The sequence below is a fragment of the Cupressus sempervirens genome, chromosome 7 (genome assembly GCF_028749045.1).
Source record: "Cupressus sempervirens isolate cs-2001-9-10 chromosome 7, ASM2874904v1, whole genome shotgun sequence".
Taxonomy (NCBI): Eukaryota; Viridiplantae; Streptophyta; class Pinopsida; order Cupressales; family Cupressaceae; genus Cupressus; species Cupressus sempervirens.
In genome coordinates, this window is record NC_143124.1 from 326633545 (window position 1) to 326705633 (window position 72089).

At 33.0% G+C, this 72089-nt stretch overlaps 1 protein-coding gene across 1 annotated transcript; it reads right to left on the reverse strand.

Moving 5' to 3' along the window:
- Positions 1-34698: 34698 nt before the first annotated feature.
- On the reverse strand, positions 34699-48412 carry LOC149546741 (sugar transporter ERD6-like 4). Its single transcript, XM_089794660.1, has 7 exons — positions 48027-48412; positions 47649-47806; positions 47348-47394; positions 45551-45613; positions 45332-45391; positions 39028-39087; positions 34699-34871 (listed from the first exon to the last, which is right to left on the reverse strand). Exons 2-7 carry the CDS (start codon positions 47662-47664, stop codon positions 34851-34853), a joined length of 267 nt encoding a protein of 88 aa, XP_089650786.1. The 5' UTR covers positions 47665-47806; positions 48027-48412; the 3' UTR covers positions 34699-34850.
- Between the last annotated feature and the right edge of the window lie 23677 nt (positions 48413-72089).

The window sequence follows — 72089 nt, forward strand, 5'->3', positions numbered from 1 at the left end:
TATATATATATATATATATATGTATGTATGTATGTATGTATGTATGTATGTATGTATGTATGTATGTATGTATGTATGTATGTATGTATGTATGTATGTATGTATGTATGTATGTATGTATGTATGTATGTATGTATGTATGTATGTATGTATGTATGCATGCATGCATGCATGCATGCATGCATGCATGTATGTATGTATGTATATGTCAATTAATTATTTTACCAGTAAAATATTTTAAACTAGATTTTTTTTTTTTATTGGAGATGTTTTATTTTATAAAGAATTTTTTTATTTTTATTTTTGGAGGGTGGTCGACCATGATCCCCCCCCTCCCATACTCTTTATTGCACAAGGCAACAAAGTTGTTGTGGTAGCAGAGTTGCCACAAACAACTTAACTAGCATAGTAGCTATGACTGTTATGGGTAGTCTCTACTGCTACACACATTTGAAGGACCCAAAGAGTATTAAAAAGTAAATTTAAATTTAATTCTAAGGCAAGAGCCTACAACATAATGATAAATTGTGAGCATCTTATATTAGAGTTCTTGGGTTCAAGTCTCCTCCAACTTAACTAATAGTAATAATAATTAATCACAACAAATAAAGATAATTAACCATGGCTTCAGCCTATTACCAATAAAAAAATTAAAATTTAATTTTTTTATATTTTAATTAAAAGTTTTTAAAAATATTAAATTTAGTTTCCATTTAATAAAATTTAAATTGATTAAATTTTGATTATTATTTAAGATTATTACATTTAAATTTTAAATATTTAGAATTTATGAATTTATTAAATAGGTTTTGTAAAAGAATTTTTATTACTGAAGAGAATTATTAACATTAGGGATTTTATTTTAAATAACTATGAAATGGGGATTTTCTCTATAACTATACTGAACATAGTGAATCATCAATCGAGAAACTCTTGCAAATAAAAACTCTAACTTTTGTTCAAATCAACTCCATGAAATTTTACTAAAATAGATTTATTATTGAAAATTTTCAAATATATACATATATAATTATCACGGTAATAAAATATTATTATGTCAATTAATTATTTTACTAGTAAAATCTTTTAAACTAGTTTTTTCATTTTTATTGGGGAGGATTTATTTTATAAAGAAATATTTTTTTTTAAATTGTTGGAAGGTGGTCAGCCATGACCCACACACCACCCCCCTGCCCAACCCTATACTCTTTACTATACAAGACAATGAAGTTGTTGTGGTAGCAAAGTTGCCACAAACAACATAACTAGCATAGCAACTATGACTGTTGTGGGTAGCATCATCTATTGCGCACATTTGAAGGCCCCACGGGGTATTAAAAAAAATTATTTATTTATTTATAAATTTTTAAGTTATAAAAACAAAAATATTTATACTATTTAAATTTAAATTTAATTCAACGCAAGAGCCTACAACACAATGATAAATTGTGAGCATCTTATCTGAGAGGTATTGGGTTAGAGTCTACTCTAGCTTAACTAATAGTAATAATAATTAATCACAATAAATAATGATAATCAACCATGGCTTCAACCTATTACCAATATATATATATATATATATATATAATTTATTTATTTATATAATTAAATTTTAATTTTATTAAATTTTATTAAATTTTAATTAAAATTTTTAAATAGTATTAAATTTGGTTGTCATTCAATTAAATTTAAATTTTAAATATTTAGAATTTATAAATTTATTAAATAAGTTTTGTAAAAGAATTTAGTATTGAAGAAAGTTATTAAAATTAGGGATTTTATTTTATATAACTATGAAATGGGGATTTTCTCTATAACTAAGTTGAATGTAGTGAATCATCAACTGGGAAACTCTTGTAAATAAAAACTCCAAATTTTATTCCAATCAACTTCATGAAATTTTACTAAAACCTACATGGTTGAAAACTATGTGTGTGTTAATATATCTTTTGTGGTGTCATATTTTATCTAGTGACAGATTTTTGGAAACATTATAATTGGTAAAATTAGGAATGTATACCACAGGTGGGGTTTTGAGTTTTGTTTTCCACTGACTTGTGTCAGGAATGACTATGTATGTGTTTCAATGATGAGATCTAGTTCCTCTATATAAAACTCATGTGTTGTCATTTTCTTGATGTAACCTTTCAGTTTTTGATCTATGATTTATTTGTGATTTTTAGTTTTAGATTAAGGTAAAAATAGGTTTTGAAGGGTACCCGAACCCCTTAACAGAAAAGAAAAAGATAAACTAGTAAGCACAACCAAGTTTTACAAGGACCTGAAACCTACAGTTTAAAAGTTACAAAATTAGGTTTTACCGAGACCTAAAACCACAAAATAAGACCATAAAACGAAGCCAAGTTTTACAAGGACCTAAAACCTAGTTTTTAAAAAAAGTAAACAAAAACCAAAAACCTTCTAAATAAAGACTAGTTACTGAGACCACCACCAGAATAGAGACTAGCAACCAGAGACACCACTAGTTGCTATTGTAGCTCTTTGATCATTTTCACCACCTCTTTTCCCACTTCCACAATGCTTTGGATGGTATCAGTAGTAGATCCCCTAGTTACCTCAGTCACCTTCTTTCTTGAGCTTTTTCATGTTCTTTTACTTGGACCACTAGGAGACATGATTTCTTCATTATTTCTCTTCCCTAAGCTTGCAGCAGCTACACAATTGCTGGAAGTAACCTACTCCATCTTATTGCCACTCTCTTTGATGAAAAGATGAAGTTTGTGTTCATATTCCTTTAATTTATCTAGTATATTACTAGCCTAAACTTCCATCTGAATGATCTCTGCACGGTCAGCTTCTTGGTCCTAATGTATCTTTCCCACTTTTCTTTTCAAATTCATCAACTCATTATACATTCAGGAGTTGGCTTGAAGAGAGGAATCAGCCTTAACCTTAGTAGTATGTAGGAAAGAAATCATAGTCCCTACCAATAGATTCATCCTTCTCCTTCCCCATTTCTTCCTTACCAGTAGACTCATCCTTCTCTTTCCTTGTATCTTTCTCTACATTCATAGCATCCTTGCCAGTGAGGTCCTCCTTTTCCTTTGCCATTTCTTCTTTTTCATCCCTCAATCCCTGGGTATGCTCACTTTGATTTATTTCCTCTTCTCCAACATTATCTAACCCTATTTTTTTATCATTGCTATCATCAACTTCATCCTTACTAGCCTCACCCTTACTGCTAGGGTAACCCTCCAAGTTTGAACTAAAATCTGTCATGCCCAAAAACACCAACAAGTTATGTTTTAATATTTAAAAGTGATAATAGGATTAAATGTAATAAACAAGTATTCAAATAAATTCACTTAACTTCCTCATGCACATATATAATTATAAAATTTAAACACAACTCGAATGCAAATCTTCTTAACATATTTTAAACTTAAAATTGCATAGCTAAGTATATATATCAACATATTATCTGATTAATCTAATTTAAATGAATGTGATTACCAATCATAAAAAAAATATACAATAAGGTAACACCATCACATCTGATTTTTAAATTACATATGCAAAACTGAAAACAAAGCTATAAGACTCAATGCAGGCATATTTACTCAATCTCATTTTTCTATTAAATTACCTAGTTCAAAGGCTCCACCGGGAAAGAACCAGTAAGAAAACCTGGCTTCGTTGCCACTTCAACAGAAGTTTAAAATACATTTCTACATAGGATTCTAATCTCGAATGTAATTGAATTTCAACAATCAATATGCATTTCCATCATGGCCCTTAACAAGGGTTCCATATCAATTTCTGCAACACATTTCTAAGAATAGTGGAGAGAACAAAATCTGATCAGGTATCAACAAGCATGACTAAGAGAAAAATCAAACATGCATATTTATACAAGGTTTTCATAATAGGATTCACAATTAATCAAAACTAGGGAAAGGTGGATTCTTCCAACAGGAGAAGTCAGGCACAACACCAAAATAGATGCCCAATCGGGGCTATAAACCAAGAACTTTTGTTCTTCCATTTTAACATACCAAACTCATAAAAGGTTTGTGCTGACAGGTAGGAGCCCATAACACCCTACCCTCTCTCCCTCTTCTCATCCTGAGAAGAGACTCTACACTAGTTGGAGTCCAACTAAAAGACCTTTCCCAAAATTGGTCACTTCTTCCCTATCCAAGGGTGAGTAATACCAAAACACCCATACAAGAAAACTCCAAAATTCAACATAAACATGAAAGGAAAACATTCAAAAAACATGGTTTTCAAATCTTCCCAACATACCCAACATACATACAAGCATTCAAACAACAACAAGGTAGCATAGCATGAAACAAGCATGAAAATCTGAACAAGGGAGATGAAGAACTCCTACCTTCACAAAGAGGTAATGGCAATGAACAAATTTGAATAGAGTTTTTCCCTTCCTTGCTTCAATCTTCCAAGACTCCTCTCTAAATGTAGAGATTGGATAACAACCTCTACTACTCCAAGAAGGACCTTTAAATAAGCCTCAAACTCAACCACCAAAAAGAGCAATAACTACTCCCACTCACCTACCAATCTAGAAGGTCCTAACTCAACTCATACTATGGTTAACCACTAAGTGGAGGTGAGGTGATGCAACTCATGGTAGCCATAGTCAATTTTCGCACAAAGGCAAAAAGAGACTTTTTGAGTGATCTCAAAAGTCAATAAAAGGGGCTTAGGGGTTGGAAAAGACCCCCAATCCATACCCATACCCCTTGGGTATAATTATTTCATGTTTTAAAGACTTAGGAATAGGTTTGGAACCAAACAAAAGCTAGGAATTAATTAGGACCAAATAACAACTCTAAAATGTAGATTAAGCACTAATCCATATTAGGGATGACTAAACTCGATTAAGAATCAAATTAGCAAAAAGACACTAACTTAAAATGACTTAGGTCCAAAGGTTGCACAGCTAACCCTAACAAGCACACTGAAGATCACAAACAATTCATGAGTGTCAAGCGACACTAAAAAAAAACATAGTTACGAACATTAACATTTACTGATCACAGAAAGACACATTCACACATCTCACAATAAAATACTTGAATTATGAACAACAAGGTTTCCACAATGAGCACATAGGGATCAGTTATGTTCCTCCGTCAAGTTTCTCGCCTAAAATATCTACACACTCATTGCACACATCAGTAGTCTCCTAAAATCACATGTACATATGTATATACGTATCAAAAATTCACATAAATTGAAACATACATCAATCAGGGTTTCTTTCATCCTACTTATATCCTTAATCATAAAGATTCCAAAATCAATGTGTTAATCCTACATTTTACTTAATTCATCAACATAGATATACATAAAACCTTAAATGATGAATATCAAATATCTGAAAGTAACATCACACAACATGAAATAATAAAATATGTCCAAGCATCAGATAATGTCTCGACATCTCGAGTCGTGAGTATCCAAATAATAGTAATGTATCACTACGCTACGATGGATCAGGGCGAACTCAAAACATAATACTTCAATTACTTAACTATTTAATTCATTTCTACTCACATTTAATCATCAGTAATTACATAATCAATATGACATATAACTTATTCATTAATTCAAATTAAATACAAGAATAATCATTGTTAGGCATACATATACCTAAACATCATAACATCACCAATAGTGAGTATTGAACTATCTAAATGCATAGAATCCTAATCATTGAGGTAACAAAATCAATAACATCATCATTAAGTGAAACACCTTGTATTATTGTTAGTGCAAATTAATGTTTAAATAGTCGAGACAACATAGTCGTTCTCTAATCTTTAAGTATTAAAGCATGGATGTATCTGTTGTTCTCAATTTTCATTAGGACATCTAAAAACCTATAACATTACTCCATATCCATTCAAATCTCCTAAAACACATTTGACAGAGAAATTCATATTTAATAAGTACATGGGAGGAGGGACCTTACAAAATATCCCACATCCATATTCTCCTCCTCCTCCATACTCTTTTCCACATTATTATCTGAATTCTTAGACTCAGTAATCTCCTTCACATTTTTCTGAGGAGTTTCTTGCTTCAGATTCCTCCTTCTCCCACTAACCCCTTCCTCATCCTTACTATTCCTAAAGTAGGTTTCACTAACAAAGCCCTTATTTTTCTTAGAGGGAGGGGAAGACACAATAGCCTTGTTCTTACAGTAATTCTCAATTGGTAGGATTAACCCTTCATGTAAAATTAGATGGGACTCTTTTTTCCTATGAACTTGTAGACTTTGGAGCAAAGAAAATCTCAAATAAAAAGGAAAAGAGATCATATCCTTACATCAAAAATGATTAAGGAACACAAAGTGAAATTTATGAACATGTTTAGCCCTACCATCTAAAATAAAATACTCATGGATGCAACAGAGAACATCTTACCAGATAACCTTAATTTGACCCAACTCAAAAAAGTCACCATTCTTCTCCAAATTCTTTTCCTCCTCATCCATTTTCAAAAATTTCTTAAACACAACATTTGAAATTGTTTCCTTACTAAATTTTATGCCCTCCTTAGGCAAGCCTGTCACCTTTGCAATGAAATCTTTAGACAAATGCACCGTCACCTGTGCATAGAAACCCTATCCTTGATCCAATTTTTGAAGAATGCCTCTATGACATGTGATTTATAGCCATGAAGGAACTCCAAATAAGTGGTGACATTACCCTTCTAAAAAATCTACCAAAAAAAGGCTTTGGCCTTCCATGCTTTACACTTCTTAGGTTCCTATTTTCTTGGTTCCCCACCCATTTCTAAAGACTTTATTTCACTGTGAAATGCAAAAGTTGAGTAGACAGGTAGACATAAAGTATTAAGCAAAGCTAAGGTATTCATTTTAACAACTAAGGTGCTCATAAAAACACATACATGCCAAGCCAAGATAATAATCACATTTGTGTACTTTCTCGGGAAAATAACACTGGCTTTCGTAACCCCACTTCCATACATCATTAAATTTCTAATCTTAGCAAATATTTCCCTCTATTGTGTGAGTTCTATCATAATTAATAAGAGCTTTCAAATCCACACTCCTACTTAAGTCATCATGTCATGTCATCTTACACTCCCATTGGATAGCCTGGTTAGCGATCCAGTTAGCCTAAACATTATCTTCATGGAAAGAATGAGATATAAGGATTTTCTCAAATTTATCCATTAAAGATTTAGTTTCCATTACACTAGCTTTGATAGACCAAGTGATTGAACTTTTACCATTAAGAATATTCACAATGTTTAAGGAATCTCCTTCCATCCAAAGGTACTAGAAACCAGTTTCCACTGCTAACCTCATCATATATAAAGCTGCAGTAGCCTCAAATTTATGGCTATTAGAAATACCAATAGGTATAGCAATTACATCTATTATATTACTTGTGTGATCTCTCAAAATTCCTCCACAACCTGCTTTGCCTGGGTTTCTCTTAGCTACACCATCGAAATTCCCTTTAATCCATCCCATAGGAGGAGACTTCCATCTAGCATTCATTCTTAGATCTTCTATCTTCACATTAGAGCCTTTGGAAAACATTCGATTGTCAATTTGAAAATCTTTATTACACTTTCTCTGGGACTTGAAATTTTCATTTATTGCCCTAACAATGTTTTGGCCAAGCACCCACTCTGGCATTTCTTTATTTTTGAAGATTTTTTTTTTTTCTTTCTTTCTGAAGATTTTCTTATTTCTTTCTTTCTAGATACCCCACCAGAGACGGGGAAGAGTAATTTTTAATAGGAAATTAACATTAGTATCCTTAGATGGGTAGATCTAGCTCTTAAAACAATGTTCTATAATATTTTGATGAACCCAAGTAATATTCCAGAAGTTGAGAATAGAGCTCCAAACTTGTTGACTATAAGTATAGTTTAAAAACAAGTGATCTTTATCTTCAAAACCTTCTTTACATAAACTGCACCTATTAACCACATGAATGCCTCTCTTTTGCAAATTGTCCTAAGTAAGAATTTTATTCTAAAGCTAGACACAATAAAAGATTTTTTTTTTTGGTATAAGACCTTTTATCCAAGCTTTTTTCCATAAAGTGTTGTTACCTTTCTCCTTAGATTTGAAAATAGAGGAAACTTTGAAATGGCCACTAGCATCAGCACTCCATATCATCTTATCCTCCTCAAGGGGATACAAAGAAAAGGCATTCAACATAATCTAGATATTATGAAAAGCCAAGTTAAAATCAACAAGGTTAACCCAATTATTATTATGCCAGTAATGTCCCACAAGAGTCTCATACAATTGTTTGCATTTGTCAATGTGGGTCCTATCCTCAAATTCCTCAATCAGGGGATGATCCATTATCCAAATATCTTCCTAGAACCTAACCTTCTGCACATTTCCAACTTTCCATGAATATCCTTTTCTTAAGGTGTTCTTAGTTATGTGCATAGCCCCCCAAATAGCAAAAGGGGAAAGAACATCAAGAGATGACAAAAAATTAGTTAATGAAGGAGCATTAAAAAGATACTTATGTTTCCATATGATACTCCATTCCTTATCATCATGATAAACTATCCATCCCTGTTTGGCTAAAAGAGCTCTATTCATACTTTGCATTGACCTAATTCCCAATCCACCTTCCCTAATAGGGTTACAAATTTGATCCCAAGCTATCAGATTCATTCTCTTCCTTTTCTTAGTTCCAGATTAGAGAAAATTTCTTTTGATTTTATCAATAGTATCTGCAAATTTTTCTGGAATTCTAAAAAGAAGCAAAGCATAAGTGGGGATGCTTTGGAGACAAGCTTTAAGGAGGGTAATTTTATCAACCTAACTCAAAAGGTTACCCTTCCAACCTACCAATTTCTTATTGAACTTCTTAATGAGATCTTTCCAAAAAGAATCTAGAACTTTAGGTCCCAAAGGGAGACCCAAGTAAATACAAGGAAAATATCCTATTGTACGCCCTAGAATTTTAACAATTTTGTTCTATCTTAGAGCAGGGGTATTAATAAAAAAATAAAGAGCTCTTATTCCAGTTTATCAACTGACCTGAAGCAAAAAAGTACAAACTAAGGGCTTTCTTGAGATTTTTGGCTTCCTTGACTTCAACTTTTCCCATGAAAATAGTGTCATCAATAAATTGACCATGAGAACAAGTAAGAGGTTGAGAAGAAGGTTACAAACCTTTAATATCCCCTTGCAAAACTAGTTTCCCAATAAATCTCCCCAAACAATCAGCCATAATAGTAAAAAGAATAGGGGATAAAGGGTCTCCCTGTCTCAAACCCCTAGAGGGACTAAAGAATTTAGTAGAGCACCCATTCACCAGAACAACAATAGAAGTAGTAGAAATCAACTGAGAAATAGCCCTCAAAATCCTATGATTAAAGCCAAAAGCTAATAAAATCTTAACAAGAAAAGCCCATTCTACTCTATCATAGGCTTTCACAATATCAACTTTCATGATAAAACCCTAATTGTTAGAATAAGATAAAGAATGAATATTCTCATGAGCAGCAATAACAGAGTTTACAATTCACCTACCTAGGACAAAACCATTTTACTGAACATCAATAAGAGACAGAAGCACCAAAAGAAACCTAGATGTGAAGACTTGTGAGATAATCTTATAAATTGAGTTACATAAACTAATAGGCTTGAATTGGTCTGGAGAATCAGCCCCAATCTTTTTAGGAATAAGGCATAGGAATGTGGAATTGAACTCCTTAAGTATTCTTTTAGCCCCAAAGAATTCTTTAACAACATCACATACATCTCTTCCAACTAGTTTCCATGCCTTCAGGAAAAATAACATGGGAAAACCATCTAGTACCAGAGACTTATCCCCTTCTAAGGAGTAGAAGATAGCTTTTAAAATTTCTTCTTCCTTAGGAATAGCACCTAACAATTTATTTTGTTCCTCAATAATTAGAGAAGCAATCTCCTTTAAAATTTTAGCTTGATAAGTCGAATGAATGATAGAGTCAGATGTCATCACAAAAGAAAAAAAGGAGACCATCTCTTTCAAAAAATCCCTTTCCTCAGTAATCTTCAAATTACCCTTCTTAAGATATGTTATACAAGTTTTAGCTCTATGCTTCAGAGTAGAAAGATGAAAAAACCTAGTATTCTTATCTCCTTCATTCAGCTTGACTGATCTGGATATTTGCCTCCAATAAATTTCCACTTTAGTAAAAATGTCATGATACTCTACCAATTTTTAATTCTCTTCTCTAACAAGGTCAAGAGTGTAACCTTCCTTTTGTATCTTGTCCTAAATATTTTTCAGCTCTTCCTTAATACTTGCTTTACTCTCAAAGATATTACCAAAACATCTTTTATTCCAGATTTTAACCTCCTTTTTAACATTTCTTAATTTTGAAGCTACTCTAAAAAGAGCAGTTCCTTCAACATCTATGTTCCACCATTCAGCCAATTTACTCTAAAATTGTGGGTGTTGCATCCACATTTTTTCAAACCTAAAAGGAAAAAAAAATTGATATTAACCTTTTCAGTAGAAAAAATCAAAGGGAAATTATCTAACCCAATTTTTTGTAATACCTCTAGAATTTACATACAAAATGTTTAGTCTAATCGGGAGATAAAAGAGCTCTATCAAATCGAGCCTAAATACAATCATCACCTAGCCTCTTATTACTCTAAGTAAACTCAATTCCATGAAAATCCCACTCCATTAAACCCTCCTTATTAATGAAATCCATAAGATCCAATCTCTCATCCAGTTGGCTCACATTACCTCCCTTTTTTTCATGGTCATAAAGAGGAACATTAAAACTCCCCATGAAGATCCATCTACCAAAGTAGTCTTTACTCTTTATATGAGAAAGAGTTTCCCATACCTTTTTGCAAGAGTTCTTCATATTTGGTGCATACATATTAACAATATACCATACATTATTTTATTCAATGCTAGTAATTTTAGCCACCATGAAATGTTTACTAGCATTTAAAATAGTTCCTGAGTAGTGGGATTTCTTCCATAACATCAAAGTTCCCCCTGAAGCTCCTTCTGAACTACTTTCTTTTAAACAATAATCTTTAAAAGACTTAATTTGTTTAGCTCTCTCCTTCTCCATCTTTGTTTCTTGTAGCAAATGAAAATTTGGCTTATGCTCCCTAACATAATTCCTAACGTCAAGTTTATGACTACTATTCAATCCCCTAATATTCCAAGTAATTATTTTCATGTTTGTTTTTTAAGGGTGGAATCTAGAATAGTTTCTTGTCTTCCATCAGCAATATTCTACAAACTTTCCATTTCCTTAGTTTTCCTAGAAGGTTTCCTTCCAGGTTTCTTCAGAGTTCCAATATTTGGTTTCACCTTGACTTGCTGCTCCAATTTCCTACTACAAGTCTCTACTCCTTTAGGAACTGTATTACTTTTATTTTCCATCTTTTTCCTTTGACTCAGTTTATGTTTCAAATCCTTATCTTCCAAATTCTTCTCCTCAAATTCAAATCATTCCTAAAGGGAACAATTTCTTTGCACAAGGGTGTCTCAAGAGCTCGGGACTAACATTATGATTTTCAATAAACTAGATATTTTGGGATTCTTCCAACACCATTGATTTTCTTCTATCGAACAAAATTTCACCCTCCTCTAATTCCTCCATTTCAACTAGATCTTCCTAATTTTTATCATTCTTCTGATAAATAACTAATTGCTTTGTCATGTCCACCATATTCTCTATATTTTGCTCAGGTGAGACAGAGTCTAACATCACCCCAAACTCCTAATTTTCATTGCTCAAATTTTTCATCAAGGCAAAATTTGGCATTATACCAACTTCCTGAAGTTTCAGATTCAAATTATCCTTCACACCCTTTGCATGAGTAACTTTAGGTTTCCAAACTTTTTTCTATGTTTTTAATTCTTTCCTTTTATCTTCCTTATCAGTCTTAGGATTTTTCTTGCCTTTCTTAGGACAATTTTTCAACCTATGACCCTATTTTTTATAGGAAAAATAGGTATTTGGGAGATCTTCATATATAACTTCCTATATTCTTTTCCCAAATTTTGAAATTAGTTCCACTTTTTTAGGGAGGTGATTCAAGTTTAACACTTTCACATATAGTCTTACACTCTAATGTTTAGATTTCCAAGTCATTGCATGATCCACTACAATTATTTCCCCAAAGGAACCAGCTATTCCCTTAAAGATATCTTCATACCAAAATTTCAAAGGAAGATTAAGACATCTAACCCAGATCAGAGTAGTTAAGAAGAAGGCATCAGATAAATCCATATTTGGCTCCCATTTTTTAATGGTGAGAGTAATTTTACCTATAGGAATCATGGTGAATAGCTGGTGAAGTATTTTTTATTTTTAGCTGCTCCTATAGGAATCATGTGATTATCATGATTTAATAAGATCTACTTTTATGAGTTTAGGGTAGGTTATCTATGTGTATGTTAGGAAGTGGCTTGCAACAAGGGTTGAATCCCTAAAGAGGCTACCAGGATAACTCATTGTAAGTATTTTAATAAGTGATAATAATTTCATTAAAAGTCAATTAAAAAGAGTAAGTGTATTACCTTTCTCATGCCTCAAGTACTAGTACAAGCTAGGATGGGAGTAGAGAGGATGCTTGGTGGTGACCTTACCTTGTTAGTATTCCTTGTCTATAAGAAATGATATTGAAGCCACATAGGGTTACTAGGGGATCAGAGTCTATAGAGACTTCCAGGATAACCTTAGAGTTGGCTCATGTGATGATGTTTTCCCATATACATGTTAGGTTTCTTATGTGGTCTTTGTTTGCCTCTATGATTATATGTTCATTTGTGTACTTGGTACCTTTGAGATAGAATACTATCATGACTTCTTGATCTAGATTCTTGTTATGAAATTTGGATTGTTATCCATTTAGGACTTGACATTATCTCCTCAACATGGTAGGAGTAGATCATTTAGGTTCCACTAGGTTGGGTAGTAGTGATTCTCATACCATTGAGATCTAACAATTGGACATGGATGTTGGATGTACCTTGTGTGGTTGTTCTATTCTTCATATCTTATGGTTATGTTCTTTGGTCATATTCTAACATTTTGTATTTTGAATATTTGAGATACTATGGGATGCTATATCTTATCATGATGTATATTCTTTTGACATTTCATTCACTGCAACATCTGTAGAGGATGAGTATGCATTTTGGCTATGCCATGTGACATCTTATGTACCTTTTATAGTTTTCATGTTATTCTATACATGTGGTTATTTTATGATATGGAATTTTTTTAATTTATCAAAACTAAACTTAATGAAACTTATTTATGTGATTCAATGTTAGGGAACCCTTGACAAATGATATTGCTATTGTATTTCTTATGTATGTATGTGATGTGTACTAAAGTTATGTCTTCCACTTTATTATTTCTTGATTATTTTAATCTTTCAAAAGAAATTTATTTAACAAACTTAGTAACACTATATTTTAATTTCTCTTGGGTCTCCTAGTAGGGCGGTGGATCCCAAGCTACCCCTTACATACCAATAAGGCTCAAATTTAAAGTAGGAGTCAATATGTATATGGAGATATTCAAAATATGTGCAAGATAAAGCTACAATAAATAGAAATATAAAAATACCACCCATAATAAAATACAACCTATGCAAACAAGAAATGATTATTGAATCAAAATATTTAAAGAGGGAACGCCTATAATTAAGTGCATAGATTAATTACAATTGAGAGAAAGGACTTAAACGCATAAAAGAATGAACGTGCACTAAAATGAGCATGACACTTGGTACTAGACAAACTAAATGATGTTTACAATTTATAATAGTACAAGGAGATACACAATTAGTTAAAAATAATTTTAGAATTTTTTAAAAGGGTATGCAAAAAATTAGAGGAACCTTTAAATAGATAAATAAAGAATAAAATGGTAGGTATGGCAAAAAAAAAAAGTTTAACAAAGAAGTATAATATATAATAATTTATCTCTATATTGCATAACTACATATGAGTGGGATTATATGCAAGAGTATGTGATATATATGCTAATCTAATTTCTTGAACATACCTAAACAAAGTATAACCATGCAAAAGATTGAATAAGTATAAGATTGGTGAAGTCCTTAAAGGCTTATAATTGAAATTACAAAAAGTGGTACAATAATTGTTGGTATCTCTAACCTCTGTTGCCTATTAGTATCAATCTTATAGTCATTTACAAGGCAAAGTCAGATGGTCATCACTACAACATAGCTACTCTATATAGGCCAAGTCATGTACATAAGATAGTATGTACTCAATAATTGTATAGAAGCCTAGTAAAGTATGATCACAGAGTTATTTTCTATATGGACTGAGCTCATTCAACGATCGAGCATGTCATCAACAACTAAGTGAAATTCCAAGTATACAATTATTGAGTAATATAGTATGTGTCAAGCACAGTATATGTCGAGCATCAAGAAGTTAATAAGGGTCGAGTGATAACAATATCAAACACTAGCAATAGTAGAGACTAAGCAATACAAAGTCTACATAAAAGTCAGGAATGGAACATATTTGTAGGCAAAATGATTATCAAGCTAACTCAGAAGGTTTATTTAAGTTTTGATGATGTTTTTATAGAATATTTAATACTTGTTGAGGTTGGTATAGAACACTTACATGGCATGGATCACATATCCCCATATGTATGTAAAATAATTGGGATGAAGAGGAAAAACATGGAAATGTCTAAAAGACTCTTCGTGGAATCTTTATATAGTGATTATCTTAACCTAGATCATGTGTGTGTTAGAGTTGAGAAAGTCATGGCATGCATGCATGTGAAGATCATAGAGAAGAAGATCAAAAATCATTCAAGGGTTGTGTTATCATTAAACAAAAAAAGTGACTTATTCATAAGCTGTGAAAGTGGAAGGGAAAGACAAGAGTATCATATCAGAGGAGAGGATCAGTTAGAAAGCAGAAGACTCAAAATTAGCTTGTAGAGAAAATTGAGAGTCCGATATCAAGTCAATTTTAACAAACTCAAATCATGGTAAATCTCTTAATAGAGTGGTCTTCACAAATCTTTGTAAATCTCATAACAGATTCCTTACTTACTTGTAAGTATCAAATCCTCTAACAAGGTGAAACCTAATAGTTTCTTAGGTCTTTAATAGGATAGACTCCTCATAGAGTAGATCATATATTATGGTCAAACATTGTAACCTTAACTGGTTAACTTTATAACTGTAGTAGTGAGGATTTGTGGGTGTCGTGCCCACCCCATTTTTACCTTCACCTTGGAGGGTTTCTAGGTAACAAATATTGTGTTATATGTTATTACATTCATGCATGTGATTGAATTGATTTACATGTTACAACAAGTTTGCATTTATTGTGTTACATGCATAAGTTATTATTCGATGTGGATGAATTTTTGAAAAGGTATAAAGTCTTATAAATTTGATTTACCCACCCCTCACCCCCACCCCAACCCCCCAATACCTAGTTTACTCCTCCATCAATCAACAATTGGTCTCAAAGCACTGGTTCTCTAAAGGAAGCTTAAAGGCTTGGAGATTAGGTCTTGGAAGATGAGGCTTTCAAACTAGACAAGACTATTGACAATCAGGTGATCAATATCCTTTTCCTCAGTAATCCTCAAATTACCCTTCTTAAGATATGATATACAAGTTTTAGCTCTATGCTTTAGAGTAGAAAGGTGAAAAAACCTGGTATTCTTATCTCCTTCATTCAGCCATACCAATCTGGATCTTTTCCTCCAATAAATTTCCTCTTTAGTAACAATGCCATGATACTCTACCAATTTTTCATTCTCTTCTCTAATAAGGTCAAGAGTGCAACCTTCCTTTTGTATCTTGTCCTAAATATTTTTCAGCTCTTCCTTAATACTTGCTTTACTCTCAAAGGTTTTAATAAAACATCTTTTATTCCAGATTTTAGTCTCCTTTTTAACATTTCTTAATTTTGAAGCCACTCTAAAAATAGCAGTTCTTTTAACATCTATGTTCCACCATTCAGCTAATTTACTCTCAAATTGTGGGTGTTGCATCCACATTTTTTCAAACCTAAAAGGAAATTTTTTTTTGATATTAACCTTTTTAGTAGAAAAAATCAAAGGGAAATCATCCAACCCAATTTTTTGTAATGCCTCCAATTTACATACAAAATCTTTAGTCCAATTGCGAGAAATAAGAGCTCTATCCAATCAAGCCTGAATACAATCATCACCTAGCCTCTTATTACTCTAGGTAAACTCAATTCCATGAAGATCCAGGTCCATTAAGCCCTCCTTATTAATGAAATCCATAAGATCTAGTCTCCCATCCAACTAGCTCACATTATCTCCCTTTTTTTCATGGTCATAAAGAGGAACATTAAAATACCCCATGAAGATCCATCTACCGAAGTAGTCTTTACTCTTTATATGAGAAAGAGTTTCCCATACCTTTTCCTAGAATTCTTCATATTTGGTGCATACATATTAAAAATATACCATACATTATTCTGGTCAATGCTAGAAATTTTAGCCACCGTGAAATGTTTACTAGCATTTAAAACAGTTCCTGAGTAAAGGGATTTCTTCCATAACATCAGAGTTCCTCCTGAAGCTCCTTTTGAACTACTTGTTTTTAAAAAATGATCTTTAAAAGACTTAATTTATTCAGCTTTCTCCTTCTCCATCTTTGTTTCTTGTAGCAAAAGAAAATTTGGCGTATGCTCCCTAACATAATTCCTAACAATGTCAAGTTTATAACTACTATTCAATCCCCTAATATTACAAGTAATTATTTTCATGTTTTTTTTTTAGGGGTAAAATCTAGAATAGTTGCATGTCTTCCATTAGCAATATTTTGTAAACTTTCCATTTCCCTAGTTTTCCTAGAAGATTTCCTTCCAGGTTTCTCTGAAGTTCCAACATTTGGTTTCACCTTGACTTTTTGCTCCAGTTTACTACTATGAATCTCTACTACTTTAGGAACTATATTACTTTTCTTTTCCATCTTTTTCATTTGACTCAGTTTATGTTTCAAATCCTTACCTTCCAAATTCTTCTCCTCAAATTCAAAATCATTCCTAAAGGGAACAATTTCTTTCCACAAGGGTGTCTCAAGAGGCTTAGGAATAACATTCTAATTTTTAATAAACTAGATATTCTGGAATTTTTTTAGCACCATTGATTTGCTTCTATCCAATAGAATTTCACCTTCCTCTAATTCCTCCATCTCAACTAGATCTTCCTAATTTTTATCATTCTTTTGATAAATATCTAATTGCTTCATCATGTCCACCATATTCTCTATATTTTGCTCAAGTGAGGCAGAGTCTAACATCACCCCAAACTCCTAATTTTCACTGCTCAAATTTTTTGTCAAGGAAAAATTTGGCATTATATCAGCTTCCTAAAGTTTTGGATTCAAGTTATCCTTCACACCCTTTGCATGAATAACTTTAGGTTTCCAAACTTTCTTATGGGTTTTTATTTCTTTCTTTTTATCTTCTTATCAGTCTTAGGATTGTTCTTGCCTTTGTTAGGAAAAAATTTCAACCTATGACCCTATTTTTTATAGGGAAAATAGGTATTTGGGAGATCTTCATATATAATTTCCTATATTCTTTTCCCAAGTTTTGAAATTATTTCCACCTTTTCAGAGAGGTGATTCAAGTTGGCTACTTTCACATATAATCTTGCACTCTGAAGTTTAGATTTCGAAGTCATTGCATGATCCACTGCAATTAGTTCCCCAAAGGAACCAACTATTCCCTTAAAGATATCTTCATGCCAAAATTCCAAAGGAAGGCTAGGAAGTCTAACCCAAATTGGAGTAGTTAAGAAGAAGGCATCAGATAAATCCATACTTGGCTCCCATTTTTTAATGGCGAGAGTACTTTTTCCTATAGGAATCATAGTGAATAGTTGGTGAAGTATTTGTGATTTTTAGTTGCTCCTATCGAAATCATGTGATTATCATGATTTTGTAAGATCTACTTTTATGAGTTTAGGGTAGGTTATCTATGTGTATTTTGGGAAGTGGCTTGCAACAAGGGCTGAAACCCTAAAGAGGCTACCAGGATAACTAATTGTAAGTATTTTAAAAGGTGATAATAATTTCATTAAAATTCAATTAAAAAGAGTAAGTGTATTACCTTTCCCATGCCTCAAGTGCTAGTACAAGCTAGGATTGGAGTAGAGAGGATGCTTGGTGGCGACCTTACCTTGTTAGTATTCCTTGTCTATAAGAAATGATACTAAAGCCACATAGGGTCACTAGGGGATCAGAGTCTATAGAGACTTCCAAGATAACCTTAGAGTTGTCTCATGTGATGATGTTTTCCCATATACATGTTAGGTTTCTTATGTGATCTTTGTTTGCCTCTAGGATTATATGTTCATTTGTGTACTTGCTATCTTTGAGATAGAATACTATCATGACTCCTTGATCTAGATTCTTCTTATGGAATTTGGATTGTTATCCATTTATGAATTGACATTATCTCCCCAACATGATGGGAGTATACCATTTAGGTTCCATAAGGTTGGGTGGTAGTGATTCTCATACCATTGAGATCTAACAATTGGACATGGATGTTGGATGTACCTTGTGCGGTTGTTCTATTCTTCCTATCTTATGGTTATGTTCTATGGTCATATTCTAACATTTTGTACTTTTAATATTTGAGATCCAATGGGATGCTATATCTTATGATGATGTATATTCTTTTGACATTTCATACCCTGCAACATGTGTAGAGGATGAGTATGCATTTTGGCTATGCCATGTAACATCTTGTGTACCTTTAATAGTTTTCATGTTATTATGTAGATGTGGTTATTTTATGATATAGAATTTGTTTATTTATCAAACTTAAACTTAATAAAACTTATCTGTGTAATTCAATGTTAAGGAACCCTTGAGAGACAATGTTGCTATTGTATTTCTTATGTATGTATGTGATGTGTACTAAAATTATTTCTTCCACTTTATTATTTCTTGATTGTTTTAATCTTTCAAAAGAAATTTATTTAACAAACTTAGTAACACTATAGTTTAATTTCTCTTGGGTGCCCTAGTAGGGTGGTGGATTCCAAGCTACCCCTTACATACCAATAAGGCTCAAATTTAAAGTAAGAGTCAATATGTATATGGAGATATTCAAAATATGTGCAAGATAAAGCTACAATAAATAGAAATATAAAAATACCACCCATAATAATATACAACCTATGCAAACAAGAAATGATTATTGAATCAAAATATTTAAAGAGGGAACACCTATAATTAAGTGCATAGATTAATTACAATTGAGAGAAAGGACTTAAATGCATAAAAGAATGAATGCGAACTAAAATGAGCATGACATAAGTTTGGCACTAGACACACTAAGTGATGTTTACAATTTACAATAGTACAAGGAGATACACAATTAGTTAAAAATAATTTTAGAATTTTTGTAAAAGGGTATGCAAAAGATTAGAGGAACGTTTAAATAGATAAATAAAGAATAAAATGGTAGGTATGCCAAAAAAAAAATGTTTAACAAAGAAGTATAATATATAATAATTTATCTCTATATTGCATAACTACGTATGAGTGGGATTATATGCAAGAGTATGTGATATATATGCTAATCTAATTTCTTGAACATACCTAAACAAAGTATAACCATGCAAAAGATTGAATAAGTATAAGATTGGTGAAGTCCTTAAAGGCTTATAATTGAAATTACAAAAAGTGGTACTATAATTGTTGGTATCTCTAACCTCTGTTATCTATTAGTATCAATCCTATAGTTATTTACAAGGCAGAGTCAGATGGTCATCACTACAACATAGCTACTCTATATAGGCCAAGTCATGTACATAAGATAGTATGTACTTAGTAATTGTATAGAAGCCTAGTAAAGTATGGTCAAAGAGCTATTTTCTATATGGACCGAGCTCATTTAGCAACTATGCAATTCATCAACAACTGAGTGAAATTCCAAGTATACAATTACCATGTAATATAGTATGTGTTGAGCATAGTATATGTCGAGTATCAAGAAGTTAATAAGGGTTGAGCAACAACAATATCAAGTACTAGCAATAGTAGAGACCGAGCAATACAGAATCTGCATAAAAGTCAAGAATGGAACACATTTGTAGGAAAAATAATTATTAGGCTGACTTGGAAGGTTTATTTAAGTTTTGATGAGGTTTTTATAGAATATTTAATACTTGTTGGGGTTGGTATAGAATATTTACATGGCATGGATCATATATCCCCATATGTATGATAAATGATCAAGATTAAGAGGCAAAACATGGGAACGTCTAGAAAACTCTTCATGGAATCTTTATATAGTGATTATCTTAACCTAGATTAGACAAGACTATTAAAAATTAGGTGATCAACATCCAACTCACACTATAGAAACTAGAGCAGGCAAGAAAAGATCTAAAATATTCTCCAAAAAGAAGAAAGGAAATTGCCATCCAGATAAAGCAATTCCCATATGAAGAAGTTGAAACTAAAGGACTATTTGACCCAATCAATCTCAATGACAAAGCATCTATTGAACTACTTGAAAAGGAAAAACTCCTCAATGAAGAGATAAGGGCACTAAAAAGAGAACATGAAATCCAATTAGTGAAACTATGTGAAGTGACTGGAAAAAGAAAGAAAATTGAAGAAGATAGAACTATGGAAAAAGTTGACAAGAGGGTAATGGCTACCAAACTAAAAGAAAGAATATCATATGTGCAAAAGTTTAAAAATACACAAGTAGATCTGATAAATCAACTAATGACTACAAATTAGATACTAAATCACAAAGATGTGGATATTACCAACCTAAAATATCACAATGAGATACTAAAGAATGAACTGAAGAATGAGAAGGAATCTATGGAGCAATACAAAAAGCCAAAGCAAGCAATGAAGTAAATTGAAGAACTTATGAAATCATCAAGTTGTTCTAATGAGTCAGGACATTCATGCACTCAGAAAGTAGAATCATCCAAGAATGGAGATATAAGAAATACTAAGCCAAAAGACAAGCCAACTTGCTATCACTGTGGAAAAATTGGTCATAGTACAAATATCTGTCAAAGCAAACATGGTATGCAAAATTGTAAACCTAAAATTGGTAACAATTTTTACTATAAGAAACATGGACATCAAATACATGAGTGTAGATCAAATTTGAGAAATGCATCTACTGCACCTAGATTTTAAGGATACTACTACAACTACTAGAAATATGGGCATAGAGCATTTGAATAAAGATTAGAGATAAAACCTTACTAGCCAAATTAGAGAAAGAAGAATTATGCACCTAATAGTGCATGTTCTCACAAGCTTGGACATCTAAGAAAGAATTGCAGGACTCAAGTACATTCTGAAAATTAGACAAAGGACAAAGGAAAAGGCAAAGTTGATATTGAGCAAGTGAGGAATGAAATGAACCAGAAATGGAAAATGAAATTAGAAGATGGAAATAGTGGAACTAATAGAGATGAAGTCACTCAATCATATGGAGAAGGTGATCATGTAATCTTTAACAAAGAAAAAGAGGTATGTACAAAACTGTATTCCTAAATGATATATCATACAACAATTCCTTGCATAATTGCATGCCAAAAGTTCATACCTACATATACAATATGTAAGAGAACAAAGTTTGTGAAAGGTTGTTGAGTATCAATATAATGTTTGTGTTGACTGAGGATTGCAACATAGACTGAGAATTCTAATAGAGACTGAAGACTATGGAAGAGATTGAGCTATTGTGCTAGTTGGATTCCACTCAACAATGTATGCAACATTAATGGAAAACCTAATCGATCAAAAGATTAGGTATATAACATATTTAAAAAACATTATTACTTAACTTGCATCTAGATTTTCGAAGAGCTCAAAGTGATTAAGTGGTAAAGAGAGTTCAAGCAACTACCAGAGATTTCAAGAGGGAAATTGATTAAAAGGCTAAATGAGAGTGTGATCGAGTGATGAGTATCTAGAGAAGGAAATTCATCTAACCCTAGTTATGATCATGGAAACTTCATTGACCACTAGAATGAGCCAAAATTTTAGTAAAGTTTAATTGGTGAAGAGTGACACCTTTCCTCCACCTAAATTTCATGTTGTTCCAAAAATTGCTATTAAAGGAGACTCAATGGGTGTGTTATCCTCAATACCACCTAAAGTCATCATGATTCACAATGTAAAAAGTTGTTACATGTGCAAGATTGGAGAAGTGTGGAGACTATGAGATTAGAGAAGATTATGAGAAGCTATGTAATGAAGGAACCTTGAAGGATGAGTTTAAAATTGTTGAGAGGGAAGGGTTAACTCGAGCCCTAGAATTTCTAAGAAATTTTAGAATCGAGTGGATCAAATTTTTTCTAAGAAAAATTCATGATATGAAGTAATATCTACATAATGGACCAGTAGAAATCACGAAGATCGTGATGCATAGGGTTATTGGCTATCCAACCCTACATAGGAAAAAGGCCATGCAATGCTTGAGCTGAGGAGAAGTTGAGGCTAATATAGGAGCCAAGTGGAATGAACATGGTTTGTTCACTACAAGAATTTTTTATCCACTTATAAAAAATTTAGTGAGAGTCATTCCTCACAAATTATATCAATCTAGCAAATTGAAAAGTGTACTGAGTATGGTTATGGGCCAAGTGTGGAAGATTGTGATGAAAGATCATGAGTGTGATCTTAGCAAGCTACAAATGTTACAATTGGAAAAAAAACTATTATCAATGAGGCAAATAATTCAATGTGTAAGTTTAGTTCCCTAATTATTTGCACACTCTTTTATATTTAGAAGTGTTTTCCTAGCATAGGAAATGTTGTATGGAAACAAGACAAACCTATAACAAGGAAAATCAATGAGTTTATTACTCAATTGAGAGATAATTTTGATAATACAATGAATACATATTTTAAGAATGAAAAGGAGAATGAGAATTCTAGAGAATTGGTCACAAAATACTATAGTGACATTTATTTTATTGTTGATATGGATAACACATTTGTGGAAGCAGTAAAGCCAAGGAAGGCATGATTACAAAGTTTTGGATATGAAGTAGAGAGTGATGATGTTAGTGCAGGCATTGATGCATTATTGAAAGAAGAGATAGATGTTGAGTCAGAACCATTTTGAAGATATGAAGAAGAAAAGGAAAGGATAATAGTGAACATAAAGATAGCTTCCAAGGAAAAGAAAAGAAAGAAGATGATTGAAGACCTAGAAACTAAATTAGGCACCCTAGGAAAGGGAAAATAACCATTGTAATTAACTCAAGTTCTTAGGGAAGACAAAGAATAAGATAGTGGTAATGAGGAAGAAGCAAACAAGGGAAAATCCCTAGTTATTTTCATGTCGCTAAGCAAGAAGGCTCAAAGTTCAAAGAAGAAGGAAACAACACCTCCACCATCAACTAAGGCAAGGACTAGGGCAACTGCTATTGTTGAGTAATCTATTAAGTTGAAAGTAGTAGAGACTATTGAGTCAAGTGAACCTCAAACTAGGAGAAGGAGATTGGTCAAAGGACCACCTATTAGAAAAATCAAGACTATTAAAGAGGTATATAAAAGCATAAGAAGATCTATAGATTTTTCTAGTTTGAAACATGTTAGATATGATACACTAGATAATGATGATAAAATGAAGTTGAGGAAACTATGGTAGAAATTATTGTAAATCAAAAGCTAGCTCCTAGTGCAATAGAGAAGAAGATAAAAAAGTATCTATATGTTAGATTAGAGAGGAAAGCACACTGAAGTAATAGAAAGTCAGATAAGAATTGACACACTAGTCAGAGTTATGCCTAATCTATCTCAAGAACAAAATGGAAAATTTTTGAAACAACATAGGAGCATGTTTGTTCCTAAATACATAATGTTCTTAATATTAAAAAATAAAGAGGAAGTTGTATGGCAACAGAGTGGATTGTTGTGGAAAATAATTTTTGGGATTACAATAAAGAAGGTAAAACCTATGAATATTGATGATGAACACAGTAGTGGAGAAAGCTCATGTGTGCCAAGTCCATAAGGCAGCATGTATCCTATACATGCTAACACCCTTAACACTCCAAAAGTTGAGTAGACAAGGCTTACAAATGAAGGAGAAGATTGTAAAGATAAAGAACCTGATAAGAATTATAATACTATTTTAGCACCTCAAATTGAGGAAAATAAAGAATTAAATAAGGCTAAACCAAGTGCTATTTTTTTGTTTAGAGTACAGATGCACAAGAAAGATCGAGTGGCGATAACACCTCACCTACTCCTAAGGTAATTTCGAGAAATAGTACCCCTTCATTAGAAAGGAAGAGAAAAGAAATAAAGGATATTTTACCAGATAGTGAAGTTAGTCTAGATGAACATATTGAGATGTCACATTTGATCTAGAAAATCTCATCTTGCAACAAAATGTTTTGCTACAAGAAATTTTGCAAAATAACAAAGAGGTGAGAAGAGCTTAGGAGAGAGCTAAAGCAACAACAGATACTACAAGATTTATGACTTTTTTTTGTTGATGCTTTTGACATACAGAATGTAGATGAAGAGACATCTATTATTGATCAACTTGCACATTTAATTGATCAAGTGAGCGCTGAAAATTTTGAATCAAATGAAAAGTTAATGGATTGATTAGGAAGAAGAATTGAGACCAAGGTTATGGACAAATTTTTCATAACTATAGCTAAGAAGAAGGTGATATTACAGGAATGAGTATAGGTAATGATGGATATTATACAAAGTACAATAGGTGTACACAATTTTTTCAGATGTGCCAATACTTACAGATAATATTCAGGCATAGGTAGATATGACTTGGGCTGAGATGAAGGCATCCAGTAGTGTTATCTCAAAGTCAATGGGATCTAATATAGATCACAACAATAATCTACTGAAGGCTCAAGGTACTATGGTTGAGAATCAAGCATGTGATAGCACCATGAAATTTAAATTGATATCAATTTAGGAAATGTTAATACCTTATTTGGAGGTCATGCAGAAAGAACTATAAATAGCCCAGGATCTTATCATAGAAGATCACAACTTATCAATGGCTAAGATTTTGATTGATTTAGCTACAAGACTACAACTATAGAATCAAATTTTGAAAGCAGTAAGAACCACATGGAATCATGTATTGGCCATGATTACCAGATTTCACAAGGAATTCATTGAAACATATGGATTACTTCAACTCTTTCAACCCTAGCAAAAGTTACATCAAGTGTTCAAAAATAAGGGGGAAATGTATACAAGGGAGAAATGTATATAGGAGTATCATGTATAGGTAATGAATAAAGTTTGTCATAGATTTTTGTATTTATTTTTCACAAGTCATAAGACTTAGGGGGAGAGCTCATTTTGGGAAAGCTAAACTTTTGTATTGATATACAAAGTGTAAATATGACAAGGTGTTTTTTCCACTAATGTCAAAGGGGGAGATTGTTTGTATCTCTAACCTCTATTGTCTATTAGTGTCAATCACTTAATCATTTACAAGGCAGAGTCAAAGGGTCATTACTACAACTAAGCTACTCTATATAGGCTAACTCATGTACATAAGATAGTGTGTATCCAGTAATTATATAGAAGTTGAGTAAAGTATGGTCACGGAGCTATTTTCTATATGGACTGAACTCATTCAATGACCAAGCAAGTCATCAACAACCGAGTGAAATTCTAAGTATACAAGTACTGAGTAATATAGTATTTTTTGAGCATAGTATATGTTGAGCATTAGGAAATTAATAAAGGTCAAGAAATAGCAATGTTGAGCACCAATAATAGTACAGATCAAGCAATACAAAGTCTACATAAATGTTAGGAATGGAATAGTCTTAGGAAAAATTATTATTAGGCTAACTTGGAAGGTTTATTTATGTTTTGATGAGGTTGTTATAGAATATTTAATACTTATTGAGGTTGTTACAGAAAATTTTCAGGGCATGGATTACATATCCCCATGTGTATGATGAATGATCAGGATGAAGAGGCAAAAGAATGAAACATCTAGAAGACTCTTCATGGAATCTTTATATAGTGACGATCTTAACCTAGATCATGAGTGTGTGAGAGTTGATAAAGTGATTGTATGTATGCATGTGAAGATCAGAGAGAAGAAGATCATAAGTCATTCAAGGGTTTTTTTACAATCTAAGAGAGCAAGTAACTTATAAGTACTGAAAGTGGAAGGGAAAGACAAGAGTATCAAATCAAAGGAGATGATCAATCAGAAAGGAGAATACTCAAAATCAACTTATAGAGAAAATTGAGAGTCAAGTTTTGGGTCATTTTTAACAAACTTGAATCATGATAAAAATTTTAACAAAGTGGTCTTAACAAATCTTTGTAAATCTCCTAACAGAGTCCTTACTTATTTGTAAGTGTCAATTCCTCTAACAAGGTGAAACCTAATAGTTTCTTAGGTTTTTAGCAAGATAGATTCCTCACAGAGTAGATCACATATTTTGGTCAAACATTATAACCTTAACTCATTAACTTTATTATTGCACTGGTGAAGATTTGTGGGTGTCATCCTCTCCCTAGTTTTACCTTAACCTTGGAGGATTTATGGGTAACAAATATTATGTTATGTGTTATTACTTTCATGTATGTGATTGAATTGATTTACATGTTACAGTAAGTTTATATTTATTGTATTACATGCATAAGTTATTATTTTTTGTGGATGAATCTTTGAAAAAGTATAAAGTGTTATAGATCTGATTCACCACCCCTCCCCCTCAATATCTAGTTTACTCCTCCATCAATCAACAAAAATAAGAATGGAGGTTAGTGATCTTAATCAAACTAAGAATATTTATTACATATATTGTAATAGAGAAGGTTATATTTGAATGAATGCCCCAAGGATAAAGTGGGGAAGATAATAGGTGTAGTAAAATTAGTAAGACCTAACTCTCTACATTGTGTAATTTTCCAAGAATGGGGCATTCACCATATAGAAGATCATATAAATAAAAACCTATAGTATAGAATGGATTAAACCATGAGAATTGATAAATTATATATTTTCATAATCATAATCATAACTATTGTGTTGACAAGAAGAGTAGTTTTAGATGCTAGATACTAGCCAGAAGGATAGCCAAAATTCTTGTACTATGTTGAACAATAAATTATGAGGATATTAAGATAATAAGTAGAGGAAGAGGACATAAAATTTGAATAATAAATCATGAAAACTTATTTGAAAATGAAAAAATGAGACATTGTGGCATAGATAGTGTTATGGGTTTAGGAGATCACTTAGATATATAAGGTGGATTGTCTTCATATAAAAAGAGTATTATAAAATTTTATCATAACCTAATGATAAATTATATATTTTCATATATTATGTTGTAATATATCTTGTATTCAAAAGATCTCTTGTGGTGTATGTCATCTATCTCTACATTCTAGTGTTTATAAATTATCATTTGTGTTTATCTTACCAAGTGTTACTAGAGCTATATTTGGAAAAATTTAAGGATGAAATCCTAATCTCTAATGATTCACCTATATGTTATGATAGCTAAGATTTCTTTGTAATACTTTTTATTGCAATTTATCTATAGTATAAATTAAATATGTTGATCATCGCTATTGAATGAGTTATTCTAATGTCATGTTTTCATAATTTTCTTTTTGGATAATAAATCATAGAAAAGTGTAGTTTTTTTTTTACATTTATATAAATCATATGAAATATATTTGGGCTCCATTAATCTTAGATTGGTTTTGACATATGAGTGTCTATACACTTGAGTCATTTACAAGTTAGAACTTAGTTCATGTCAAACAAGTAATGCATACCAAGCATAACATGTCAAATAGTGCATGCTAAGTGAGATGGTATGTTATGAGTAAACGGTTAGTGCCAAGTCACTCAAGTGTCAAGTAGACAAATGATGCCAAGTGATTCAAATGTTGAGTAACCAATGGATGTTGAGTCATTCATATGCCAAGTTACAACATTGAAGTTGTAGTTGATACCGAGCATTAGAGACTTCAAGTGCTGAGTAATATAGTTTTGACATAGTTGTTTGTAATGGCACAAACTACTATGTAAACTATTTTGAAGCTGACTTGAGGATTATTTTGTGATCCTAGATGATAAGAACAAATCTTAATTGAGAATCTCTATTCAGAACATATACCCAGTTAAGTGGTAATTTGGGTGAATCATTATCGTTGATTCATACCTAACTCTAAGTTACCTAGGTCTTCTTAAGGAGAACAAACCCTAAAAAATTTAAGGAATGTGGAAGGAGTGAAGAGAGAAGCATTCATGGTGGCTAAGGAGTTGTGAATTGAGATACATTGCAGAATTAATTAGAAGAGAATAGAGAAAAGAGGTTAGAAGATGGAAGAGATACATTTGATCAAAGGAGGATCAAGAATATATGCAAAGAGGTGATCTGTTATCTAGCAGCAGAGTGCTAACCATGGGATCATTGCTAAGACATTCTAACAGGTGAATTAGTTAAATCTCTTGACATACTCGTCTTAACAGGCTGTTGTAAATCCTTTAATAAAGTGATTACTTCATTGTAAGTTAAAGTCCTTTTATCAGGTGCACTTCTAATTGGGTGTTGAAATATTTTAACAAGGTAAGATCTAAAAATCTTTTAAGCCTTTAATAGGGTAGACCTTTCATAGGGTAGATCATGTTTCATGATCAAACATTGTAACCTTCATTGGATACACTTTATTACTACAATAGTGGAGATTTGTGGACGTCATCCCTATCCCAATTTTACCTTCTCATTGGAGGGTTTCTAGGTAACCAAATATATTATGTCATACATGTGTTGGATGTTTATTTTCTTTCATACTATGGATGAATATGTTTAGCTAGATATTCTAGTTTACATGCACAATTATGAGATGGATGTGTGGTGAATGAATTTATGGTTGAAGTTTTGAAGGAATAATTCACCTCCCCCCAAACCACCCTCCCGTGCCCCACCCCCCCCCCCCCCCCCCCCCCCCCCACCCGCTTCAAAGTTTAATTTTCTCATATTGTATTTCCAACAATTGGTATCAGAGCATAGTTCTCTGGAAAGGAAAGCTTTGCAGATTTGAGGAAAGATCTTGGAGATGGAAGCCTACAAGTTGGGAAAGACTATTGAGAACCAAAAGATTGAAATCCAACTTGCCTTACATCAGCTGAATGAAGTAAGAGATGACCTAAATTGATCATTGAAGATAAGGAAAGAGATAGCTATTAAAGAGAATGATACACATTACCAAGAGATTGACATTACCAAATTATTTGCAGATGCAAACATATGTGAATTTGATGCAATAGTTACAAATCTGATGGAAAAGAATGGGACCCTACTTGAAGAGGTTAGAAATCTTACAGTAGTAAATTTGAACTCAATTTTTGACAAATTTTGGTTAAAATTTTAACCAACTTGCACATTGGTCAAAATTTAGACCAATACATTTGTCAAAAAAAATTAATTTTTGCTAGCTTTGATTTGTCATTGTTGGTCTAAATTTCCACCAATGTTTGTTTGAAATCGTTTTAAAATTGGTGGAAATTTTGACCAATTCTTGGTAGAAAACTATCAAGAATTGGTCAAATTTTCCACCCATGTTTGGTAAAAATCATTTTATAATTGGTGGAAATTTTGATCAAGTCTTGGTAGAAAACTATCAAGAATTGGTTGAAATTTCCACCAATGTTTGGTCAAAAAAAAAATTATAATTGGCAAAAATTTTGACCAATTCTTGGTAGAAAACTATCAAGAACTGGTCAAAATTGTAGAAGTTGATGAAAGCCAACTTCATAGCTCACTAAGATTTTCTGCATGCAAATAACCTATTGAAGGGAAACCTAAGAAGGAAGAGGTGGAGCTTGGAAAAACTAAATGGACTGAGAGAGAAGATATTGCAAACAAAGAAAAATGTATTTCTATACAATATGCCTTGAAAATGAGTTGAGAAATACAATGAGAGGGCCCGAATATAAATGCCTCAAGGAAGCTTGTAGAATAAGCTAGAAAGTGCCAGAAGATAAGTGTGACAACTAACCATACATCCACAAAAGGTGGGATATCCTTGATCAAGGTAAGAGGATAAGTATGACAAGATAGGAACAAACTCCTATGTTGTCAACAACTCATCAACAACTCCTAGATGAAAACTAAAGTATAAATGCATTTAACCAAAGTAAACTTAAGTAAAAGAATAAATAATTATTTACTCTAACACCCACCCTTAAGTGAAACTTAGGGGAATTCCTTAAGCTTACAAAAACTAAGATGAAATGCAGAATGGGTCCTAGCAACAAGGCCATGTTAGGTACTCATGTACAACACAAAGAAATGCAACCTCTGAAAATGGGGAAAGAGGGAAAATCTCATGGGAAAAGCCCTCCCCCAAAAAGATGTAAGTACAAACATGCTAAAAAAATGAAGGAAGGAAGAAAGGAAGGTCCCAACAAGACCCCCAAGGAAACTTCCATTGGAAATGTTTCAAGAGACTTTCTCAAAACCATAAGTACAACTAGTCCCTCCATGAGAGATAGAAAAGACACCAAAGCCCCCCAGAATAATGGAGCCCCTGGAGAAAGAATCGAACCAATGAAACTCCAATGTGGAGTAAAAAAGGGAAAAAAACAAGGGAACCCCTGAATGAGAGGGAAAACTAGAAGGCCTAGCTGATGCTCAAAGGCGAAAATATGAGGATCCTAAAAGGGAATCCCCAATGTAGGTGTGATGATATTGTCATGAATGTCCACTATAGAATCTGCAACAAGTGCACTTGGGGCCTCGATGGAATGGAGCTGGAGGATCAGGAAAAGTAGAAGAAGAATCCTACTGAAGAGAAAAGACCTCAACTAGATGTGGTGTGGTAGTAAAAATTGGGATCTCAGGAACAATACAAAGGTTCAAGTGTCCTACCTACACCACATGATGCTCCTGCAAAAGAGAATTAGTGTGCTCTAACAACAGAGATGGTGGACCAAAGTGTGAGATGGTGTAGAGACAAGTGGAAGGATCAACTGCCCCTATAGCAATAAGACCTCTTGTTGCACAATCCTGAATGAAGACTAAATCAATAGTGAACTCAATTGTCTTCCTTGATCCACTACATGTAATCTGAGAAATCAAGAGAAGGTTTGTAGACAGAGATGAAACATACAATACATCATTGAATATACCATCCTTGATGCGAACTGAACCTTTCTTACAGACTAGTAGGGTAGTGTTATTCCCCATGAGAATATGAGGAATGGGAGAAGCCTCAATAATGGAGAAGATGCCTTGAGAAGATGTCATATGGTGAGAAGCACCTAAATCTAGTATCTAAGGGACCTGTGAAGGGGATGCAATGGAATCCCATAATGCATGACACTTTCCAAGATCTTCTATAGATGTCGAAGAGGTGGAAGAGGCCTGAAAAGAAGACCCTTATGAGGTAGAAGAGGATGGAGAGGAAATAGTGCCCTTCTAAAGGAGAGCTTACAAAATGGCAATCTATTTCTCATAGCCATCAAATCTCTTCTTAAAATAATGTGACTCATCATGAGATCCTTTCTAACAATAGGAATAGGTAGGAGTCTCAGTCTTCTTTTTCTCTTTCTTCTTAGAAGAAGAGGATGTATTAGTAGTGTGCTAAGAGGAGGAATCAAATATCTATTTTGGCTTCTGTTCCTGTGTATCCTTGGCAAGCAATACTTGTGACTATGAACCTATAAGTGAACCCATCTGAGTGATCTTGGACTATTCCCATGTCAACCAATCACAAAATGTCTCAAAAGAAGGCATCTGATGTCTAGTCCCAAGGCATCCATAGTGGAGTAGAAAGTGGAAGAAAAAATCTGATATTGTCCTTGCAACTTTGGGAGTATCAAAAAGATTCACTCATCAGTTGTTTTGTTTTTCCCACATCCCTACAAAACTACATGCAGAGATTTGAACTTCACCAAGAAGTCTTCAATGGTGGGGAAGTCGGTAGGTGTCAAAGAAGTCAATTTTGCATCAATTTGTAGTGCCTAGAACTCATTCACTATGCCAAACAATTTGTGAAACTTGGTCCAAATATCCCGAGGAATGGTCAAACCATCCAAGTGAAATAGGAGACTATCTGAGATGTTCAGTGGAATCAATCCCATGGCTTCATCCATTTTTTTTCTATGCTAAAGAACCTCAAAAGGGCACTGCAAAATAGGTTGGTTCTCATCCAAACATGACCATAGACCTCGTGACATGAGAAGCTTAGTCATTTTTGCTTTCCAGGTGTGATAGTTGTGTGGCGTTAGCTGGGTCACAGAAGGATCTGACATTGAGAGAAGAAGATGGAAGAAGAAGGGTCTATTCTAAAGTAAATTATAGAAAAGAAAATGCTCCCCCCCACAATGTATAAAGATATCCCTCAAATACCAAAGAAACAACTATAGAAAGCATAAAAACTAAGAAAAAAACTTGGATTCTAGATGTAAAGAGGGAGGAAACCGAAGCCTCTACTTCAACACCAAAAATAGGAGCTCAATATTACTCCAAACTAATTCCAAATCTGGAAAGTAGACAATAAATCATGTACTTTTAGAAAAATAGCATTGAAATATGTCTCCATATGAGCTCGAATGAAGCCTTTGAAGGTGCATAAAATAGGACTTTTGAATTCCAAAAAAATTGAGGAATAGAGATGTCAAACTTCCTACACCAATGTGTAGATCATGAAATTCTACCCCAAAACAAAAAAAAAAATTGCTCAAAAAAATGAGTACATATGAGGGAGATATCGTTGTTTTGAAATCACCTCTGTACTTATTTTTCTAAATCACCGTCATCACACCTCCAAAAAATAAAGAAAAAAGCCCAAAAAATGTCAAGTCTATTATGTCAAACCTTCTTTCTCCTTTTTCTTAAAAAACTAAAAAAATGCTCTTCCTCTTGATTGAAGAAAAAATCACAAACAAACTAGGGTTTGTGTCTCCAAATCTCGGCTTCAAAAATCCTTCGAACCAAGAAGTAGTAGGGAGTCTCTAATACCATGTAGAATTTGATGAAATCCAACTTCATAGCTTGCCAAGATCACCCGTATGCAAATAATATGTCGAAGGGAAACCAAAGAAGGAAGAGGTGAAGCTTGGAAAAACTAAATGGACTAAGAGAGAAGATATTGCAAACAAAGAAAAATGTATTGCTATACAATATGCCTTGAAAATGAGTTGAGAAATACAATGAGAGAGCCCAAATGTAAAGGCCTAAAGGAAACTTGTAGAACAAGTTGGAAAGTGCTAGAAGATAAGTGTGACAACTAAGCATACGTCCACAAAAGGTGGGATATCCTTGATCAAGGTTTGAGGATAAGTATGACTAGATAGGAACAAACTCCCATGTTGTCAACAACTCATCAACAACTTCCAGATGAAAACTAAAGTCTAAATGCATTTAACCTAAGTAAACTTAAGTAAAATAATAAATAATTATTTACTCTAACAAAAAATTTCACCAATGTTTGGTTAAAATTTTTTTTATGTTGTATCAAGCAATTGTTTCTTATCCAAGCCATTTAACTTGAAACCTTTTAAATCTCTACAAAGATAAGGTTGGAGCAAGAGAATTTTTCTTCTCGAGAAGAAAAATTCTCTTGCTCCAACCTTATCTTTGCAGAGATTTAAAAAGTTGCAAATCAAATGGCTTGGATAATAAATAATTGCTTGATACAGCATGGAACAAAGAAGAACATAAACATATAGCATGGATATGTATTCTTTGATATGAAAGCATCCAAGAATGTAAGCAAAAGTAGAACTATTGAAGTGTAACATGCCTCATTATGCACTCTTGATATTGCCAAAGCTGACAAAAAAAATTTCAACCATGAATAATGATAGATATATTATATAATCAAAGTAATGACTAAAAACAAGCAAATGATTAAGCTAGAGCATTGTTACTTTGAAAGAAAGAGTTTATCCATTGATAGAACTAATACTTAGTGTTATCAGATTTTAACAATTCTGTATTTATTTTTTTGGACCAACTTTTTAGATCACTACATGATGCAGAAGTCAAGAAGAAGAAAAGTAACCCTTATAACTAACATTTAGAATCAACATATGGCATTGAACACTTCTAAGATGGGATGAATGATTGACCTTTATAAATTCATACTAAATGCTTGAATGGCATACTCCATAAATGCCACTCCAACGAACATGTAGATCTAGCATAGATGCCAAATATTTGGTTTTCAGGAACTCCACTTTGTACATTAACAGAGAGAGCATGAATCTAGTTTCACTTGCTTCAGACTAAATCATTCTTCTACAAAGATAGATTTACTTCTATGTCAACTAGATAGTCCTCTAAACATATATATATATATATATATATATATATATATATATATATATATATATATATATATAGATATATATATAAATCTTGGCAAGTATGCTATTCTAGACAAATTGTGCTCATCATGCAACAATAAGAGGACCTTTTACATTAAAAAATTGAGCTTAATATGAAATAAAATGGCACAAAATGCCCTTTATACAACAACAATACCCCATATGAGTTGCAGTTATGTGGCTTCATGACTAGAAATCTAATTGTTGTTTGGAATAAATTTTGAATCTTATTCTTTTGAGTAATCATATATACCTTTGAAGGCCAAGCTTTTGACATGTGCTTTCTGAAGAAGATTTTCAAGCCTCAAATAGTCTTCATTCCCAAAAAAAGAACATAATCTACAGGAAGTCATTCTCTATACATGCATTATTTGAATGATGCTTCAATCTATTCAAGAGTTTGCCCCCAAGTTTCTGGCACAAAAAATGCAACAAATATGACATTGCTGACACATATAGCTACAAATATCCAAAAGGAACCTGCATTGACAAAAACATCATTATTAGTTAATATATTAACCAATGGAACATGTAAATTGGAGCAGCTACTAATATTACAGTGTTATTTTTCTTGGTTGGACCTCTTGTGTGTTAATGAAGTTATCTGGAAAAGCCAATGTGAATATGAACAAACACTCAATTTAAGCACCAAATTTATATCCCCATGGTGAATGTGAGAGAAGAGTTTCTTCTCTTTACCACTTTTTTTAACATTATCAAATTATAAACTAGGATTTCTAGCAAAATGAGCTAGGAACTAAGTTGTCTAATAGTGATAAAAGTTAATACATTAAACCAAATGATTCATTTTAGACATTCTATTGGACTCTATGCCATAGAAGGGTATACCTGGGAAAGAAAAACCTAATTAGCTTTTGCCTATAAATTATATAGGTGCTTTTACCACCAATATGGAGAATGATGGATCCTATCTACCTACAATTGTAGAGATCTTGGTTTAGAAATCAAAATAAATATAAAATTCCACAAATTGAGCTCTTTAGCTAAAATTTCATAAATAACTTCAGTCTGGATAATCTAAGGCTAACAAATTGGTAAAAAATATGCAAAAAGGACTATGACTTGAAGCACTCCATTCAAGAAGGAAATTGATCAACAAAGTGACTACCCAAGCACTAAACTAGCTTATGAGATCTGCCACCCTCCCTGTAGTGCCTCTTACATGAGTAGGAAGAATCTACAAAGGAATAAACTGTCATTAATATTTTGCAAGTAAAAAAATCTAGTATCCATGTTGATAGAAGGGCATATATGATTGTTTTGTTTAGAAAACAAGTAGAAAAGAACTAAACAATGAGTTTTTTTTAGTCAATAGATTGTCTTTCAAAGAAATAAACACAAATTAACTCTAAATGCCCAGATAGGAAGATTGAATCAGCACTAACAGTTGGATAGGTTATCATTGGATTGATAAGCTTCCTCTAAATTTTATCGAGTACAGCTCCCCATACATGGTTTACAATGAATTAAATATGGATGCTTTTAACTAGAAAGAACATAAGGTTTACAAACATCTATACATCAACACATAATAGATGTGAAAACTAAGTAACTAAAAAGAAAGAACAGCAAAGGACACAAAGTTCATTTGCTCAGATGTTGCATTACAAAGTAAACGAACACAAAGAAAGTATCTTCGATCCTCTTGAGGAAATGGGGAATAAAATTTTTTAAAGATCTCTTCAAAAGATAACATAATAAAAAAAAATAGTGACATTGAAATGTATTTTAGAGAAAATTGAAAACAACACAAAGGTCATGATCAATGGAAGGAAACTACCCCAAAATCAAAGTTTTGACATGTAGTTATCCTTCAATCTCCCTTCTCTAAAATGCAAAAGACAATAGAGATCCTCTTACACATTTACAGCCAAAGTCACTATCTAAAAGAAAACTGAAACTCTTTCCTTGGATTACATAAAAACAAGTCAAAATTTACTCCTATCTCTAACACACAGTTCAGAAATAAATTTTGCCCTCTCTTTTTCACAAGAAATGTAACAAATCTGGAAAACTTCCCTTCCCTGCCATAGCACACAGTCTGTAGTCACCAAAAGAAAATGTGGAACCCTTTTGGAATAAGAAAATCTTTAATAAATAGATCCCCTCTATTTTAGTTTCCTAGCAGTTTAAATAACTAATTCTTGGGAATTCAATATTTACCTTTCTGAAAAGATTTATAAAAGTTACTCAAACTTTTCATAAACATCCACATGATGTTTATAATTTTGGAAGTGAACATTAATATTAAATTCATATCCTTAGTTTCGTGAGAAATGTTGAAGCCTTTTCTCATTATGATGAGGAAACTGAGCACAAGGATTATAAGAAGGTCATCTCTATTCATCCAACCAATGGGCTCTATGACATTATGTCATGCATTTTACCTCTAACTATTATCTCTTATAGTTGAGATTCTTCAATGTTTTATTTTGTCAATCTTCCCAAATTTGCAATCTTCCTGCATACTTTTCTTTTGTCAATCTTGTCAAACATCTTGTCAAATATTGTCCCTATAGAGTCTTAGGTTATTTCCTTATGCATATCAGGTTTGGTCATTACAACCTGCATGTAGGAATACTCATTGTGATTTAGAACATGCTAGACAATAATATGTCTAAGATATAATCAATGATACCTAATAAACTAGAGAAGCAAGAAAAGCTTGGACTGCACCATGGGGCCTTGTTATCTCCATTCATAGATTTACTCATGAGGATGTTTCAGGTTAACAATGCATACAAAAATATTGAATGTGCTCTTTGATGATGCAAGTTGATATTATTTCAATGAATTTGTCTTCCATCTTTGTGTCACATGGTGTCCACAGTCTATAGTCGCTTATTGAAACCTCAGATCAATGGCTTCATATGATGTGCCTGTGTGTGGCCACCAAGCAAGGCTCAAACACATAAAATGTGTGACCCATTCAAGCTTATGTTCCCATCTTTGGAGAATTAGCTAGGCTCATACATTCCTTCAAAGAGTTCACATGTATCCATTGTGCATATATCCAAAACCATCGGCCATTGTATAAGGGAAACCCAATATAATGAGTTGAAATGGAAATGTTTAGGCTCGGACATAGCTTCTCATTTTCCTTATTATTACACATGAATTCTCCTTCAATAAATTTTCACCCAATATCCATTTGAGTGTGGCCTCAGACATGGATATTAGCCACCTTCTAATTGAATACCATGAGCTTTTAGTCAAAGGTTCATATATATTGTCCATGTCTTCAACAAGTGAGGATTAGTGAGACTTGATCCCTGTCCTTCTATCTCTCATGACTACTAGTGAATTTGATGCCACTAATACTGAATTCATTACACTTATATGGTCTTGTGTGGCCTTCTCAAGATTTTTTTACCTATTAACACATGGAACTCGACCCTTGTCCATTCATTATTATATATGTAAGACTTGCACCATGATTAAGCTTGGTGTATTTATACAAATGATTGCGTGATCAAGTGTTGAACATCTGTCAGATGGATCATGTGCCTTTGCATTATATCTGTATTTGTGTCTCAATAGTATTAACTACAACCATCTTAACAGCATCTACTAAACCCTCATGAACCATTTTGAGATAAGTGGAGTTTATGAGGAGGTGACTTCAACTTGTAGAGTCATGCACTAGAACCATCCCCATTATCAAATGAGCATCTTTGTTATGCAATGAAGTATTTGTCCTTAAGATTTCATCCCATATCATATTTCACAAACCTATTCAATCTAAATTACCTCATTCCTAGTGGCCTTAATGCTGAAAACTTGCTTCAAAATCATTGTGATCATTATGAGGGCCTCACCATCATTGATATTATAAGGGCGAGGGGTACTATAAAAGGAAACTCTTTTGCACCTAAAGGAGCTTAATGCACTAAAAAATGAACTAACTCTCCTTTGTCATGCTAAGTATGGTAGATCTTGACCAAATATCTTGATGCACCCACATCTCAGTTACAATAGACCAAGCTTCAAAGATGAACAAATCCTTCAATCCCTTCTAGTTTAATTGAATCCCAATTTAAATTGGGCATATGAGTCTTCTCTAAGCTACTTTGAGACACTAAATGTCTGAAACACACTTTAGAACTTTTGAAGGATCACATTATAAGCTTTGAATCTCTGAATCTACAAATTAGATCAATAGTTATTGAGTCTTCAAATCATCAAATTTGAACTCAAACTAGAACTTGCACTTCGACTTTGACAACCAATGAACCTACAAGATGAATTGCTTTGAACCACCTTGAATTGCTTTGAACCTTAGTTTGAAGTAGTTTGACACTCTATAATAAAATTTAAATACTGGGTCCATATTGGGTACCAACAATTTTATAATTGATTATTCTTTTTAAAGGTCAGTCGTTAACACTATAAAAATATTCCATTTCATGAATAATATAGATTTACTCTTAAACCAATCACCATGAATTGAAAATAATAAAAGAGAGCTTGTGAGCTTTAAAATACATATTTCACCTTTATAACCATTTTATTTATTAACATAATGAGCTTCATGTTCTACTAAAATATGTGATGACCTAGAATCTATCATAAAAAACAATCCAAGCATATCTTTGTACAAGTTAACGACACCAACCTCTCCTAGGACTATCCATGGGACTTGCCCAATTCCAAGAGAGTATGAAATGATATACACCTACAACAACAAAAAAACATTTTAGTAAAGATAGACAGATTCTGAATCCTTCTCTCAAAATGTGAGGGCAAAAATTTATATGATTGAACCAAGCCAAAACGAGACTATTATGTTACCTTTTATGTAAACAGGCATAGATGTTTTACTTTTAATACCTAATGTAAATTCACATGGGTTTTCAAAATGACATATTGCTAATGAAGAAAGAGACAATCTAAGAATCATTTGCAATGTAATGCACCAATCAAAAAGATTTTTAGTTTACAGTTATTTATCATGCTGTATTGGAGATATGAACCTAAGTACTTGAACAATATGGTTTTTATGTAGATAAGTCCTCCATTTGAACAATCTTTATAGGGTACAATTTATTTCTAAAATAGATGCGAGAAAAGATGCAGCTCAAATTTATGATATCATAAGAGAGAGAAATTGGAGTTCTACAAACATGCACCAACCCTACTTGCTAGAACAAGATAAAGCAGGGTATGATAAATGTGGAAATAAAAGATGTCATGCCTTTTGAATTCGATGGTTCAAAATTTCAAATCTGAGCAAAGCATGTGCCTCAGCCCTCAACATATAGATAATATTAATGTGTTTGATGTAGATAAGAGAAATCATTAGGATATATGGTTTGTTAAAGACTAAATATATAACAACAAAAATGGTGAAATCACAAAGATAAGATAAATGAAGTCATTGCAAAATTATTTATCTCAGCTTGCTCTAATGACTAGTTGAAAATTAATATAGAATATAAAAATATATATTCAAAAGATGAGAACAGGCTTTCATGTAAGGGGATAAGGAGTTTCAAATTTGTATGAGACGTAGGTCAATACATGCACAAAAAATGTAGAAATTTAAACTATCAGATTTCCACAATCCATTTGAATTTGATATATAATTTCTCAATTAGATTGTGTAGTATTTTTTGCATGATATTTTGGATCACACTACATGATCCATATTTGAAAACCAAACATGATTGAAAACCAAAAATCATATTTGCAGAACCCCTCTAATTAGTTCAAAATATTTTATCATGTGAATCTGGTTATACTTTCCAAAATTCGTAGAGATTTTTATTTTACTATAGTTGGTGAGTTGTATATACATAATTGTAAAGACTGATTTTGTCAAAAATGAATTAAAAACCACTTTAAGTTTCTTCCATAAACCAATAAATTTGTTGGGTTAAGAATATTATGTCATAACACGAGACTAACAAGAACAATAATATGTTATGAAATCATCACATAGATCTGCAAGATCTAAACCTAACTCATGCATTAAGACATCTTACCAATAAACCAAAGACAGCAAGAAGCCCAACATACATATTCATGTCACAAGAAATGTCATCACTAGCAATGTCCTAAAAAGTTCACCACTAGCTAAATTATTGTTACATACAACTTGCAACCAATACTAAGAAAGCACATCATTACATGAGATGCAATAACCATAAAACACTAGAGTACCATGTAAAGTAGGAAGCTTAGAAATTTTACAAAAAAATTTAATGGCTATGTTTAATTTGGTAAGTAGTATGTTTTTGTAAGTTCATGTAATGTAGAACAGTAGACAACTAAACAAGAACGGAAGTAAAATCAAGTTTGATTCATTTTCCTAGATGGAGATGAAAGAGTCCAAAAAGTTGTGGAGACTCTGGAAAAAGTTGATGATTGCAAATAAAAATAAAATAAGTCAGATATTGATGAAATTCATGTGCATTCTTCCAATTAATGATAGGAAATTAATTACAAAGTGAGACTGACATAAAACCTGCATACAGATGAAAGAAATGCATTTAGATTAATTATTTTCAAAATAACATAAACATTATTAGCGATGCCTATCTTTATCTCCTTCTTCACATTGGTCTCTCCGACTTAGGGTGCCAAACGGTTGCTTGGTCTCCCTATTTCTAGACAGACCAGGTTCGTGAGGCCTCCTAGGGGTTACACACAGAAGCAGCCCTCTGTTGGAAATTTGTTCAATGCTCCCCTCAGGATTTGTGAGAAGGGCTTAACTGCCTCCTATGTACTATAAGTTGAGTGGTTGTATCAAGCATTGACATATCAGTCTTTTCATGCAATGACAACCCCATTCTAACAAGTGGTATTAGAGCTTGGTCACAGGTTTGAATCCTCATATCCTCTAGTAATGTTGAGGGAGAGATTGTTGGAAATTTGTTCAACGCTCCCCTCAATATTCATGACAAGGACTTAACCACCTCTTGTGTACTATAAGTTGAGTAGTTGTATCGGGCATAGATAGATCAATCTTTTGGTGCAACGAAAACCCCACTCTAACACCCTCCACTTCCAACAATTTTTAGAGATGGCCTGGGGCATCCTCTCACCCCAAACTATATACTTTAGTTCTAGACTTCTTATCAATGGTGAGAAGCAATTAGCTTGTTGCTAGCTTATGCTCCCATTCTTTTGTTTGGGTCTTCTTTTTCTCTTTCCCTAAACATTGTATCATGTTCCCGCTATTGGTTGGTCTTTTGTTATAGGTTTGCAATCCCTTAAACCCTCTTGGTTGTCTCTTGTTAGACATTAATAATTATCTTATCTTATCTTAGTGCTAATGATCTTAAAATAAAGATTCCAATGTTTGCAGAGCCAACTACTGCCTACAATAACTAAGGATCATAGGCTATAGTCACAATATGCATGTAGTTGTGCAGCCTTGACAACATCTTCCTTGTGGCCAAGGCTTCACCTCACCAATAGTAAGGGTGAATGTCAAGAAGGTGGGAAAATGTCTACTCTCCAGCAGGGCAGATAAGATAAAAAGTGATGAAGACAATTCAATCACTCATAGTTTTCAACAGATTCCTTCATATGCACATGTTTGAATTTCTTAATAGGAATGTTCCTCTTCAGCATTCTCAAATCTAATCTCCTAGTTTCACTATCATTCCTAAAATAAGATGTCCTCCTACTTGGATGTGAATGGATAAATGGGATGATTAGTTGTAGAAGAACAATAAATGCTCTCTCTCTCTCTCTCTCTCTCTCTCTCTCTCTCTCTCTCTCTCTCTCTCTCTCTCTCTCTCTCTCTCTCTCTCTCTATATATATATATATATATATATATATATATATATATATATATATATTGTACATTCCAGATATAGGGTCAATGGATTTGTACATGCAACAAATTTTGTGAAGATAATTTGTGAGTTTCCCATCATATGAGTTTCTTTCGTTACTCCAGTATTATGAGTGTTATGATATTTGGTTTAGATAATAGTTCACTATAGGAAACAAGAAGGGCACACTTATTCCAAGCTATGGATAGTTTGAGGTGGACTGCAATCATATTAGCCAGATTCTGGCACATGTAGTTAAATGTGTTTATCGCAGTCAAGTTTATTATAGCTAATAGATCCACTTCATTTACCTGCAGCATCTATTGTCTAACTCCTAATTTTTTGAAGTTATAGAATATAATTTATTTTCATATGCATATCATTTATGTTCTTGTTTGCAAAATTTGAGTTCTTTCCCACTATACCTAGCTTTAAGATTTAAATCACTAAAAGTCCATTGCCATGCATACAGCCCCAAAACCATGCTAAGGAGATATCATTTGGTTGACACCTAAATGAAGTGCATCATGACCTAGTAATTCACTTCATAGTGCATAAACATATCCATTGAGTTGTGTGCAAGCCTTAGTTGCACTAGGTTTTGCAGAATTAATAGTAGTTGTCCAGATTATTTCTTCTGAAGAGCATGCTATAATAAAAGTGTATGACAACTTGTTTTTGGGTCTTGCATGGCAAGCCCACAACTAGGGTTTTTAATGCCCATGGCTAGGGCTTTTGGAGCTATTTTACATAGTTATAATCTAGGTTTGCAAACCACAAATGACCAGGGAGAAGTTATAGATATTTTTTCAAAATTTGTTAAGATTTTTTTTCTAGATCCAGGAATTTTTTGCAAAGAAAAAGAGAGAAAATTTAGTGGCATCTATTAGCTACAAATTTGAGGATGGGTTGGAAGGTGCATTAAAAATTTTTATCTTGGAAAGTCAAGGTGACTTTGATGTTGAAAGAGAATGAGCTCTGAGATGTCAAAAATGATGAGGTACAACCACCTACATAAACATTGCGGCTATTAACAAGACCTAAAACAAAAGAGCTAAAGGCCAAGAAGATGATCATGGTTGTAGTAAATGATCATGATTCTTCATTAATCTAAAAGGAACACATTCAAGGATATGTTTTATGTTCTAGTTAATCTTTACCAAAGTGAGAACATCAATAGAAATATGATATTGCAAAACAAACACAAACACAAACCCATGGAGACAACTAAATCAAATATAGCTACCAATTACTTGATGGTCACACAACTTTCTGACCAACTTGTAGCAGGTGGGGAGATGATTCCAAAAGAAAAGCTAAATAACATGGCATTGAATGATTTCTCATCTTTATAGTAAGCATTTGTACAAGATATTTATGTCGAGAGAATCTTGCCTCTTACAAAAGACTGTGGGATGAATCTATTTAGGAGGAAATTTGTATGGAGTCATAAGGTAGAAATGTTGATACTAATTTATATCTCTTTGGGAAAATGAAGAAAACAAAGGAAAAGCATCCAAAAGGGGGAAGGAAAAAGATAATGATTCATATCCTCATATCTACGATAGGACTTGAGTAAATTAAGTGCTTCATTTGTCATAATTTTATACATTATGCAATAAAATGTCCAAACAAGGCCAAAACTTAAAGAACAAACTTTGATGTTTGTGAAAATAGAGACATTACAGATGTAATTATTTTCTAATGTCATATTAATTACTTCTGTTTGATTATTTCAAAATAATAAAACAACTTGTTTTTCAAAATCTTTATATTAAATTGATCTTTTATTGCAGTATGTCCTATTTTGACACCCTTTCACCCATTATGATATTAAAGTTGCCTTGGACTTTGCATAAAGGATTTTGAGCTAAATTAGAGGAAATGAAACATCCTCCAAGATTTTGAACTGAGGTATAATTGCCATAAAATCTCCCTTTGTTGATTTCTCTTAGTTTCCTTCAATGGACAATATGAATTGCAAATTTCAAATGCAATCAAAGCCCAAGTATGCCCTTCAACTAAAAGTTGAGTACATTGTTATGTTTACTGTCCATACTTGTTGATTAGGTTATCATCTAGTGATCATTTACCAAGTTATCAGTTGTTTTCTCTATAGCGAAAATTGGCGATCCAGTTTAACGAGTCAGCAAAAATCACCCATACTTCCTCAGATCGTTAAATTGCCAAAATCGCCCGAATCACAGTGATTCTCATTACTATGTTTTATAGTAACTTGATTCTTTTAAAAGGTTTCTTCTAATGTTGATTGGGTTATGCCCTCTTAAAGGGTTATACCAAGTTTGATGCTTATATCATCATATTGACTTGGATTTTTCCTCAGAACAAGTGGCATTTCAAAGCTTGTTCACTATATCTATAATATTAATTTGGTTATAATTGAAGCTTGTTGCCTCCATGCAGATTGTCAATACAAGTCTCTATCCTCTAACTGGCTTATCATGCCAAGATTGTTGCCTCTATTTATTTCTTAGGAGATAGAGAGTTGTTTCCTATGATTGATATGATGATTAGTAACAAACATCAAAGAGCTTGTTGATGTCCATGTCATCTTTTGCATTTTCCATGGAACTCACTAACTATGAGCTGCAACTCCGCCTATAAGGATCTATTAGAATTGCATTTGGATGCTCAATTTTTGGGAAAAAATCTATTGTTTCCATGTTTGTATGCAAGTACAAAGATTGTATTGTAGAAAGATAAGTTTTGGGGCTTTACCAATTACTATCTTTCTCTTTTATATCTTCTCACTACAATCTACCAATATAAAAAATTAGCATTCATAAAAGAGTTATAATAGAAAGAAACAAATATACAAGCAAGAAGACAGAAATGAAACAATTTTTCATGAAGGTTTTCTGGATTGTTTCTGTCCTAATAAAACTAAGAACATAAAGTAAAATAGTGTAGTCAAGGCAATCTATGCTCCACATTAGATATAAGATTGAAGTATGCTATATTGCATAACATTCAATGTTCAATTTTTTTCTTACAAGAGAAAAATGCAAAAAGAATGTCACATCTTAAGCATACAACATGTGTGGTAGATAGCTATTGATATTTGATACAATTGAATTTCAAAATACAAGAGGAGGAAGATAGAGAATAATTACTTTGAGGTAGAAGGACAATCCAACAAGAGAACTGCTAAAAGCCATTCCACTGGTTGAGACCTGCTTACATAACTCATCCCAACTTCAATCAAATATTCTCCAAAGTCCAAACAGCATATCATTTCATTATTTGACAAAATAAATAGCAGTGGAATATAATTTGTAATGTATGCAGTGACATATGACATATAAAGTATGCTCCCACGAGATCATCCCTACCATTAAAAGAATGTGTCTTCCAGCTCTTTCAACTAGCCCAGCTATCACCATAGTCATCAAAACCTATCAAAACAAGAAAACTATTTTTGAGGTGTAAAAATTGCAAACATGCAGAATAAATCTGATTATATCTAGTCAAACAAAATGCTACTTCCTTTTCAAGTGTAGATAGTCACTTTATAGATGCTCCTTGATAGCTCCACTGAAAGCATCTTGTATTATTCTATCTGGTATACAAGATTAGGGAAACACTACCTTTTAAAACACAACTGACATGAACTAGAGTCAAGCTGCTACCATAGCTTATGTAAGAGATACGTCATCCAAGCCATGAAACCATTTATAAATTCATAGCAGTTGTAGAGTTTTACTGTGTGCAATCTAGCAGGAAGATTATCATATTCATGGCAAAAAGAATGAAAAAGGCCACTTTCCATTTGAACTCTCCTTGTTCATTATATCAAAATTGAGGCTTTCCAAATAGCAGCTAGCTCTTCTTCTCAAATTTGAATTCAAGCATTTCCCTAAGAATACTGCCTCTGGGCCACAAACATTAAGGATGTTGTTTGATTGGCATAATATTCTATTCTCTTGAGTAATAAAGAATACATTTTTCATAGATTAAAAAAACAAATAAAAACTTTCAAGCGAAGGAAAGCCCCATGTTTTCATAGTGCAACAGATCATGTTGTTATAGTAAATGAAAGCTATTTTATTTAATAGATACATCAACATGGTATTTCAACTTTTACTTTCCTATATGATTCTGTTGCATATTGAAGTTAACCAATACTGTCATTTGGATAATTTTCAAGGCAGAGCCTAGCAATTATAGGATGTGGAAAGTACAAAGTAGATTGCAATTTGAACCCCATATAAGCTTGACAAGTCTAAAGAACACAGATGAGATGATTATTAAAAATTCCCTAAACAAAACCATTTAGTAGTGGCTTCTAGAGGAACTCAATAGATAGAGCTTGTATAAAAATTTCTAATTCGACATCAAGAAGTAAATAGAGTACTATCTAACAATTTCTTTGATTTAATCTGCTAGGATATAGAATACTAACCATATCCAGAAAGTATCAAAAATTCTCTCAACAAGGCATGCAGGGCATCACAATGTACAGGGTACAATCATTTTTAAATTGATAAATCATGGGGAAAGTATATTGATATTGAAAAAGATAACCATGCATCCTCTTCCACAGATTGGTAATTTTTTGGACCAACCTCAGCAGGCTAAGTATCTCTGAAATCTCGATTCAAACTAGCATTTTGGCTTCTGAATGAATATAAATCATCATTTTACCTTTTCTCAATTCTGTAATGTTGTGTGAAAGCTCTTTACCTTCGTGTTGAATGGATGTTCTATTATTTCTTATGTGAATGGCTAACCCGTGCAATACATTGAAGTTTTGAGCTCCATCATACAATTGAGATATTTCTGAAATACCCAGATTTTGCATTTAAGCCTAAAACTCCAATATGACGATTTTGTTGATAGTAAATCTAAACTTATGATTTACTGCCTAACACAGACATTGTGATATACAATAGAATTTGAAGTAACAGCTCATCCTGCTATTATATCTTCCATAAAACAAATGTCTCCTCCTATATTCAATGTTCAAAAATACAAGCACATATCCAACTCTGTTTCTCTTCCATTGATCTACATTCTCATCAAATGAACTCAATTTAGTAGTAGAAATTGTTCCCTCTATTTTTAATACCATTTTTTCCTTTATTGAATTTCAAGAATAAGCATATATAGATAGGTATTAATTAGCCTACCTGCAACAATCCCAAACCAAATGATGTGGCATTCAATGAGGATATGCCTGCCATAAATAAACCAGAAATTGAGATGCTACCTTGCAAGATAAAAGATGCAAACTGAAAATTGAAATTGATGAGTAGCAACAAAAGGACAACTGCCATGGTAGTGTCTATTTAAATGAGTGAACTGTGAGATTTTTTTTTAAAATAATTTTTTCAAAACTATAATCTATATGGCTTTGTTTATTTCTAGCAAAGGGGGTTAAGAACATTGATAATACAATGAGATTCTTACCAACTTCTCAAAAAATCTTACCAGCATATAACATCATTGCATTGATTTCTGATAGTTGTTGGAAAAGTAGCAAGCCTATCAAGCTGATAAGATGCCAAAGATGTCACTGTACTTTGCTACTGAAAAATGATAGGAGGATGGAGAAATGTGATTACCAATCCGTGATTCTTCCTCAAACCCTAGTCATTCCACATATAAGGAAATTCATATAAATAACATCTCCAAACATCCTGAAACCACTCCACTGTTATTCGTGAGTTTCCATTCCTTGCTTTTCTAATCAGTGGTTTACAATAACAAGAAATGATATTTTCAATGTTGCACATATATATTTTATTTCAAAGCTTAGGCCTAACAATCTTGCATCGATTATGATCGCACATGGAATTAAAATCTCACCAGGTTGTAACCTTCAAATAGAAAATCGTGCAGATTTGGCTTGTCTGAAGAAGATCAATTGCATGATAAACTTTGTGCCAGAATTTGCAAGAACATGGTCTTCCTCCAGCGATCGATCACTGCCCCTATATTACCCATGAAGCCCCCATCCCTAGCAATCTCCCGAAAGAATCAAGAATTATTATCCATAACCATGGTTGTTTCAAGAATTATTATCTTGTGCACTACATTGCTTGTATTGAGCCTCTATGCATTTGCACATGATGGGTCGGGTCTCATTTCATGCCTTGAACAAAAGGGCATCACAAACCTGACTGCTTCTAATTCCTCCTCTGTGTATGATTCTCTCTTGCACTTTTCTCTGCAAAACCTGACGTTTACTGAACCAGGAGTCTGCAAGCCATAAGACAACAAACCTGTAAATTTCCATGATACCTTGCGTGGGAATGATATAACATACCACGTGAATATACAAGATTAAATTTTGAAATACTTTTCGACCAATACTAAGGAAAACTTTATGACCAATACTAAGGAAAAATTTTGACCAATACTTTATGACCCTAGTTGGTCAAAATTTTGATCAACTCAAGAAAACTTAGGATATTTTTGACCAATATGGGATGGAAATCCAAAAATAAAAGAAATCATACTTTTGGTCAAAAATGTTGGTAGAAAAACAAGTGCAAATGTACTAGTGTTAAAATAAAACAAGAAGTCCAATCAGTATTGCTATGTGAGGTGATCGAACGGAAAAAGAAAGATGAAGAAGGCAAAGTCATGATTGAGGATGACAAAAGGATACTGACCAACAAACTAGAAGAGAAGACATTAGAGGTGAATAGGATTTCTCACATGCAATTGGAAACATTGAATCAAATGATGATTGTCAATCATGAATTGAATGGAAAATATATTAAAACTGCAACACTAAAGTTGCAGAATGAACAACTAAGAAATGATTTGAAAAGAGAAAATTAATTTATTGAAAGTTTCAACAGAACTAGTGAAGCCATCAAGTATTTTGAGCAATTGATGAGATCTACTACTAGATTGGATTACACCAGTACTGAAGAAGGAGAATCATCTAAAAGTGGTGAACAAAGGAATGTCAATGGTAAGAACTCCAAGCCTACTTTTCATAATTGTGAAAACTTAGGACATACTACTAATGTTTGCAGAAGCAAGACTACAAATCAGAATCCTAAGTAGAAGTTCATGGATCACTGCCACAAGTGCAACAAGCAAGGACATTAGGCACATGAATGCAAAACCCAAGACCATAAGCACATAAATATTTGAAGGATACTGCTATAATTTTTAGAAGTATGGACATAGAGCATATGAGTGCAGATCCAAGCCCAAGTGGTCATCAAACAAGAAGACAAAGGTAAAACACAATGGCAACTCATAGAATTGGGATTATAATAATAGGTATAGTTGTCACTACTATCAAAAATATGGACATGTTCTTAAGAACTACATAAGAACACATTTCAAAAGTGATTACAGTAGATGCTTAAGTCAGACTACATGTTTTAGTTGCTTAAAGATTGGTCACATAAGCAGACATTGTCCAACAAAGTCAAAGGCACCAAGCAATGAGTTCGACAAAGGAAAAGGAAAGATAGATGTTGAAGAAGTCAAAGTGCAAATGAACAAGACATAGACGAAGAAGAAAGATGCTAACACATTAATTTTAGATGGGATCACTTCATCCAATGGATCAGGTGATCAAACCATCCCCAACTAGGCAATTATGAGGTATGTGTGGGACTGATATTTAAATGATATATCATGCATCGGTTCCAAGGATTTAGTTCTAAAAAGATTATATATGCATGAATAAAGATGCAAAGTATTGTTTAGAACCTAGTAGAAATCTTTAAGTTTTGTCAGTTTTATGTTGTTGCCATGCATGAAAAGTTTCTCCTAAGCTGCCAAGTAAAATCTAGTTGATGGTGAGTTATAGTAAGTGATAGTGTTGGCCAATCTCATAGTGGTTTCTGAGAGTGAAGGAAATTATATGGAAGCCGAGTGAGTCATAATTGCTATCATAGCCAAGCTTAGAGTTGTGTAAGCACTAAGCATTAATTACAAAGTTTTCAGGGCTATATGGTTAATTTTGTATTCATTTGCAATTATTTGAGATTGATAAGAGCACAAAGAGCTTAAGGAGAATTGGAGAGATCATTCCAAGCATTTGTAAACTAAATTCAACCAATGTTTGACACCATTCATCATATTTTTGAAGATATTTATCATGTTCCAAGCTATGCTATTTGAATTTGTGCAAACCCTATGCATCAAATATGGTGTCTAGTTTTTCTACTTCTAAGGTTAAAGAGGGAAAGGAATTTTTGAATGTTCAATTAATTTGCAATGAGATCAAACAAACAAAATTTAAAGAAATTCCTAACATTGCATACAAACAAGACCCATCTGGTATGTTATCCATGATACCACCACAAGTTTTAATGATTCAAGATGTAAGATGTTACACATGTAAGGTGGGTAGCATAGGTGACATGGAGATAAGAGATGTTTATTGAAAATTATGTGAGAATGGGTGTATTGAAAGAAGAATTCAAGGTTGTAGAGAGAAAAGAGTTGACTCGTGCCCTAAATTTTCCAAATGTGTTCAAAACAAAATGGATTAAGATTTTTCTTAGTAGAATTCATGATAATTCTATATGGTTGGAGGATGGCCCTATAAAAATCACCAAGAGGATTGTATAGAGGGTAATAGGGTACCCAACCCTAGATAGACCTAAGACCATGAGAAGTGATGCAAAAGAGATTATTGAGAAAAACACAAGGGCGGTGTAGAATATGAGAGGAATGACAGATGACAACATTACAAATGCCTTAATTGCTTTTGCAATAAGGATAATTGGATATAAATTCTTTCAATCTAGAAAATTGAAGAGTGTACCTTCCATTGTTGTTAACATAGGCTACAAGATATTCAAGAAGGATCATTCTTATGACCTTGCCGAGTTGTAATTATAATAGTTATCAAAAAACTTGGGAGCCATAAAGAAAACCAAGAGTCCACAGTGAAAGTTTGGTTCAATACTTATATGTATATTTTTCTATGTACAAAACACATTCCCTTCTTTTGGTAAAGTTGCATGGAAGAACAATAGATCTATTTTAGTATAGATAGGAGAATACATTGAGCAACTTGGAGAAAACTTTGAGTCTATAATGACTAGCTACTTTGAAGATTTTAAGAAGTCAATAAAACAAAGACATAGCATTCAAGTGTCACTAGTTAAGAAGCACTTTAGTGATGTTTTCTTTCTAGTTGATAGTAATTTCACATATGTACAGGCTACAATTCAAAGGGTGAGATGGTTGAATCCTCTAGGTTATGAGATAAATGTGGATGAGGCATCTATAATAATTACTACTTTATTGGATAAAGAAGTAGATAAAGAAGCTACAACTTTTGGTAATTATGATGTAGCCAAGTCAAAGATAACCATGGATTTGAATATAGCCTTTGTAATAAGGAAAAAGAAAAAAATTGTTAAGAAACTCAAAGAAAAATTTGGTGAAGGGATAGAAGAAGAAGAAGAAGAAGAAGAAAATGATGATGATGATGATGATGAAGGTGAAGATGCACCTACCCAAGCACCACTAGCCATTACTCAAGGTCAAGGAGAATACCAAGGTGAAGAAGAAGCCTAGCTTGATGAAGGTGTAAAGGGAGAAGATGCCAATGAAGCACCTGTAGCAAAAGAAAAGAAGAAAAGAAAAGTTAAAGCTCCAGTAGTTAGCAAATCAAAGAAGGTTGTAAAACCTGCACAACCTAAGCCTGTAGCACTTGCCACCAAGGCTAGCACAAGGGCTACTACTAAGAAGGTTCAAAAAATGAAAAAGTCATAAGGGAAGAGAATCAAGACAGCTACACATGAAGATGAGTTTGAGAAGAGACAAAGGAGAAAGTACATTTCTCCAGTTGAGTCAGATGAAGAGAGGATAGAATCTGATGACAACAACCAATTTAAAATGGTAAGTCATAGTCCTTATGATTTGGACAACTTGTGTGAAAATATAAAGAATAATGCTAACTTATCTAGATTCACATGTGTTGAGTTTGACAAACATGGAAAGTTTGAGATGAACCAAGTGGAAGAGTCAATATATGTCATGATGGAAACATTCAAGAAGACTCCAACTGAGCTTGCCAACTCTATACCTAAAAGCTTATATGAAAGAGTTGAACAAAAATAGAAATATAGTCTCACAATAGAAAGGCAAATTAGAGAGACTTCACTTGATCAAGTGATGCCAGAATTGGATAAGGCCACAATGTCAAAGGCCATTAACAAATATAAAGGGGGATTTTCTCCTAAATATATAGCATTTAATATTTTGCAAAAGGACATTAAGGGTGTTGTTTAGAAGTCCACTCAGCTATGGAAGTCAATAAATGGACTAACAACACCTAAGGTAATTGAGAAAACACATGTTGAGGTAGGTGAAGAAAAAATTGAACAAGAAGTAACTAAGGTTACTAAAGATGAAACTAAGAAAGATGCACATGTGGAAGGTACTAAGAAAAATGCAGATACACAAGCAATAATTGAAGATGAGCAGCAAATAGAACAAAGTATACCAGATATACAAATGTCGAGTGCCAGTTCACATGTGATAGATGCCAACACATATACAATAAAGATCAAGGATGTTTTTGATATTGTATCTCATAACATCAATCCACTAACAAAGGAGGACATGAAGAAGATATTGTTAGACACCATCACCAAGGCACAATTATGTAGTCATCCTATATTGGTGAGTATAGATGAACTTGAGAAGGTAGAATAGACATTTGCAGAGGAAGGAAAACAAGCCATAACTCGAACTCCTCAATTTATTGTGGTACAACCTACAATGCCTATTGTAGTGTACCAAAGGAAAGAGACAAAAATGGAAAATATCAGCTCAATGGTGCAAAATGTATTAGTACATGAAGTTGCTACAGAAGCATAGGAAGGGACACAAGATCAAATAGGTTAGGAAGATACTTTTATACCTACAGCACAAACTCAAGGTGCAATTGAGATTGAAAAGCAAGAAAAGAATAGGATTGAAGAGTCAATCTTGACTACCAAGCCTAAGGAGTGATTATTAATACAAACGCTAGTTACTTTGCTAGAAATTGCTACTCCTCCAAGTCAGGCTCTTCACAAGCCAAGTGCAGATGCTACACCACTGCAGTCATCAAGGCCTAGTCCTAGCATATCCAAGGTAGATGAAGTTATATCATATGGTGATGCCAACTTAGATGACGTGATTGTGTTGCCAAATTTTGATCTTCTAACAATCACTATTGAACATATGAGCATACTTCAGGATGCTCTTGCGAGGAAAAATCACCAAGAACTACTCAGTAGGGAGCATAGGTAGAAGCAAGCATTGCAAGATATCAAAGAAATATTTATTGATGCATTTAGCCTACCTACACTTGCAAAAGACAAGCCTATCATGAAGTAATTAGTGAATATAGTAGAGCAGGTAAATGATACAAACACGAATTCAAATGTTAAAGTACTTGAATGGTCTGAGGGGAAATTTCAAAACCAAGTCAATGAAAAGATATCAAGTGTCATAGCACTTCACCAGGTTGAGTTAGCAACCAAGATTGATAGTGTAAAAAAATTTTTAGAGAATATTTTCTCACTTTACACCATGTTGTGTGATACAACTTTGTTCATACAAGAAGTACAGCATCATATTGCAAATCTAGGGGGAGATATGAAGATGATAGGTACTACTCTATCCAATTCTCCAGCTCATAGTCAAAAGAACTTTAGGAATTTGATGAATTCCCAACGTTAGTTGGCAGCCCTACATGCTCAAGATGCAAATATTCAAGCTACACTGATAAGCATCCAATCCATGATGACCCCATGCATGGAAATATTACATAAGGAACTAGCCTTTATAGAAACAATGATGATGAAAGATCCCCATTTTTTTACACATAAAGGCTTAGTTCACCTTGCTGTTGAGTTAGCCATCCAAATCAAATCATTGGAGGTAGCTTTTGATAATTGGGATATAGCTTTGAAGATCATTCTTGAGGTCCATAAATCATTCTTGGACAAACACACTATATGTGTATAACCCTTTGACATCAGTGTCAAAAAGGGGCAATAATAAGTTTTTGGGTTGGGAATAATAAGTTTTTGAGAGAGACAATGACTCCGAGGAAAGAATGAATATAGCTTTGGGGGAGACCAAACAAAGGGGGAGTCAAAGCCAGAAATAGAGTACAGTACAATTTAGCATATGCATATTTACTTAGCAAGAGTATAGGTTCAAATTTAGAACAACACAATCATCTCAAGGAGAGTTATAAGATTTTGTGGTATGATTGTTAAGTCAAGTTTTGCAAAATTTTGCAATTTTGAAATTTTTGTACAATATGTCAAATAGAGATAGTGAGTATCTGAGTTATGCTTATAAGTCAAGATCATTCATGCATGACCAAGTGGTTTTGTCACTAAATTCAAAGGAAGAGATTGTTAATCTCAGATAGGTTTTGACATATGAGTGTCTATACACTTAAGTCATTTACAAGTTAGAACTCAGTTCATGCAGAACAAGTAATGCATGTCAAGCATAACATGTTAGATAGTGCATGTCAAGTGAGATACTTAGTATGTGTCAAGTAAATAGTTAGTGTTGAATCACTCAAGTGCCAAGCAAACAGATGATGTCGAGTGATTTAGATGTCTAGTAACCAATGGATGTTGAGTCATTCAAATGTCAAGTTACAAAATTGAAGTTGCAATTGATGCCAAGCATCAGGGACTTCAAGTGCCAAGTAATACAATTTTGACATATTTGTTTGTAATGGCACAAACTACTATGTAAACCATTTTGGAGCCAACTTGAGAATTATTTTGTGATCCTAGATGATAAGAATGAATCTTAATTGAGAATCCCTATGCAAAACATGCAACCAATCAGAAAAAAAAGGGAAGGATTAAGTGACAATATGGGTGAGTCATTGTCATTGATTCATACCTAACCCTAAGTCACCTAGGTCTTCTTAAGGAGGACAAACCCTAAATATTTTAAAGAACATAGGAGTGAAGAGAGAAGTTTGCATGTGCAAACAGAGCATTCATGGTGGCTAAGGAGTTGTGAATTGAGATATATTACAGAATCAGTTAGAAAGAGCAGAGAAAAGATGTTAGAGAATAGAAGAGATACATTTGATCAAAGGAGGATCAAGAATATATGCAAAGAGGTGATTTGTTATCTAGCACTAGAGTGCTAACCACAAGATCGTTGTTGAGACATTCTAATAGGTGAATCAATTAAATCTCTTAACAGAGTAGTCTTAACAAGTTGTTGTAAATCCTTTAACAGGGTGCTTACTTCATTGTAAGTTAAAGTCCTTTTATCAGGCACACTTCTAATAGAGTGTTGAAATCTTTTAACAAGGTAAGATCTAACAATCTTTTAAGCCTTTAATAGGGAAGATCTTTCACAAGGTAGATCATGTTTTATGATCAAACATTGTAACCCCCTTCATTGGATACAGTTTATTACTATACTAGTGGAGATTTGTGGGTGTCATCCCCACCCAAATTTTACTTTCTCATTGGAGGGTTAATGGGTAACTAAATATCTTGTGTCATACATGTGTTGAATGTTATTTGCTTTCATACTATGGATGAATATGTTTAGCTAGCTATTTCAGTTTACATGCACAATTATGAGATGGATGTGTGGTGAATGAATTTATGGTTAAAGTTTTGAAGGAATAATTCGCTTCCCCCCCGCCCCCCGCTCTCAGAGTTTTTTTTTCCCATATTGTAATTCGAATAAGCTCTTCACTTATATTCTTAGATTTGAAGCCACCAACATTAGGAATAGATAAATTTGAAGTTAGTTTAATAAAATAGATAGAAATTTGATCTATTGAAATAAAAAATTTAAGGAAGCTTGTACTTTTAATGTCATTGGAGATTATTGCAATGGTGGAACTATTTAACTAAATAGCTCAGGCACAAAACAATATTATGAAAATAAATTATTATTATTATAAACTTAAAAAATTAGTATTTTAGAAAATAAATTATGGTTAGATGTAATATCCTAGTAGGAGACGGTCCTTTACTATGTTGTCTTTCTTTTCATCTATTATTTTATGCAGAGGAATGTATACTTTTCAACTTTGAGTTTTAATTGTGGAAGCCTTAAATTACTTTTCTAGTAATACTTGTTGTTGGTTTTGACCTAATGGGATGTGATTAGCTTCTAATATTTTGAGAGGTTTAGGTATCTCATAAATGTTATCTTTGTCAAACTTAACTATAGGTGCAATTAGATCTAAATTACTAGCTTGTTGTTTTGCATATCTTGTTTTTCCAAAGAAGTGCTTTTGTCTATTTATGTGTTCTTACATCTCCATTTTGTTGTTTATAGTTTTGTGATACGACTATGTAACACCTTGCCAAGGGATCCAAAAGAATTAACTTAAAGTTTTACTAAGTTTTCCAAACATTTTTTTTTTAGAAAGAATAAGATACACAATCAAACATAAAGTAGTGAAAGCAATAACATACAATCATACATAAGCAAACATAACAGATTACATTCCTTAAGGATCCCCAAGATGTTGAATCGCATTTAAATTTAAATAATACTAAGTCTAATAAATACCACATCCACATGAAAGAATAATTATAAGTCCAATTCCATTTAAATAATATACATTGAATGTCACTTGGCAATAAAATTTGGAATACTCAATCATCAGGGTATGAAAGGCTAACAAAATATACATTTATAAAAATAGATTACATCATCCTTTTCGGATCTGTGAAACAAAGTACAATACAATAAGTGAAACCTATGTACATAAAAGTGGGTCACACTTCTATAGACCCTTATATCTAAGGTACTCTATGAATTAGAGAACTTAGATGGCAGCCTATAGCTTCCTATCCATGACATGTGGGTTATGCAAATATGGCTCTCAAATGAACCAAACATGCAAATACATCACAAGGTACACCATGAAATGGAAGATTCAAAAATGAAATGCAAGTAAACTATAAATGATATGCAAGATATAAACAAGAATGATAGATTTAAAAAAGCCCTATTTAGACTAGGTGTGTTAAGATATATGTAATGAATTAAAACTAAGTGAATCTAAGCTAAAAGAACAAGACAAGAAGATCGAAGTTCTCCACAAGCAATGAGGTCTTCAATCTTGCAGCATAACGATAGCAAAAGAGTGGATGTAAGAATGAGATAATAAGATAGAAGTTCTACACAAGCATAAGGGTCTTCAAATCCTGCAACATTATATTAGTCAAAATTAGATGATCTTAAGAGAGGAAGAGCATCCTTTTTAAAGAAAAATGGATGGTTGAGATCAAATTTAAGGGACTCATGATCAAGGGTGGAGATTCATTCCAAGATGAGTGGATGGGTCCATTTTTTATTATTTAATGCAAAATGGAGGAACATTTTTGAATTTTAAAATGAGCACTTTGAATATTAAAATATTAAAGTGAGCATTTTGAATATTACAATGAACATTTTGATTTAAAAATAGATTATGGATCCATTTTGAATAAAATATTAATTTCCAACCATTATGAACAAAATATTAATTTCCACCCATTCTGAATAAAATATTAATTTCCATTCATCATGAATAAATATTAATTTCCATTCCTCATGAATAAAATATTAATTTCTATCCATAATGAATAAAAGATTAATTTCTATCCATAATGAAAAGATTAATTTCCTTAAACCCATTATGAATAAAATACTAATTTCTATAAATCCAATATGAATAAAATATTCATAATGGAATTAAGGTCCCATTTTGAATATAAAATTCATTTTTGGAGATAAATGTCAATTTTCAATTTATTTGAAATTAATATTCATGTGTATTTATCAAATGGGTTGTAATAATTGATTTGAATTAACTGATTTTATTCAATTTAATTCTCATCATGATGAAAAATTCTCCATTTAGGATTCTAACCAATTTGAGTGATTACAAAACGATCCATCATAAAGATGTAACTATACATCATAAAGATACAACCATCCATCATAATACACAAAGATAGAATGAAAGGAAATGCAGACAAGGAACTCTAGCCATGGAAACAATGATTGGATCTCAATGGTAAGAGTAAAAAGCACGACCACTCGACCACGTGGTAACCCAAAAAGGCTCACTCCCACCGTGCTAAGGAGAGAGTCTCAAGTCCCAAATGGGATATCAATCCAAATACCAAAAGTAATCTCTAAGTCCAGGAAACCCTAAAAGTAGTCTAACTCAAAGGTTCTAAGATAAATCGACATCTAGACCTAGAGGCAAACACAAACATGTAGGAAACCTACTATGTAAGTGGGTAAGTGTCATCACATGAATCAATGCTAGAGTTACCCTAGTAGTCTAACTTGACCTCGGCCCCCTAGTGACTCTATGTGGCACTAGTATCCTCTGGTACTGACAAGGGATACTAACGATGCATGGTCACAACCAAGTGTTCTCTCTACTACCATCCTAGTCTGTACTAGCACTCAAGGCATGGGCGAGAACATACAAAGACTCTTATTAGGTTCATTTTACTCTCATTTAGTGTAGTATTTTCACTTATTAAACAACTTACAATGGGTTACCTAACAGCCACTTAAGGCCCCAACCTCCATTGCAAGCCACTTCCCGACATTACATATAGATAACCTACCCTAGGCTCATAAAATCACAAATCAAATAATCATAAATTTCACCTCAGTCCTATACAAGTGACTAGAAAGCATCAAAAAATAAATCACAATACCCATCAGTTCTCTACAAGCACTAGAAAGTATCCCAAAAATACTGATCAAAAACTCAAAATGGTTAAGTCAAGTAGGTCATAACTTTCATCCCATTATCCCATAATAACACTGAAAACAATAACCAACAATATAAACAATCTCATCAAAGAGCATACCAACACATTACCATGGTTGAGTTTAAAAGATCAAGATTAGTTCAGCATTATACCACAATCACAGAACTCTCAAGCCTCTAGTAGATGTCCTAAAACTGGTCAACACTCTAGTCAACCCAAACCCAAAACATAGACAACATACAAATAACATAGTAGTTTCATAGTTTAGTTTGATTTTGAAAACACATGATTGAGTTAATAGTAAGGTTTCAGTTTTCTTTCAATGTATGTTTTAGCTAGATAAAACTCGCAGTTTACCCTTACAAATTAACCCATTCCTATATTTGAATAAAATGTTCAATTACCCTAAATCAATTATTCCAAATGATCTAAGGGTAATTATTTATTAAATTATTAAAATAATAATTATTGATTTTTAAATAAAATAATCTCAATTTTATAAAAATCAATATCATTAATAATAATTTCAATAAAATAAATTTTTAAAGAAATGCATTAGATGATATTTATTATTAATCAAACTTTAATAAAAAACTAAATTTAATTTAATTAATTAATAATTATAAATATTTTTAAATGCATTAATTATTTATTAAATTATTAAATATTAATAAATAATAATTTCATTTAATTAAAATTTAATAAAATAATAAATAAATAAATAAAATTTTACTTAAAAAAAAAGAATCGCCTTTGAAATTGGGGTCTGTTGTCCATGACAGCCCCACTACCGTGATAGCAGAAACCCTACTATTCACAACAAGGCCTTTCATGACAGCAAGTATTGTTGTACATGGCAGGGTCTATTGTGACAGCAGATACTGTTGTACACAACAGGTCTGCCATGACAGTAGGTACTGCTGAACATGATAGTGACCTGTCATGCGACAGCCTCTACCATGGTGGGAGGTGGGGGTTTAATGGCCTTGCCTCCCCACCAATATATTTTTTAATATTTTTTTTTTTTTAATTTTGTTTTATATAAATTTTATATAAATTTTTTAAAATAAAATAAAACCCTCCTCTATTTTAATTTATTTTATTTTATTTTCATTTTTTTTTATAGTAGTTCTAACAATTCACTGATAGAGCAAATATGGCCAATCAGTCAAATTTTCAATTTGAAATATCTTTTTTTCCAATTCTAAACCCTTCCTAGTTTAAATTTGAATTTGTAAAATAGCGAACAAGGATTCTAAGATATTTCAATATCTACGTATACAGAAGAAACAACATGCATACTAGAAATTCACAATATTGAAATACTCATTACAAAGAATTTCAGATAAACATTTCACAATCACGAAGAAGATAGGAAAAAGAAGAAATAATGTAATTAACTATGCGAATCAAAACACAAAAATCTACCTGGATTCTGATGCTAAAAATCGCACACCCCCAAAAAAATTGTGAGAGAAATTTCTTCTCTCGAAACCTTCTCTTCAAAATTTCCTTCTCCCAAAATTTGCAGTCCCTCAAAAATGAACCTTCAATTGTTGATAAGGAGTTCTCTCCTAAATTTGAGGCACTAATTGTGCAATCATCCGAGAGGACTCCTTGCTTACCAGTCTTTAACTCTTTATTATCTTTCCCTTATGTTTTCATGCACGTCTATGGAAATATAAAATATCTTTTTTTTAATTTCACTTGACTTCTCTTTTTAATTAATTTATTAAATTTTAATCTCATGCACACTTTATGCAATTTTAAAACTCTTTGATAAATTCATATCTTTTCCATGCTTTAATTTACTTTCAAAACGTTAATTGATAAAATATTTATTAACTTAAGTAATAATAATATTTAGCATTTATTTAAAAATAGAATCCTAAATATATTATTATTAAATTAAATAAATATTATTATGTTCTAAAATTAGACTTATAATTTTATCTTTAAATTTAATTCATTTTATTTAATTAATTTCTAAATTAATTAAATATAATTAAATATCATAATAATTTTATATTAAATTTAATCATTAATTTAATCATTTAATATGACTTAATTAATAGAAAAATCACTAAAGACTCATAGGATGAAATATGAAAACCCATCATAGAAAAACACATGCAAGATCAAACTAAAGGGTTATAATCACAAACTTATGTCATACGATGCATTCGGAAGGTAATCAACTCAAATACTTCTCCTAACTTTTTAGGACAAAATGGTTTAAAGGTTAGGATTTGGACTTAAGATTTTATTTCCCCTCTCTTACCATTGAGATAATGTGATAGGGTACACTCATCCTGGCAATTCAAGGAAGTTGATACCCGTAACCTACAATATGCATAAAATCCATGCATGTATAAACACATATCTACTAAGCTAAACAAGAAATGGCAGGAAGTGGTGCATCATGTAGATCCTGACTAGCAGGTGACTATGGCTCCCTTCCTTAACCATATCAAAATGCCACACATTAAGAAAATATACGCGCACACCATACACATACAATATGGGGTAAGTATCCATCAAAAAACACATATGATAATCCATCTAACTAATCATCATCAATAACTGAAATTACTGTAATAATCATCATACTGAATAATAAAATCAACTGAATATGAAACAATATATGACAATCTCAAAAATAATGCTACTAATCATCAAGCATAAAATTGACCTAAAAGATTTCGGCAATGATAGCAAAAAGTAAACTATGAGTCTATGATGGGTTTTCGTATTTCATCATAAAATCAACTGAATATGAAACAATATATGACAATCTCAAAAATAATGCTACTAATCATCAAGCATAAAATTGACCTAAAAGATTTCGTCAATGATAGCAAAAAGTAAACTAGGGGCAAGCACTACAAATTGTCTTCTTGTATTCCTTCTCGATTTTGTTTTTTGTTAGCCATTGTCTTCCTTGGAAGTCGAGTTTAGGTTTCTTTGCGATGTGATGATCTTCCTATCTCTTGCTTCATGTAATTTGGCAATGGTGTTGAAGGTGTCTACTTTCTAATTTTCGTTTGATAATACTATGAATCTATTGTTGATTGCACTACAGAGGTGTGTCTATCGTCCTTTTAGGTTTTCTTCTTTGTGACAAGAAGGGATCTGAATAGATGTTTTTGCCCTACTAGAGCACAAACTTTTCATTGTAGTCTCCTTATCAAATTCCTGTATTTTGTTTGCATGAATTTTTTTTTGCCAAAATCTACTTTCTTTTACACATTTTGCATATTTTGGAGGTTTTCTTCTTCGTTATTTCCTACCAGTGCCCATTTGAATAGAGGTACTCACTATTTGTAATTTTTCTAATTTAATTGTATAATCCAAGGCTTTGGTCGTTTATTGATGAAAATAAATAATAATAATTTAATTTTAATTTTAATTTTTTTCATAATACTTTAGATATTAAAATTCTAAAATTCAGTTTATAATTTTTAAATATTTTATTTTTTAAATTATATAATATTAAAAATAAATAAAAAATAGTAGATATATTTTGATCATTTAAAATAGTTTCTAATTATAATATAAATGTAGTGTTGGCTATTAATATTTTTTCATTTTAGTTAATTTCAAAACTTATTAAAATATATTTTATTATTTCATATATCTATCAAAAATATTGCCTTATAATAAGGGTATACTTTTTAGAAATCCGCCCTTATAAGACCCCAAACGTAGAAGTGATTACAATAGTATTACCTATGACAAATACAATAATATCTTTTACTCTATTTTTTTTTTAAATTAAATATCAATAAAAGGCCTAGGCCAACAGTTTTAATTAAGTAGTCAAAGTTTGTATATGATTCCTCCATTCAGCTAGGGAATTTAACCATTTACAAAGTACATAAATAGTTTTAGGGACATTCCCTATTAATATAGTTATGGGATTCAAGATTGCATTCTTCATTTGATCATGACTTGTATACATGCTCTTTAAAGATTTCCCATTATTATGACTTCCCTTTTATACTATATTTTTCCTTGGATCTGACTGTCTTTGTAATTTAACCTTTTACATAATTATGTTAATAATTAATTAGGTGAGAACACTATTGAATTATAAAATATAATGCTTAGTAAAGTATCAAGAACATATAGTATTTAGGTTTTAAAAATGGTTTTAGTCTTTATTGAAATCATTATTAAACATCTTAGGATGAAAATCTTTCAAAATTCATTAAGTATTTATTTTTAGATATCATGTCAATGTTATGATTTACTAGTTTTGTCATTAATCTTCTTCTAATTCCAAAGCATCCAGTTCCAAAATTAACATGAAAGTAAAGACATGCATGAAAAAGATATCACAAGATTTTGGTCACCCAAAAACCCTCCAAAATGAGAAGGTAAAATTGGGGTGGGGATGACACCCACAACTTATCACTGCAGCAATATGTAACTGGTTAAGGTTACAAAGTTTGACCATCAATAATGGTCTGCCCTGTGAAAGGCCTACCCTATTAAAGGCTTTTCACCCCATTAAAAGTGACATGTTTAAAGGATTTCCAAACATTCACTTGGAATGTCACCTTGTTAAAGGATTTATCACCTTGTTTAAGGTTCTTTAAAATAGTTGTTAAGCCAACCTATCTTCATAGGATTTTCATTCTCCAAATACAATGGTAAGAAAGTATAGTAGAATGTGTTGATCTGATGACTTACAATCTTCAATTTTTTATTCCAAATCCTTGTTCTATTCTATTTGATTTGATCCTTCCTAATCTAATAACTCTATGTTCGCAGTGTTGATGCTCTTTTATGAGCAACTTGATTTTGTTTTGCTGCTCTTCCTCTAAGTCTTCTCACCCCTTCAAAAACTTTGCTAGCATTCTCTTATGCATTCCACATAATCTCTTACTCTTTCTCTCGACTCAAACTCAATTGAATTATGGGGTATCGACCTCCTTATAAAGGCTTCGAGACTTAGGGTTAGGTATGAATCTATGATCGATATTCATCCATCTTTTCCTGCTCAAATATTTACACTTTTCCTATTGGTTGCATGCTTTCTCCATTTTTCTAATTGGCTGCATGTTGATTACATAGAGAATGTAATAGATTCTATCTTATCTTTTTAGATCCTTCGAGATTCATCTTGAGTTGGCTCAAAAATGGTTTACATCTGAGTTTATGAAGGCACAAACTCATATGTTGATTCTGTGTTACTTGGCACTTACTAATTAGTGATGCTTAGCACATATAGGATTTATGTTTCACTCGACTCCTATAGTAACTCTATCTCGCTTGGCATCTATACTTTGCTCATCTTCTATAGTGATTTGGCATCACTTGTCACTCAGTACTTGAAACTTGCTTGGCACCTAAAGTTCACTCAGCACCTGTTGAATTTTTGGCTCAGCACATACTGTAGCTCGACATTTATATTATACTCAGCATCATTTTAGAAATTTTCTTAAGTGTGTTGACACTCAATTGTCAAAACCAATCTGAGACCAACAATCTTCCCCTTTGACATGAGTGTCAAAAACACTTAACTAAGCATTATGAATCTGATCCCTATGAGTACAATATATATCTTGTTCAGCGTATGTACAAAACTTCAAAAACTTGTTCAAAATTTTTTAGAAGACTATATACCTCAAAACTTGAAACTCTCCCTGAGTTGATGTGCCATTTCTGTATCCAAAATCCCTTATGCAGGATTTGTCTCATGTTGATTATTCTAATACTCTTTATCTTTGCCTTGTCATTTTTCTCTGATTTTGTTTCTGTCTGCTCTATTTTTACTCCCCCTTTCACACATCTTCCCTTGCATTTTTTGTATCCTTTTGGCTTTATCTCCTTATTTCTCCTCAAAATTCAAAATTTTATTATCTCCCCCTTTGGATATCTCCCCCTTTGGGTATCTTCCCCTTTGGGTCTCATTTATTAAATCTCCCCCTTTTTGACACTTATGTCAAAGGGTTCTCATGAATTAATTGAATATTTAGCCAAAAAAGATTTATTTACATCCATAATGATCTTTAGAGCAGCATCCCAATTGTCAAATGCAATTTCCAGTGTTTTAAGTTGGATGGTTGTCTCTACTGCAAGGTGTACTAGGCCTTCCAATGTAGAAAGATTGGGATCTTTCTTCAAGACATTTTTTGCATAGGCCATCTCTTTGTGCAAAACTTCCATGTGAGGGGTTATTGTAGAATATATCTGTATAAACTTGGCCTTGGTGTTATCCTCATGTGTTGTGAGTACAACTAATTCCTTTTGTGTGTGAAGCGTTGTAACAAAATGCTTCTCACTTTGAGCTGGATCCTTTGGTAGCTACATGCTAGATACTTTAAGGTTCTTATCCAATCTCAATATCCTCTGGCTTGTTTCTTATGTGAAGTGTGAAGAATCACACAATTTGGAGTATAGTGAGAATATATTCTCAAGTACAGTTTTTACCTTCTCAGCCTTCTTTGTCAGCTCCACTTGCGACAGTGCTATCTCACCAAATATTTTCTCATTTACCTTCATTTGGAATTTCTTTTCAGACCATTCAAGCAATCTGGCATTGGTTTCTAGGTCTTCATTCTGTACCTGGTCCACTATGTTTGATAATTGCTCCATTATGGGCTTTGTCTCATCAGGTACTTGCAAGCTGAAAACATCTAAAAAGATTTCCTTAATTTTCATCAATGCTTGCCTGTGCTTATACTCATTCCTGAGTATCTCTTGCTTCTTCTTCTTCTCTAGTGCCTCTTGCACTTCATTTATCTACTCTATGTTCATATTTTCATATTCATAGCTTGGTATGACTATCTCCTTGTCAAGTGCAGGGTCTTCGTGGTGAAGTACCTTTGTTGCCTTGGTAGAACTCGAGCCTAGTGCTGATATTTGCAATGGTACTACATCAGTGCTCAGTTGTTGTGTTGTTCCAATGGGAGTCCTTGTAGTAGGCAAATTAACCAATGTTTGTATTGCCTCTTGTTCTTTCTCCTTAGGGGTCTTCTCCTCTTCTTTTTCCTCTTTAGTTCTACCTTGATCAATTATAGTGATCTGAGGAGGTTCACCTTGACTTTGTGTTGTAGGATCAGAGGTATCCTTCTATCCTATTTTCTCCTTTGCTTTCTCCTTGGTAGTTGAAGTCACTATGACTATGGAATCAACCTTAGCAGATGCATCTTGTGTTGCTTGCTCTTGTGGTTGTCCATTTTTAGTTATTGAAGTATGTGAAGGTGGTTCTTGTGGATTCACCTTTTCTTATGTCATCTCAACTACTACCTTTTGTAGTTCCTTAACATTCACCAAGACTGGATTAGTGCACAATTGTGCTTGTAGTGTGGTCTAGTGAAGAATCTTTCTAAGATCCTCTGCAGTCAGTGGGTTGATGTTCTAACCAGATGTGTCAGGAACATCCTTCACAAGTATTGTCTTTGTAGGTGTAGGTGTTGCATGTAAAGGACTAGGTGGTGGTAGTTGTGTGTCTTGCACACTCTATTCTTGTTGTTGTTCTTCAGTTGCTACCATATCACCCTTTTTTGTTTCCTTCTCCACTATATCTTCTTTTTCTTTTTCTTCTTCTTCCTCCTTTTAATTTTCTTCTTCTTCCTCATCATTATTCCTTCCCTCAAAGGAGTCTTCTTGTCCTTCCTTAACTGTCTAGAGGCCATAAATTACTTTCCACATGAGAGTGGACTTCTTCACAACATCTTTGATTTTATTTTGCAAAATGTTGAAGGCTTTGTATTTGGGTGCAAATTTGCTTCCATGTTTCTTACTTGCCTTAACTTTTTGACCTTTTGTATGTTCAAGCATCACATGAGCCAATGTTGACTATCTTATTTCTTTCTCCATATTTAGGCAATAATGTCATTTATTCTCTATAGTGGAGTATAGCTCCTTAGGAAAAGTATTATCCAGTTCAAGTGGAGTATTCTTGAATTTGGCCATCATAGTATAGACTGATTCTTCTACTATGTTTTGGTCCTCTCTACTTAACTTATTGAAGTCAATATTTTTTAATCCAGACAAGTTTGCATTATCTCTAATTTTGTCACAAATGTTTTCCAAATCTGATTTAGTGGTGTGACTTACCACTCTGAACTGACTGGTGTCCTCTGATTCAGACCTCTCCTCATTTGATTCTAGAGGTGCCACATATTTTCTCCTCTTTTTCTCTGCTAACCTTCCCCACTCTATGGCTTTCTTCTTTTCTTGTTCTTTGGCTACCTCTATTGTAGCTCTTGTACTTGGCTTTGTAGTCTTCTTCTTTCCTTAAGGCTATGTAGCAGGCTACTTTTGTGCTTTTCTCTTTTTGGGCTCTACCTTAGGTGCTTCCTCTTCTTGCTCAACACCTTCTTGGGTTAATGCTAGTGGCCTTTGCCCCTATTCGTCTTCTTCTACTTCTTCATCTTCCTCTTTTGCCTCTGTTGTACCTTCTCCAAATTTTGCTTTGAGCTTCTTCACTAATTTATCCTTTTTCTTTAGTGTAGAAGCAATCTTTAGTTCCATATCTACTTTGGACCTCACTACATCATATGTGCCAAAATGTGGGGCACTCTTATCTAATTCCTCTACTAACAATGTTGTTATTTCTATAGATCCTTCATCAATATTTATCTCATATCCAAGAGGTCTAAGTCATCTTACCCTTGGTATGGCTGCTTGAATGTAAGTATAGTCAATGTCAACAAGAAAGCAAATGTCATTTGTGTGTTGCTCCACAAGTGAGACTAGAATTCTAAGTCTTTGTTTCATTAATTTCTTAAAATCTTCAAAATAACTAGTCATGAGTGTCTCAAAAATTGCCCCCATTTGTTCAATGTATTCATTCACCTGGGCTACTATGAACCTTTTTTGTTTTCCAGATAACCTTTCCAAAAGAAGGAAATTCATTATGTACATAGAAGAATATACATATCAAAATTGCTCCAAATTTACATTGGGCTCCCTTCGTTCTCCTTATAGCTCCTAAATTCTCATTTATCTATTGTAGTTGCAATTCTGCTAGATCATAGGTATGATCATTTTTAACAAGTTTATAGCCAACGTCTACTGCAATACATGGAACACTATTGAGTATGCTAGATTGGTAGAATTTGTGGGAAATGACTCTAACAGCAAAATCAACAAGAGGATCCTTAATAGTATATGTGGTCATGCCTCTCTTGTTTCATTTGGCTCCAGTATTCTTTTCAATGGCTTTGTTGGAGTCACTCCTTAGGGTCTTGGGCCAATCTAGGGTTGGATACCTTGTTACTCTATGAACAATCCTTTTTGATATTTTGACTAGCCCATCTTCTAACCACAAACTGCCATCATGAATCCTACTCAACACAATTCTGATCCATTTGGTCTCAAAGATAGTAGGGTACTTTAGGGCACGAGTTAAGCCCTTCCTCTCAATAATTTGATATTCTTCCTTCAAGACTCCATTTTCACACAATCTATCATATGGTTCCCTAATTTCCATGTCTCCTATAGCACCAATTTTATAGTTGTAGCATCTCCTAACATCTTGCACCATTACTACCTTAGGAGGAATTACGAATAGGGCTCCGGTTGGGTTGTTCTTATAGGCAACTTCAGGGATAGGTTTGAAATCAGGTTGTTTAACTTCATTTGACACGAACTGAACTTCAAACAACTCTTTATCCTAAGGTTTCTTAGAACTGGAGGCCATTTCTTTGAACTAGGGTTTAAACACGAAGAAATTTTGAAAATGTGTAGCTCAGCACTAGTATAAATACCTTGAAATCAATGAAAATGTGTTGAATCTTTGTAGAAATCTACTCAAATGCTTCAAACTCTACTTGGAAATCATTATGCATTCGTCTTCATGTTTTCTCTTTACTCATGATGGTTAAAAATGATTCAAAATGCGATCATATATCCTTGTTTCATAGCATTTAATGCTTAGTGCATTTACGATTGTCCACTCGTCTCCTTAAGCATTTATGCTTTTCTTGGCTTCCATTGTCTTCCCAAACACTAGGCATATACTGGAGTTTCTCTTACTCAACTTCAATACAAATTTTCCTTCACTTGGCATCCACTACTAACTCAGCTGGAACTAACCACTCGGCTTCTACTGACTTTGACAGACAACTAGGCATGTACTAAATCTTTGCTTGGCATCTGAAGGTAACTCGGCAACACTTGTGAAAACTTGAAATTTTAACTTTGCATCTCTATTCATGCTAATCTTTCCTTTTCATTGATTGCTTGTCTTGGAACTGATGTATGATAAAGAATTAAATATTAGTTCCACATACCTTCTTTTTCTTAGATGAAGTGTGACCACTTGACCCTTTAGGTGAAGTGATCTCTCCATTGGATGTGTTGCTTCCATCTTTCTTCTTCCATGTTTATTCATTTCTCCTTTAATGTGTTCAACATATACCTTTCCTTTTCCTTTGTTGAACTCTAAGTTGGGTGCTTTTGACCTTGTTGGATAATTCTTGCTGATATGTCTAGTCTTCAAACAACTGAAGCATGTAGTTTGGCTTAGCCATCTACTGTAGTTCCCTTTGAAATGTGTTCTTATGTAGTTTTTAGGAATGTGTCCATACTTTTGACAGTATTGACAGTTGTGCCTAGTGTTGTAGTGCCAATTGTAGTGATGTCCATGATTATCTGATCTTGATGATTGATTAGGTGTACAAATAAGATTTGATCTGCACTCAAAAGCTCTATGTCCATACTTCCTACAATTGTAGCAGTGACCTTCAGATCTTGGTGTTTTGATAGTTCTAGTCCTATAGTCATGTGCTTGATGTCCTTGCTTGTTGCACTTATGACAGTGGTCTATATTCTTAGATTTGTCATGCTGATGGGCGTTCTTGCTCCTGCACACATTAGAGGTATGTTCCTTTTTACCACAAAAATGACAAGTAGGTTTAGTGTTCTTACCTTTGTCACTTCTTTCTTTTGTAGTCTTGGATGACTCTCCTTTTTCAGTGCTAGTGTATCCTAGTCCTGAAGTATCATTGCTGGCTCTTGATGATTTCAGTAGCTATTTAAAATACTTTATGGCTTCATTAAGTTTGTTGAAGCTCTCTGCAATCTCCTTCTCTCTTCTCAAGTCATTTTATAGTTGTTCATTTTGCATCTTCAATGTGGAGATCTCAATGTCCTTGACATTCAGCTCATGGTGTGCATTCATCATCTGACTTAGGGTGTCTAACTACATGTTGGAAATTCTTGCAAGCTCAATTGACTTTTCTTCAAAACTATTAACAAGGTTTCTCTTGTCTTCTTCTATCATAGGCTTATCTTCAATAGCTCTTTTCTTTTGTTCAGTCACTTCACAAAGCATCATGGCTTGAGACTCTTGTTCAATCTTGAGAGTTATGATCTCTTCTACTTGTGCTCTATTCTTTTCCATCAAGCCTGCTATTGTTGCATCAAACTCCTTGGAATCTCCATTTGTAAACACTTTTTAGGTGTCAATCTCCTTGTACTGTGTATCATTATCAGTTATGGCAATCTCTCTTCTTCTCTTTAAGGATTTCCTCAATTCTTCCCTAGCTTCTTCCAAAGAATGTAGAATGAGTTGTATCTCAATCACCTAATTTTCTATGATCTTCCCAAGTTTGTAGACTTCCATTTCCAGATCTTTTCTCCAAGCTATAAGGCTTCTCCTTGTGAGATCCAAGCTCTGATACAAATTGTTGGAATTTACAAATGGGAAGATTCACTTCTAAGAGGGGGGGGGGGGTTGTGAATTAGAAGTTCCAAACTTTAACCTCTAAAACTTTTAAGCTGATATCAATCACATGCATCTAACACATCTAATTAACATGAAAGTAAAGAAATGCATGAAAAAGATAACACAAGATTTTGGTCACCTAGAAACCCTCCAAAATGAGAAGGTAAAACTAGGGTGGGGATGACACTCACAACTTATCAGTGTAACAATATGTAACTGGTTAAGGTTACAAAGTTTGACCATCAACAATAGTCTACCCTGTGAAAGGCCTGACCTGTTAAAGGCTTTTCACCTTGTTAAAAGTGACCTATTTAAAGGATTTTCAAACATTCACTTGGAATTTCACCATGTTAAAGGATTTATTACCTTGTTTAAGGTTCTAAAAAATAGTTGTTAAGCCAACCTATCTTCATAAGATTTTCATTCTCCTAATACAATGGTAAGAAAGTATAGTAGAATGTGTTGATCTGATGACTTACAATCTTCAATTGTTGATTCCAAATCCTTGTTCTGTTCTATCTGATCTGATCCTTCCCGATCTAATAACTCTCTATTCGTAGTGCTGATGCTCGATTTTGATCAACTTGATTCTGCTATGCTACTCTTCCTCTAAGTCTTCTCACCCCTTCAAAAATTTTGCTAGCATTCTCTTATGCATTCCACATGATCTCTTACTCTTCCTCTCAACTCACACTCAACTGAATTATGGGGTATCAACCTCCTTATAAAGGCTTCAAGACTTAGGGTTAGGTATGAAACTACGATTGATATTCATCCATCTTTTCTTGCTCAAATCTTTACACTTTTCTTATTGGTTGCATGCTTTCTCCATTTTTCTGATTAGTTTCATGTTGATTACATAGGGAATGTAATAGATTTGATCTTTTTTTTTAGATCCTTCGAGATTCATCTTGAGTCGGCTCAAAAAAAATTTACATCTGAGTCTGTGAAGGCACAAACTCATATGTTGATTCTGTATTACTCGATACTTACTGATTACTGATGCTCAGAACATATAGGATTTATGTCTCGCTCGGCTCCTATAGTAACTCTATCTTGCTTGGCATCTATACTTTTCTCGGATTCTATAGTGATTCGACATCACTTGTCACTCGGCACTTGAAACTTGCTCGACACCTATTGAATTTATTGCTCGGCACATACTGTAGCTTGGCATCTATATTATGCTTGGCATCATCTTAGAAATTTTCTTAAGTATGTTAACACTCAATTGTCAAAACCAATCTAAGACCAACATAAAGTATTATCCAGAGTTAGTTTTGAAAATAGATCAAATTTGAGATTAGAATTTAGTCTATAAGTTTTAACTATTTTATCCATCAGAACATGGTTATTCGAGAATTTATAACTATTATCAACATCGACCCTAAATTCACCTTGGGTGGAGGCTAAGGATTTAGCTTGATCCTTTAATGGATTAGTTTTAATTAAATTGTTATTAAAATTACA

What these genes read in the sequence shown, in the direction of transcription:
- LOC149546741 (XM_089794660.1), bottom strand. An exon ending in TTGGTTTGGGATTGTTGCAG is followed by an intron (nt 45,614 to 47,347) that starts GTAGGCTAATTA and finishes TTGTTTTGATAG; the next exon opens with GTTTTGATGACTATGGTGAT. An exon ending in GAAGACACATTCTTTTAATG is followed by an intron (nt 45,392 to 45,550) that starts GTAGGGATGATC and finishes TTATGTAAGCAG; the next exon opens with GTCTCAACCAGTGGAATGGC.